At 40.4% G+C, this 72,089-nt stretch overlaps 1 protein-coding gene and 1 long non-coding RNA gene across 4 annotated transcripts; one reads left to right on the top strand and one right to left on the bottom strand.

Moving 5' to 3' along the window:
• Positions 25,938 to 34,968, bottom strand: LOC110392223. Of its 3 annotated transcripts, XR_002434278.1 has the most exons (3): positions 34,327 to 34,968; positions 28,198 to 28,305; positions 25,938 to 27,252 (listed from the first exon to the last, which is right to left on the bottom strand). It is a non-coding gene; the product is annotated as an uncharacterized LOC110392223 (long non-coding RNA). The 3 variants fall into 3 exon arrangements; XR_002434284.1 differs by lacking the exon at positions 28,198 to 28,305; XR_002434274.1 differs by lacking the exon at positions 34,327 to 34,968 and having other exon boundaries at positions 28,198 to 32,061.
• On the top strand, positions 50,647 to 53,315 carry BTG1 (BTG anti-proliferation factor 1). The gene is made up of 2 exons (XM_021407113.1): positions 50,647 to 51,027; positions 52,025 to 53,315. Exons 1-2 carry the CDS (start codon positions 50,880 to 50,882, stop codon positions 52,387 to 52,389), a joined length of 513 nt encoding a protein of 170 aa, XP_021262788.1. The 5' UTR covers positions 50,647 to 50,879; the 3' UTR covers positions 52,390 to 53,315.

The raw sequence follows: 72,089 nt of genomic DNA, 5'->3' as shown, positions 1-72,089 counted from the left end.
GCAGTTAGGAATGCAAAGAAAGGGTTTTCCCAAAGGCCTCCTGACTTGGCTCAGATTTATGCTGTCCTTTCATTTCCCCTTCAGACCTCCGAAGGGGGAAAGCACTGAACTGTAAGCAGCAGTCATTTTACTGGAGTGCAGCAGCCCCGCATTCCAGCCATGACGTTCTTATTGCTAAGCATTCTTTACCACAGCAGAAGCATTTGTTTAATTGGAACCAGATTTGGGTCATAAACCTTAAGCCTATCAAGCTTTATGTTAGCTAATATTTACCTTATTGTACCTTTTTTTTCTTTTTTTGTATTCTCCCTCTCCCTGGTAAAAATGCATTGCTGTAAGGGGAATGCAGGCAGGCAAATAAAGCAAAGGAAATCAGGAAATACTGTGAACTGCATGTGACTTGCAGCTGCAGGGTCCCTCACAATAAAGAACCCTGCCTCAACAAAGTGGCTTATGTACTTTAACAAGTATCAGCTGTTTGTTTGGGGTGTAATGAACAAACTAGAGCCAGAGTGGCAACTGCTTCAAGTAATTATGAAGACAGCTTGCAAACTATGGCCCCACTTGTTTCAGATTCTGAATGACGACAATCAAGCTGCTGTTGCTGCCAGCTTTATTTCTGAGCACTTTTATTTCCATATTTCAAAGGTCAGTGTGTGGTGGCAATGGCAGACTCAGAAAGTCTATGTGAGTGGTATGTGCATGCCCATGTCTTTGGGGGGGGGGGGGAGTGGAAAAAAAGAAAGAAAAGCATTTTGCAGCATTGCCAATAACTGCTGTATTAATAATAAACCCTTAATGAAGTGTCTATAATTGTTAAAACCTACAAGTCTGGATAAGACTGGGGTTTCCTCGCTGCAGATATTATTTGCATGTGTACCAGGGGAGACTCTGCCCTGAGGAGGTTACAGTGCTAATGGGAGAGATGGTGAAGCACTGATCCCAGGGAAACTGAATGCTGTTCTTTGACAGAGAGCTGTGAAACATGAAATAACTTATCCAGGCACACAGAAGGTTTTACATCCAGGTAAAACTTGAATTGACTGGAAACCCCCTGAATCTCAGACCATTATTTAGGCTGCATCTTTCCTTTAATAATTTATGTTTTAAAATGCTGAAGAAGTTACTGTGTACATGGATCAATGCTTGGTAGAATTTCTACAAGAAATTTGTAGCAATTTTACCCAAGTACTAATTTAATTTGTCCCCAAAGTGATCTAGTTTTTATTTTGCATGCTTTCCTTTGTTTAATAATTGTATCCATTAAATATCATGACATAAATGTGAAATAGTACAGAAAGGGAAGAAATAGTATAAGGAGAGAGTTGAAAGAACTAAATTCCTTGGTGAGAGAGAGAGAGAGCAGAAGTCACCTAGGTCCCAGAACTGGAATCTCCTTCAGGCACACCTTCTGCAAAAGTAGGCTTCGTGGGGGAAAGGTCTGAAGGGAATATGAAAGGAATGAGCGCATTAAGGGTCTGGACACAGGAAGGGCAGGAGGAAATGCATTTTCTGTGGAGATTTGAAAACAAGATAGAACAGGATATTGATTTAAAAATAACAGTGGTTACCCTGGCTGTTGGGAGGGAGCATGTGACAGATGGCAGCTGAGGGGCACTCTGACAAAATGGTGTCTGACATGGAAGTGCGTATGAAGCAAAGCTGTGTGACTGAATGACTCTGTGCAGAAAAAATGGCGCCCACTGACATTCACTGACACTTGCTGAACATTTATGGAGACCAAATGTTGGATGTGAGCACAGTGAGGCAGTGGCTGGCGCGTTTCAGCAGTAGTGACAATGAGTGACCTCCGCGGATTTGGATTTTTACGAGTGTGGCATACAGCCTCTTGTTCACTGCTGGTGAAAATTCACAGATAGTGGTGGTGCCTGTACTGACAAGTAGTGTTTTGTAGCTGAGAAATTGCTCTATCAAATAGTGTTACTGTGCTCTTTGTATCTGTTGTAGTTTCCATGGAAATAAATATGAAGCATTAATTTTGGAGCAACCTACGTACATGGTCAGAAATGTGTGAATGGATGCATGCATACTATATAAAACTTTTAGTCTGAAAAGCTGACTAAAAATCCCACTGACTTTGGTTATTTCCTCTGTAGGATAATTTGTAATACCTACTTGCAGCACAAGAATTATGAACAATTGTAAGTAAAATTTGAATCCTTATATGGTAGTCCCATTCTTACTGTATTTCATAATAATAATTTAATCTTCTTCAAGCCTCACTTGGCAGATTTCCTTGTGTGTCATTTTGTAGGCCTGCCCCAGGAAATTCAGCAGAGCAGCGTGTGCCACTCTGAAGTAGCCATTTCATAGTGGCCCCTGATTGTCTTTAACTGCTGGGTGCATTCAGTTTCTGGTTTTCTCCTGATAATCTTATTCTTACGGAACCTGCTTACACAGGTTTCTCTAGAGCTGCTAAAATGATGGAGGCAGGGAGCTATTACTCTGGCTGTCTCTCGTGGCTGTCAGTTCTAGTTCTTTTCCCATTTGAAGTCCCTGGGAATTTTTACTCAGTAGGAAACAACCTGATACAGTGCCCTAGCTTCCCTTTGAAAATGAAGCTGTCTTTTTTCTGTTACTACGAATGAGTGATTAGGTTTGTTCTCAGGAACTTTTCTACAGATTACAGTTGAAAATTTTAATAAAGATACAATACTGGTAAGCAGGTTGCAGTAGATATTGAAGGTAAGTGTTGTCAAGTGCGCACTGAAGAAACTCAGGGACACTTCTGTAGAGCATACTAGTATATAATATTTGTGGTTTTTTTCTTCTTGTTTTATAGTGTTTAGCTGATTATTTTGAAGTTCATCTGTTTGTTATTTCCTCCAAGGATGGAAAATGTAAGGAAGAGGTGATCATCGGTTGCCCCAAGACCACTCGGATGGTAAGTGATTGAGCTGAGACTACAGTGTGGGCTTAGATTTCCACAGTCACTGAGGTAAGCAGTGTTAAGGCAGGCTCTTATAACACAACTATGACTCTATAGCAGACTTTCAAAAAGATATTACCAGTTAAAAATAAAGTTCATCAGCCATGCTGATTAATGTGCTATATTCAGTGGCAAATAATAACAAAAAAAATTACAATACAGATAGGCGACATAACTCAGGTAGAAGTAAACAGTTGAATGTGATGAATTTCAGGGATGTCTGACAAATAATAAAACAGTGTTACTGGCCTTTTTTATTTTCTCCCTAAAGTATGGTAAAATATCTTTTCCCAAGGATTTCCCTCATCTGGAACTCAGTGAGCCAGGGCAAGGTAAACTGTATGCTTTCTCTCCACCATATTATGTTTTTGCATGATTGATATCTCCTAACCTGTTTATGAGAGTGCAGAGTGGCTTCTGGGAGGGCCTTATTTTAGAAGCACATTGAGTATGCTGGGAGACTGCCATTTTTCTCTTGAAGTAGTCTCTATCTTTATTCTTCTCTGACAAGAAATTTAGGCTTTGATGCCAAGAAGCACAATGAAAAAGAATTGTTTTCCCTTGCCCATTATCTTCCTCTTTGTTGAACCTGAGAATCTGTTTATTTCTATGAGAGGTTAACTCAAGAATGAAATGCTACTTTTTAATTTATTTTGTCATATATAAAATTTCTGTTTTATGATGGAACTGATGGGATTTTTTAGTATTTTTTTTAAGATTAGGTTTATAAAAAGGCAAATAGGCAATTATAGCATGGCAATTACAGTTTAAAAAAGCTTGCTACGGCTGCCATTCTTGCAGTGTTTCTAGCTTTGTCTTTATTATAGGATCCATTTTGCTTACTGTCATTTACAATCTGCTTCATTACTAGTGACAGAGAAAGTCAGAAAAACAACAACAAAAAAAGGTACAAAGATCTGTAGACCAAACAGAAAATGCTGACGTAATAAGTTAATATGGGATTCCTCCCAGTGTCTCTTAGGATCTTTAGATATTACTAAAAGCAGGTATTTCTGCATTTCAAGATCCTTCATGTGTTCTGTACCCTGCAGGCCCTATGCTTAAAAAAAGATGAAGGAGAATAATCTTCACACACTTCTTCATTAAGCAAACTCTTTCTCGTTTTCACATGTGCTCTACAGTGTGATGCCACTCTGCAGACATTCAAAATGTAGATTTCTGAGGGAAATACTCATGCTTTGTTCCTGAAAATTAAACATACTGTATTGGTGGAACAGTACAATGTCTAGTTTTACGAATTCAGATGGTCTGTGAAGAACTAGAGAGGCTAGGAGATCCTTTCTTAGAATTTTTTTTTTTTGAAATTTCTGACAGGTGGTGCAATCTGGCACATTTCGAAAGCAAAATATTTACACAGAAGTACATTCAAATCTTTCTTGAGTTTCATGTCGTTTATTTGCAGACTAACGTTGTTTCTCAAGACAGCCCATGGACAAGTAATTCTTTTCCCCTGCTATACTTGCAGTATTCATAGGGAAGCAATACCATGAAAAGAGAAGTTGAACGTTTCATTGCGGTGTTCAAATATTCCATGGGATCTACAGTAATATTGTTCAAAATGTGGGCCAAAGAGTTTAGATGAAAAAAAAACAGGAGGTCGTATGATAAAACAGGGTCTTTGTTTAGGGTCCAGGAGTAGAGGAGATGATCATTTGCTATAGGCTTAGCTGCTAAGAGAATGAAGAAGGTATTTTCCTAGAGCCAATGTCTTCATAGCAGGAAAATAGCAGCATGAACATGATTATGCAGATTCTGGATGAAAAATAGCTGGCAAAACTTGAAGTGATGCTGATCGGTGAACTGAAATAAAACAAAAAAATTGGTTGAATATCTTCTCAGGCTTCCACTGAAGGCATATGCCCATTATCTGTTGATGTGTGACAAAGCCTTGGGAACACGGAGAAGTTTATCTGCTAGTGAAACTGGGATAAACAGATAACATTGTTTTCCAAATACTGGGATAATAAGCAGACAGAAATCTAATAAAGTTCAGTTTATGGTATCATTGTATCTGTCTGTGAATATAATTGCTTCCAAGAGAATCACCAAAGTTGAGGGTAACCATGTTAGGCAAAAGGTTGATGCCATGTATCCAATGGCTTGGCCCAGTGTGAACACAACAGGTATTTACCAAAGTGTTTCAGCTACTCCAATCAGCTGACAATGCCAGTTCCTAACTCTTGTCCTAACTTACAGAGTAACTAATGAATTGAGTTTCAGCTACATCAAGATCAAATTTCTCTGACAGCTGAGGAGATTACAAATCCCAAATATAAAAACTTATTTGTTTGGTAAAGAAAAATGGAGGGGAAAAGCATTTGTTATGGAAGAGCATGGCCTCAGAGATCATGCAGATCCAAATGCTGAGCACATTTTAGCATGGATTGTAAATCATTTACTTCCTATGTGACAATTATAATCTCAGATTTATTCCTGAATTTATATTTTCCAAAAATTCTTAACCCAAGCAGAGTTTTAGCCTCAAAGATGGTAAAGTGGCAGTGACCCTGAAATTCCCTGGGGATTTTACTGTTGAATTTTGTTTGTATATGGAAAGTCCTCATATGTTTACACTGACTAATCACTATGTTTAAAAAAGAAGGACTTAATAAGGTGAACTTCCACTCTAGAGTAGGGGCTTAATCTGTGGGTAGAGTGGAGAAATATAAATAGCAGAATAATAAGCAGGATACGTGCATTGATTTCAAGTGCTGGTTCACATTTTTCTAAACTGTGAGTGGGGGGTTGCTGACGGATTTTATCTCGTAAAAAGATTTTATCTCACATGACTACTTAAACAAGGTATAAATTATAATTTTAACTATAAAAGCAACATGGCTCAGCACTTGCATCCACCTTAGAGATATATTCCTATATAGCACACCGATGTACTATGTAAACAAAGCATGGCACATGGGATCCACACTATATCCTAACTGTGGGAATTCAGAGGACTAAGCTGTACTCAATTCTGAAATATATCTGAAATTAAGTTTAATTGAGTAGGTAGCTCAGAAGAAGCCCTGTTACTTTTTCTGGCTGACAGAAAGGCTGACAAAGAATAACCTTGGTGGAAAAAGTTTCTTAAGCCCATGGGTATAAACTTCCCCATGCTATTTGTTAACTTGCACATTTTATTTATTTATTTATTAAAAATAACACTATTTATTTGATCTGTTCTCTAGGAAAGATTGCATCTGCATACTTGCTCCAGTTTCCAGTGGGCTTTCCGTAAGTGGATACCTTTCCTTCCTATCCTCTGTCTTACCTGTCCTTACCGCTTTTGAAGAGACCATACCACAGAAGCCAAGTCCCAGAGAGACCCCTGCAACAAAGGCAGCACAATTAGTTTGAAACCTAAAGTCTATAGGAATAATAACAGCTTTAAATGTCTATGTCCCCTTCCGCTCTTGCTAATGATGCTGGATTTCCTGTAGCAGTAGCTCAAAACAGACAGGATGCAGGTCCTGATGGCGCAGAGATGCCAACTACTCCTATTGCTGAGCTGAAAACACAGCAAAATCTGTGACAACTTACTCCACACAGTTGCAATTCTCAAGTCAGAAAAGGTCTTTTGCTCAGTGCCATACCTGGTTTGGTAGATATGACCGGGAGGGTCCTGGAGGTTGGTGGGGACAGCGGTGTCACTGAGCCATAGGGCGTAAGTGTAGTGTTGCAGGTTAATGCTGGCTTGGGGAGTTCTGCACCACACTGTCTTCCCTGGTCTTGAGAGTCTTGGTTGTTCAGCCTTTGCTTTCCCAGACCAATAACTGTAAAAAGTGTATTTATGAGCTCTACACCCATCAAATTCTTTCCTGTTACTGAGCTCAGAAAAATCTAGCAGGATCTGTTCATTCTTCACCTCTAGATTTACCAATATTATTTACATTCATATATCTTTTCAAATTATGTGTTGCTGGTACTCCACAAACATGCCACAAAGTTAATTATCTCTTTAATCTCTTATATTAAAATCCAGGAATAAAGTAAGGGAAGATGAAATTGATCTGTAAGAACTTGATGGGGACAAAGCAAGGAGTACAGAAAATCAGAAATACTATGCATAATTAAGAAAACTGCCAATGATCACTTTAATCAATGAAATTAGAGATGGAAAGGCTGCAAGGTCATACATTTCATCCAAGGCCTCTGACAGCTTATTTCCTTATCACAGTTTTCAATTTCATGCCTGATTCTGGCTTATCCTGCACTTCCAGCTAACCGGAAAAATCTATTTTAATTTCACAGATCTACTTTTTCCAGAAAGCTTACGGCAAACTGAAGAAGACATTTGCAAGAATGAAGGGTTAAAACATGTTTGATTTTCACTTAAAAACACTCTAGTGCAGTTGAAACTATACCCTAGTCTGTTACGTCTTGGCCTGGAACAGCTTTGCATTTATTTTCTGCTCTGGCCCTTATGAACAGCTTGCACCTTCAGAAGACTACAGCAATTCTAGGGGAAGGTCTGGGAGCAATTGGCATTGTCACTGAGAGGGGATTGTGCTGTGCCACGACTTGGGCAATATCCACTAGGCAGCAACAAGCTTCCCAAAAGCCCCCATGAGCCTTCAGAATGACAAATAACATCACCGCAGTTTAGGTGCAGGTCTTGGAAAACCTGAAGTGGAGCACCTCTCCTGTGAGATATTTTGCAGGGCACCAGGGGAAGCACTGGGGAGAAAGGAGGCTTTGTATCTTGTTCTACTTCTGCTGATAAACAAACTTAGAAGTAATGGGTTTTGGGGCACTTAAGGCCACCCACTGTATGTTTCTGCATCTAGGTTAACTGAGGTTCGTTGTACCAAATCTAAGTAGGTCCACTGCCTTATTACAGCAGTATAGGCCCATATTCACTCCTAGTACAGTTACTGGGGTTTTCATCAAGAAAGACTGGGTGTGGTGAGAGAGGACTGTGTGAAGAGCTAGAGAGGATGTTGCCCGTTCATGAATCAGATATGCGTAGCGTATGATCCATGTAACTTGAAAGATGCAACAAACACCTCAGTCATCCTCTCTGTTTCCATCTTGGTCTTCAACAGTAGGATTAATGGAGTGTAGGGTAGGCACAGGAAAACAGAACAATGGGAAAAACAGCTAACCGCCTCATGCTGTGGATGTAAACGATCAAATACAACTCTATTTACATGCTCCAAATATTGCATTTACCTGGCAAGGCACTTCAAATTTTGAAAAACATAAAGGTTTCTCTGCAGAGACCAGATATTTTGCCCTCAGAAACCTGATTTATACCAACCATAGGTGAGGCTGTGGATCAGAAAGCTGAAGTATGTGAAAAGAATAGGAGTAGGGAAAGAGGGAAAAATTCAAGGGTGAAGAGGAGAATAAGCATTTTATTCAGGAAAAAAAGAAAAAAAAGATTTACACATAAACACAGAGAAAAAGATACTGAATAGCAGTATTGTTTGGGTGCTTTTCCTGTTTAAAATGACTAATCTGCCTAGAGCCATAGGTCAAAATCTAGGCAGGACTGCCTTTGCCCTGCATCCTCAATTTTCATCTCCATGGGAATAGATTAGCGCTTAGCAGCACACACTGCAGCAGGAAACAGTCTCAGTGTGTGCCGTTCCTCTGATCCGGAGCATTTCCTTGTTCAGTACGCTTCTATGATTGACTGAGTGTTTCTTTTTACATGTTCAGCAAAGCCTTCTGCATTATTTCAAACTCATGAAGAAGCTCCGAATTGTATCATTTATGTAATCTAATTTGTGCTCTATGCATCTCTCAGTAGGAGTGTATATATATAAACAGGCTTTTTCTGCTTTCTGTGCTTTGACTGTCCATGTGCTCTTTTGCTTCTACCCTGGATGAATTCTTTAAGTAAAACAATAAGAACCAACAAATTAGATGTTTAAATTGAGGCAGTGTATTTGTTTTGCGCAGAATATTGATCAGACCTGCTTCATCTGACACAGTTACGAAGTTCATCTTTCACTTGAATTAACCTAAAATTAAGATGAGTAAATCAGTGGTGCATATGTTGTTTAGATTAGTTACCGCTTAAGTCTCTCAGCTAGCCAGACATATGGATAAGCTAGGCACAGATTAAACAGGTCTGCGCTGACATTAAAATGCTATTCTTGTGATAAATATTGCAGTACAAACAAGTATATGATAAATGTAACCCTGACTACATTCATTTTCTGAGTAATATTGATGAAATCCTGGGACTGTTCTGCATGCTTCATGCATTAGTTCAAGATTTGTCAGCAGGTGCCAATAAAAAGCCCCCAGATAAACAAGTTAGATTTCTTTTAATTGCCTCCCTAGGTAGATGTGGAAGAATTTTATAACTCTTCATATTTGAATCGGTAATTACTTGAATAACAACTAATGATTTGTAGCTTTAGATGTGTCCTGGGTGGAAATCTGAAGAAAGTGAATTATTGAGAAAGTCATGGAGTCCAGCCTCAAATGTCAGTTCATCTTTATATTGCGTTGAAGTCAGCATCGAGTATCGCAATAGGTCTTTTTTTTCTTCTGAACTGTAGGCTGCAGTAGGAGCCTGATAAGAGTTAGGTGCTCTAAGGGCTCTGGAATTAAGAGACAGCCGGCAAAGTCTCTGAGGGACCTTTTAAAATACATCTTTAGGGTCCTATTGTTTACTGGACACAATGTGCACCTGTACAGAAGATTAACCCCCTGCTCTCCCGTGGCTCAGAGCTATCTGCTGGCAGGGATGCATGCCGGCCCAGGGGAACTGCTCCATGCTTTGTGCACTTCATTCTTTGTAACTTTGTGGTCATGGGGGCTTTCACAGTTAAGGCTCCTGCAACTATTGTTTGCAAGCTGTGGCTTTGGTTTTTCTGTGTGGGGAAAATCAGTTTCTCTCTCGTGACATCTCGTTATATCAGCGTGTCACCTGGTCTGGTACTGGACACGTTTATTCTGCATCTTTGAAGTGCAGTTTGCACTTCACTTGCAGTCCTAATGTTCTGTTGTACCGTTAAGACAACAATTAAAAAAAAAAAATTATTATACTTAATTACCTCATGGTGGTGGGAAACAAAGGTTCAATAGCTGTACTTTTTGAGGTCCGGATCATGCTTTTTACTTTCTGTAGCCAAGAAATTGCTTAGGCTTCTTCTTTAGATACCTATGCCCAAATCCTAGTTGAGACAGCAAGAGACAAGAAATTGGATCTCATCTTTGTGCTTTGTTGAGCATCAGAAACTCCTGTCACAGTGACAAGCAGTGACACCTCTGGCAATCTCTGCCCAGACCTTCAGTAATAGGGCTGAAACAGACCCTAACTGAGGAGAGGAAAGCTTACAGCTTGCTCATGCTTTTCCTGGCTTTTACTAATGCCATTGGTTTCACACGTGCATAAACTCTCAACTGCAAATATACAGATACATTATTGCATGTAGCCTGTGTTATTTTCAAAGTGACACTGAGCTACTGACCTGTGTTTTTAAATTGAAGCATGGTCAATGACCATACTTTATCCTGTAGCTTTTGCACAACTCTGAAATTGAAGCACCAACAGAGAAATGTATCAGCAAAAATTTTGAGCATGTTCATAGGCTAACTCCGAGTTAACTCCATGTCAGTCAAAGTGTTTGTCTGCAGTGATGTAAATGTGCATTTGTTTTAAAGAATTTGCATTTGTGGTGTAAAACTATCAAATCTACTCTTGGTTTCTAAAACATACTGCTTTATTTTTTTCTGCTTTATACGTACATATATTTATGTGCAACATCAGGAGAAAATACTTTCCTGCAGTTAGCTAGGAAAAGGGTCTTTCAAGACTGTGCAGCCAGCATTTCAGCTTCTTTCCCCTGAGACTGAAGTATCACAGCAATTGAAGTTGTCAATTACTTTTAAAGCAAGCTGCTGATAGGCTGTTATTCCCAAGGCTTTACTTGCTTGCTTCCTTTGCAAGTAAGACGATGGAGACAGCTCCACTATTAAACTCTCTGTCACCATCCTTCCTGCTGAGTCCTTACCCTACATCTTACCCCAAACATTCTATCTTCAGCTTCTGCCTTGGTCCACTTTTTTCTCAGACCGAGGCAATCTACTGCAGGCTGGTGAGCTTGTGAGCAACTATCTCATCTATCACTTATGGACATGAGAAATACATAGTGAACTAAGCATCCAAAAGTTAGAATCAGACATTTTGCTTTCGGTTGCTTCTTAGATTTGTTGCTTTGCGTTTTGAAGAGCTCCACAATCTGACCATCACTTTAAAATCAAAAAGTCTTCTCATCTTATTTCGGTTAACTAAGGACTTTTGAGGACTGAAAAACATTGCGTTTCGTAAAAGTCATGGGACTTGCTAGAAATATTTTGATGACATATATTGCCTTTATGAGGAAAGAGAAGAAAGCTGGAAAATACAGAATTCTCTTTTAGTCCTAATTTCCATGAAAAGATGAAATCCTGTGATGTTCTTTTTCAGCATACTTTAGCACTTTCACACGCATTAACACACAGCCTAGGAGAAGGAAAGTGTGATGGTATTTTGTAGGATGTATCAGGGAAGTGATTCCCGATAATGGCAAAGAAGCAATAATCCTGTGATAGAAGGGCCAGGTACAGCAACATCTGGAGTTTGCTGCTGGTCAGTAAAAATGAAATTGCAGGGGAACAATTAAAGACTACAGGAATTAACAAATGTAAGAAGAGTTTGTCCTAGAAATAAAGATGAGCAAGCAAACCTATTTATTCATGAAACAAAAAACAGGTATGGAAAATATTGTTCTGTAAGAAAATATGTCAGCATAAGAGGCAGAGGAGCTGTTTAAGCTAAAGGACAGCACTTGCTCTGGGAAAAAAAATAGGATCCAGTGACACATAAACTTGACTGAAAATGAGAAGGTGCTTTGGAGACTTCTCAGGAATAAAGCTCTGGGATAGGTTTTGATGGGAGGAATAATTGCAAAAATCATAGCCGTTTAAAGGAGTTTGGTATTTTCATGGCTTGGCTTACGCAGTGAAGTTGTCTGTAATAACTGGGGATGAGTCTCGTTAACCTAGGAGGTCCCTTCCACAACTGAGTACAAGAATGACATTTGAGTCAGTAATTAATGACATTAATGGTAACTTAAAATAGTTTCTGTGGAAGACATATATGATACAAAGATGTGTATGCTAATTAATGCCACACACAATGCAATACAGCTACTTAGTAGAGACAAATACTCTATTTTAAATGAAGTAGTATAGTATTAATATATTCCTTGAGTTCAACCCATTTAAATAGGCTGCCAATTTGCTCTATTTATGGACAAAGCACCAGTGCGTTTGTCTCTGTTAGAAAAACTGCCTTGAGTCATCAGCCTGCCTGAAGTATTTTTCCTTTTTTTTCCTTGCATTTTTGTTACCATAGTAACATTATATATATACATATATATATATATATATTTTTTTTTTTCAGCTGCTCAGTTTCAGAGGAATTTTAGAAAACTCCCAGGAATGAAAACAAAACCCAACCCGGGGAAAGCACAGCTGAAGCACTATGGGGGAAACTCCAGACAACAGACATCAACGTGTGAGATGGCAGAGCACAGGTTTGGTTATCAGCAAGAAGTGGTGGCTCTGTAGCTGCTGCTTGGTTTCTGTTCCACTAAATCTGTACTGTTTTAACAGAAGGTAGTAAGCTGAGTTGAGTTATACATTTATTATTACCCTGACAGAATCTGGGAACTGGAAATGAATGTCTGCTGTCAGAGCAGGAATGGTCCAAAGCCCTGTGAACTCAGCAGACCATTTTCCTTTGCTGTGGTGAGTTGGATCAGTCTGCTTATCTCTGATCACTCAGTATGGTTTCAAGTGAGGGAAAGTAGCCACAGAACCCAATCCTTCTGTGTGTGACTATGGAAAGACAGCCTGCAGTGTTTAATATACTATGTGCAAGAAACAACCAGGTGCTCTTCTTACCGAAATGTGTACCTGAAAGTTGACAGTAGACATTAGAGAACGGATTATCATCAAAGAAGAGGGAGTTAATCAGGAATAAAGTTAAGCAAATAAGCTGTATAATCAAATCAGAACTATAAATTGTTAAGTAAAATGGGATCTGGCTTATTATATTCTTGTAGTGAATTCCTTTGATTTATAACCTTACCTGCTACAATTGTACAATGCTGAGGTATGCTACTATATCTGTTGGGGATAATTACTTCATATAATATGATTCTCTACCTACTGCAACTAGAAACCTGATTAAAATAACATCTGGGAGGGGAAAATAAAATCCTGCATACCTTATTCTTTAAATCTGCAGCATTTGATAATGCTTGTAACTATACCATAAGCAATGCTACTTTTATTTACTTCATTCAATTTTTACATTTAAAAAAAATCCTGCTGACATTGTTTATGAGCTAGAATTCCCCTTCTATCGCTTAGCCCTGTAAAGAGGTTTTTTTATTTTATTTTATTCATATTTTCTGTGCTCAAAATCACTTTCTTCTAATCAAAATGATTTCTACTTCTCTTAAAAGCAAATCTTCTGTTAACCAACTCGGCCTGGAGAAAAATGGCTTTAATCTTAGAGACTGCATTAAACTTAGGAAGTAGCCGAATCGATAAAGGTGAAGGTCATGGAAACAGATGATTAGAGCAAACAACACGCTGCCTACTGTACAATAGAGCTATAAAATAAACTGAAACAAAAGCCCATCAGAATACGTCAAGCAAGAAAATGTGAATAGAATCCTCTTCAGAAAGGTGAATAGTAGTTATGTCCTGCAGCTTTTTCCCCTTTTTTCTGCCTCCTGTCCCCCCAGCTTCTCTTTCCCTGCCCTTTCCCTCTTGTTTCCTGCCATGCTACCCTGTGGAAAGATTGGTGGGCCCTGATTGACTAACATGTCAGGTTTTTCAATGCCTCAAATATCTTGTGCTGACATGTATGTGATGTAAAATGAATATTCTTCTCAAACTGGTGAGAAACAGATCCTTCCACAATCTGTGTAGCTGCCTTCTATCTCTACGTGCATATAGTACCAATTCCAATATACAATTTCTAGCTGTTTTTTTTTTTGTGTGTTAGAAGTATGGGAGAAACTGGGGGACGGTTTTGGAAACTGGAGGGGTGAATAGCAGTCACAGTGATTGAGGACTTGGTGTAGATCCTAGAGCTTAATAATAGTTAGGGTTAATGGCTTGAGGTGATTAACTGGTTCCAACCAGTCATTAATCTGCAGGAGGTGTCTTTACCCTTGTTCATTATTGCTAAGAAATGACACCCTAGCATTTTGCTTGAACTTTGTTCTTTTCTTGTTGACAAATGAATCTGAAAACAAATGTGGTGGAATGAGGACCTGTGGTGTGACGACACTTGTCTGAGGCTCGCATCATGAGCTGCCCTGCAACTGGGGGAGCTGGCTGGGGCCTGAAAATGCTGGCAGAAACTGTGTTCCTAATTCTGTTCCTAAGTATGATTTTCTGTTCCTTTTCTCCCTGGGTGTATTGTACACCCACGAATTCTCAGTGCTATTGAAAATTAGGACACTCATTAAGCTGTATGTGGATGTGAATCTCATCCTCATGTTTTAAAGTCAAGTATGCTAATTCTTAGAGTCTTGTTCCCTTTGTCCAGCTCCTTTCACTGGGCTGGCAACACTGGAGCGAATTTGCAGGAGCTGATGGTTGGATTTTGATCACAGTCCCTGTGCTGGCCTCAGCCACGTGCAGACCTTGACAACCCACTTCAGCAGGGGATGACAAGACCAGCACGGGAATTATCACCACGGCAGACCCAAAGCACACAAATGCACACAGTTATTACGCTAAATCTGGAGAAGTCATCAATCATTTTGAAAGGAGGCTGTTTGGTTCTTTCCTCACAGTCCAATTGGGCCTGACACTGGCCTGACACCACCTTTTTATTCTGTATAGGCCCATCACAGTCTCTCTCTGATACATTGTCAAAAGACCAGTGACATATTAAAAAAAAAAAAAAGATTCCAGCTATGTTAGTGTATATGAAGGGAATGATGGAGGGAAAAAAAAAAGGTTTAAAGGTTTAAAGGCACAGGTCTTTTAAATGCTAATTTAAGCTCGCTCTACTGTTGCAGAGCCCTTTGTCGCCTCCACAGAGGCAAGTGCACAGTGACTGACACATGCAATTACACTGCACGATAAAATACATTAGAAAAGCCTAGCAGTATCTTTTATTTGAAATACTAAATCTGCCCTTCCTTTCCCTTTTATATCACAGCCACTTAAAAAAAAAGAAAAAAGAAGGAAGAAAGAAAAGAAGAAAAAGCGAAGAACTACTATTCATGATAAAAAGAGGAGGAATTCTAAGGATACCTTGCTGCAGAAGGAGCTTTGGCAGTAACAATGGATGTTGTTGATAAGGAAAAATAGCTGGTGAGAGATTACCCTGGCTCCAGAATTAAGCTGGACCTGGTGCAACATACCTAGTGTTGCTGTCATATGGAAGCCTAGCATGCTATCTGAATGGATATATATATAAAAAAATATATATAGGACAGGCGCTGTGCTGTACACAGGGCTGCTGAAGGCCACTCCAGTGCCCTGTTTTTAAATGACTGAATTTCACTCACATGCAGCAGATTGACCCTGTGAGTCAAGAGGTTTTTAAAATTACACTATAAAACCAACACTGCCTGTGACACACACTGAATTATGCCTAGTACAGTGAGCCAAACAGGATAGCGCGGTGTACTTTTGCAGGTGCACGATTCAGAGAGACTGAGAATATGCCTGAGCTTTTACAGCCCGCTCCAAAGCTGTAAGACTCAGAGCCTGCTTAAATAACTGCTTTAGGCCTGATCTGCCTGCTGCTGCGATTAAAGGTTACAGTGTAAATAACAGTCTAGTTCTAATGAGGAAGATGTCAGAGAGGATGGTAGATAAAGGCCTACTTGCACTAGCGCACGTCCAGATATACAGGACTGGGGTTCCCTGCTTTGAGCTGACCCAAGTGCTCCTGTGGCTTGGAGGCCCCATCAACACTTGCTGTAAGGACCTGTTGTGCCTAGTTCTCAACCCACAGCAAGATGGAGGAAGTTACAGTGAGACATGAAGATAAAGATACTTTCTGATCTCGTGCCCCATCCACTGTCTCTATCAGCTGCCCTCTTTTCCATTAACTGCATGAGCATACCCTTTTATCAGCTTAAAGGCCTTAAAATACAGAATTCCATACGTGGATTAAGGGCAGTGTGCAGCTTTAAGTAACCCATCCCAATGAATTCCTTTTTCGGGTGAAGTCACTGATGAGAGCTGCTTGGCTTTTCTGTGTCACTTACAGAAATATCAGATAAATAGATGCAATTTGTCAAAAAACCCAGTCACAGTAACGCATTTGTGCGTGAATACAGTATTTCCCCCAGAGTTTAAATAAGTTTACTTGCATTCAATACAAGAAATCAGAATATGTTTACTTTCAGCTCCACAACTAAATCCACGTCAATTTATTTTGTATGAGAGGTTAAATGACTTAATAATGGCTTTCTCAAAATATTTTCATATTTTCTGGATTTTGGAAAGGACATGCATTTTTTCACTTAGGGGAAAAAATACATCATTTTGTTCTTGCTTTAGCTATGTAAATTACCTCACTGATAAATGAAAATTGATATTTCAAAGCTGTAGTGTATTGCAGGCTGATGGCACATAGCCCTTATCGTTCAAGGCAGTATTTAACTCTGAATAATATATTATGCTAGCTCTCTGAAATTGTTATGATGAGATTTTAATGCACCATAAAACATGTCTTGTGATCTTCAGCTTGTTAATATGTCAGTCTAACTTATTAATATAACATATATCCTGAAAAGCAGTAATTTGACAAAATCTGTCTTCATATACTGTATTTCTTTTACTACATCTCATACGTGGATTTGTGTAAGAATGGAATTTGCAATATCTGAAGAAAAGAATTATTGTTTTTATCCTGCATATATAAAAACATGTCACTATAAGATCCCAGCCATAACTGGGAATCCTAGATTCTCAGAATTTAATCAGATTTGTTTTTTAAATAAACACTGTTCTTGGCAATGATGGTTATGATACTGAAGCAACGTGTGTGAATCTGATTTTGGTTTTAAATGTGGACTTTCCAGCTTGTTGATATTTGGTATTAGTTTAGAGGAAATTTTTATTTTGGCAGTTTTGAGGCAATTCCAACTAATCTTGAACTGGAGGAGGATAGGGAAGAACAAGGACTGGGTGCAGACTCTTGCAGCATGGAATTTATGCAGAGGGTAGCAAAAGAAGAACTGTGAGTCACTGTCTCCAGTCATGTGGGCTGCGTAAGTGCATTTTTATATCTGCTCAGTCTCAGGGGTGCTCTGGGCTTTGTGAGGACCATAATGACGTACTGTCATTCTGCTTATCTCAAAACTAGGGCTAAAAGACGAGCAGTTTATCTGCTGACACAAGTTGGTCAGCTAACCATTAAACTCTGCTGGGGCAAGGCAACACCGTCATCATACCACTTCTTTTTTATGATGGTGTGTGTGGGACAAAGAAGCTGTCTGAGGGATGTTGCATCATCCAAGATTCCCATGTCTCATCTGTAAGTAGAGGAGTGTTCTGCAAGGGTTACAGCTGTACTACCATGGAGCAGTCAGATTGACGTTGCATACACTGACCACAACTGGAGTAAGCACTCCAGGGCACTATTTTGCTCAGACTGCAGCTTAGCAAATAGAAGTCCCAAATCAAAATATTTTCTCTCATTTGTGTCTGTTAGTCAAAATTTTGTAATCCTGTTCTTTTGGTGTCATAGAATGTGATAGGTCCAATATGAAAAATGTTCTAGAGGCAATCCCTATATTTTCTTTCTCTTAATTTTTTTTTTGTGTGAGAATCAATAGCTCACATCAAGATTAGAACATTTTTCAAAATAAACTAAATAGTCAGTGCACGTGTTATTACTTGTGTTCTGAATATTCTTTAGTATCTGGAAAGCTAGTAACTAATGTATGTTCTTTCAGCGTGAAGGAGATTGTTAAGCAAAGAAAACTGGGAAACGAAAAAACGTTCTTATTTAGTTCTACTAGTTAATTAGTTAAAGCGATTTGGACCAGAAAACTCTGTAGAGAAAAGCAATCTTCATTTGAAGCCAAGTGTTTCTCAGCTGCCAGATGACATTCTTTCTCTACCTGTGTACTAGATGTAGTATCTTAACACGGCAGGCTCTTGTGAAATAAAAATGTAGCAATAGGTGTCCTCGCACGTGCACTACGTATTTTGTTTTTCATTCAAACAGATTTGTCAACTGCCATCCTTACCAGAATAAGGATATGTTATATTTTATGTCATACCAAGTTTTCAACTGGTGTTAAAAACACGATGATTGAAAGCTCTGCTGAGATCTGTATTTACATCATTTGAAGACACATGCTCGTGTACACCTATCTAAACACATCTACAGCTATCTAATCCAAGACTTTCACATTTAGGTGGGCTGTTTTATAGAGCTTGTAATCGCAGCCTGCAGGAACTGCCTTTGATTATCCTGATTACGTGTTGGCAATTATCAGAGACACCATTTTCTGATTTTAAAGAAGTAACAAAGAGAAAAAAAAAAGATAAAAATAATGGCCAGATGTAATGCTGAATTCACAGTAATTGAAAGGAAGAACAGTATTTCTTAGGACATTGGAAAAGAAATGGAGGCTGTGCAGTTTAAAGGAGAGGTTACAGGCACAAGAAAAATTTCAATTCAAGGCCAGCAGTGGCCACCTGCCATAGAGAAGATGCTGGTGAAGAAGAGGAAACAAGAAGTATAATGCATGGATAATAGACCTCATAAAGAGAAGATTCAATAATGCAGCGGCTGGAGAGACATGCCAGTGCTACAGCAGCCTTTGTTAGGTGTATGCTGCTGTTTGTTGCTGCTCTCCTCATTCCTACTGAAAAAAAAATCAACAAGGGACAAGGTAGTACTTAGAAAAATTAGATTGCATTTTGCCCTTGTTACAGGAGATGTGCTTTTTTGTTCAGTAGGTAATAATAGAAAAATCTATTTGTTATCAAAGGGGATTGTGTGTATTTTCTTTCATAAAACAAATCTCCAGCGAGTCTTTCTCATACAGATTTAAGGGAAGCAGTTGTTTTTTCTAGGGAAAATTTCTGGATTGATACAAAAACTTTTCCTATCCAAAGCAAGGGGTTGTAATATTCTCACAGTGTCTAATCTAAAAGAACTGAATATAGACAAGTATAAAAAATATTTATAGGCAAATGATTTATCCTGCGTGTTATTGGCACTAGACAACTGCAGACAAATGGCAGTATGTGAAAATCTGTGAACACCTAGTCACCACCAAGGAGTTCTGCGTTAATTAGCAGATACAAGTGGATTTCTCCTGAAATGAAGCATATAAAGTATTTCAAAATTCAGATCTCCAGAACTTCAGTAAAGATGAGTAATGCTGTATACATGTTTGCAAAAAAGGGAGGGATTTCTGAGGTTTAATGTTTAGCATAACTACTAAAAGTGAAGGGATGCACTGGCACGAAGGCCCAGCTCAGGGCCTGGGAAGATGTGGGAACAAATGGGAGCAGACATTGGACAGCAGTGCCTACTTTGGTCCTTACCTCACTTCCACTGCCAGCCATCCTTTGCCATACAGGCTTCAGCATCAAGGCATGCAGTGAAATCATCCATGAGTCTCTGCAAGCCCTTGCTGACCTCAAGGTGAAATATTTTAAAATTATCAAACCCCAAACCAACTAACCAGCCTCTCCAAACAATCAAGGGAGCTTTATATCTTAAGGTAAAAGTGAGCAGGGAAATTATTGTTTAGGATGACAACAAGGAAGACGTGAATCACAGAATATTTCCATCAAGAATTTGTTGACAGTTTGAAGATGGCAAGTAATTCAATGACTAAGTGAGAAGTCTGTTATTTTTCTTTGTTGTATATTATTTGGGAAGTGTGATTTTTCCTTATATAATTTCTGAGTAATAGCAGAGGATAAAGGATAACTACCACATTAGAAGGATCTCTCAGACTTTGTGAAGTGAAAGATCCGATTTCAGATAAACATTGCTAACGAAGGAAATGAAAACACAGGGCAGGAAGATAAAAAAAAAAAAAAAGAATGCAGATTTGTGTTATTGTATGAACAAATGCTTCTGAGTCTTTTGTTTCAAGTGTGACCATAGGGTAATCTATCAAAGTAGGATTGTCACCCATGCAAGTCTGATGAGGAAGCTCCTATATGTTAGAGAAGGTCTGGAGACAGGGGAAAAGTCCTCCATTTGCAGCTTGAGAAGGAAGAATGTTTCTAAATTGAATCCAAATGAGATACTGTGAACTTTCTTTTTCTTTCCGTCTTTCTTTCTTTCTTCCTGTCTTTCTGTCTGTCTTGCTTTCTTTCTGTCTTTCTTTCTGTCTTTTATTGGCAAGATACCACCAGCCATAGATTCAACTTGCAAGAAAAGACAGCCAATAGGATGGGCTTGACTTTATCCACATGTCTGATAATAGAACAAGGTTTTAGCTGAGACATTTACAAAATGTTTTGCTCAGCTGTTACTAATACTTGGTCAGGGAAATTCTTCAGGGAAGTTTCTAAATGAAACTGACGCATCATGTAGATGACTCAGTTATTAAAATGTCACTCTTCCTTTTCAGTGAACAGCGTGGTACTATGGACAAAGTAATCTGGGTTATTAAAAAACAGGAAGTATTGGAGTCAGGCATCTACATTTAGAGCAGAGATGCTAGCTATCGTGTTCTAGGTAAAGCAAAGTCTGAGACACCACATTTCTTTTGAGGTTTAGAATGTATGTATGTCCAACTGGGCAACCCAGTTTCCCCCCTGTACAGCAAGCAGTTACTGTTCTAAACTGTTAATGCAGTTACTACATGGTATATCATGGTTTCAGGGTATCTCAGGATGCTTAAACCACAAATTCTTAGACATGAGCATGAACCCATTAAGTTGCCAATATGGTGAGATTTATGAGGGCTGCTTCAAAAATAATACCTCCTATTTATGATGTTGGCCCATGACATCAGAGCTGGATGTTGGTGGTATAACAGTAAAGATCGAATCTTCCCACCAATATTTCACTACATTTTGTTGCCATGTGACAGATAGCAGCTGAGAGGCAGTGTGACAAAATGGCATTTAATATGGATTGCGTATGAAGCAAAGATATGTCACTAAATTCCTCCATTCAGAAAAAAAAAATGGCACTCAGCAGGATTCACTGATGCTTGCTGAATGTTTATGGAGACTGAACAGTGGATGTGAGCACAGTGAGGTGGTGGCTGGTGCATTTCAGCAGTGCTGACAGGGGTATGAAAGTCAAGCCACATTCTGGACAGCCAGGCACTGCTGTCATGCTCTGAAATGAAGAGCATCTCCATCAGCTCATCTGTGGGAATCAGTGAATTACAACCAGGGAATTGTGTATGGAGCTGAATATCAGCTCCAGTGCATTGGAAACAATGATGGCAATGTTGGAATATGGTAAAGTTTGTGCCAGGTGGGTCCCACGAATGCTCAGACAGGAACAGACAGAACACCGCATGCAAGTTCATCAGGACCCACTGAACTCATACAAGGCTGAAAAAGACAGTTTCTTGGATCACATGGACCACATGGGCAACATTTGCCTACCAATGACACCATCAAAACAGGTGTGAACCAGTGAGTCACCACTACCGGTGCAAATTTTTACAAGCGCGCCATGAAGGCTCTTGTTCATTGTTGGTGAAGATCCATAGGTAATGGTGGTGACTATGTTGAAAAATAGTGCTTTGTAGCTGAGAATTTGCTATCAAATTCTCAGCTACAAAACAATAACACTATCAAATAGTGTTATTGTGCTCTTTGTTATAGTTTCCATGTAAATAAATAGGAGCCATTACTTTCAGAGCTACCTATGTATTTTTGGCAGATGCTACTTTTTTGGATTGCCCTTACTCTATCCATCCAGTTTTCAGGAGGCCACAGTAGGATTTTTTTTCTGTGCAGAAAGCTAAAAGATCCCTATTTGTTTTCCTGCATAGTATGTGTTAGCACATTATGAAACACAATAAACATGAGAGAGAAAATCCTTAATGTATTTAAATCCTGCAACTTCTCTAACAGGGATTCAGTGCTTATAAACATTCAGGTAAATCTTTTTTTTTCTTGTTCTCATCAGTTAAAATAATGATCTCCAAGCCCTGAAACTGGCATCTTCCTGCCCTAAGGGGGGTGCAGGCATCATTCAGGGCACATGAGAAGCCCCAGGGATGACAAAGGATGGAAGAAGTTTCTTTCACTATTGGTTGTTTTCTACACGGAAATCTTCTCCTCCCTTCCCAGATAGCCAAAAGTATACCCCCACTTCTGCAGGATCCTAAGCAATGATAACTAGAACAGGGAAAAAGTGTATATAAGCATATTGCTGGATACTTTTGCTAAGTGTGTTGCATAGGAGGAAAAAAAAAAAGGAAGGGAAAGTAATCTCTGGTACTTTCTTTTTCAGTCATGTATTTGCACCAGGGAGGCTAACATCATGCTCCCATATGTAAGAAAAATGCTGGAATAAAGTCTGAGAGGTCCTCTCTCCTATGGTCAAACACAGCTGCATGAGCTGTGAAAGCGTTGTGCAGGCTATAACACAGAATGTACAAATAATCACACTTTTATTTAAAAAAATCCTCTCTCCTCAACAATAAAGGTCAAGAAGAACAGCTCTTCCATCTCCTGGTGTTTGCAGCTAAGGATGTGCACGGTAATCTTCCTCAACACACAGCAGTGTTCCTAAAAACACATTATTCATCCTTAAGCAGTGAGGCCTTATAGAGCAGCTGCTCCCTAAATTCACCAGAGGAAGATGATTAAGCCCTTGTATGGCCATGGTATGATGCACAAACCTCTCGGTGCTCTCTCACTATGCTGTTTGCAATTTGAGGTGTCAGTGATTAAAAGTCGATGTGAGACGGCTATTCGCAGTTCAGCACTGATCTGCTGGAATAGTAAGTCCTGTTGTCATCAAAAAGGTGACAAAAGAACTGGGAGCCTTTGGGGATGCCACGAGCCCTTTACTCTGGTGTAAAATTGAGTTTGTTTCCTTACACTTAATTTTGCACCCTCTCCTTCTCATCTTATCTTTCTCTCTTGTCTTGGTTTCCCTGCCCCTTTGCCCTCTTTGTTTTCCTGTTTTTCTGCCTCAGTTCTGTACTGGGGATCCTTATTCCCATTGTCTGTTTTAGCTCCGCTCCTCCTTACCACTGAGAGATGCCTCACAGTTGATATCATTACAAGATTAGTAATGCTCCCCAGACTGCACAGTGTCCCACGTGTGGCTAACTGAGGCCTTCCCTGCTCCCTGTATATAACTGCAAAACAAACAGAGCAGGAGCAGAGGACTCCAGTGACAGTAGTGTAATAACCAACTGCTATATGGAGTGTGAAGACTCTTTTCAAAGAGGGCCAATTTTTTCCTGTATTATTCTTTTCAGTGCTCCTTTCCCCATCCTTCCTTGCCACAAAGCACAGACACAGACGTGCCCTGTATTATGGAGAGGGCACCTGGTTATAGTCTAGATGGACTTGAAAATTATCCCCATGTGCCATTCCATCATCCCCGCCATGCATTGATGCTAATGATAGATATGCTGTCTACCTAGAGGTGGCAGTAGTATTTTCACAGCGTGATTTCCTTGGTGTCCCGTAGCAGCTGTGTCAGGCAGCCACTATCTTCGCAAGAATGTCTCTTGAAAATGAGCTCTTCAGGTTTCCACCACAATCAAAATCCCAGAGGAGTAAATACAGTCAAGCTAATTTCTTTGGCCAAAGACATGAAAGCTGAAAGGGTTGACTTGGTACAACTTTCTTACTGAACCCAAGTTAAGCGGAAGTGCGCTTAAGTCTAACAATAAAAAAAATGTATGGAAAAGGAAGAGACTGAGAAAAGCTGAAAGCAAAGTAGTGACAGAACAGATCACCACTTCAGAAGAGAATAACAGCTTTTCCATTTCATCTGTGCCTGGTCTCACTTCTACATCTAAGGAGCTCTTTACATCCTTTAGTAAGACTGGTGCCCTAGTACGAAGGGATGTACAGCTGAACCTGAGATAGATTCCTTTATATCTTCTCCCCTGGTCTGTGCTCCCTGGAATATCATGCTGTTCTGCAGCTGCTGTGCAGCATCTTAATTTTTCAGGTTCCCCTCAGAAGTAATTGCAGAAAAACACTTTCTTGGCTTTCAGGTTTGAATGAAGTACAAATTCCTAAAGGTAATATAGTTCTATCCGACTTGGTGCACAAAAATGAGGTATGTATATAAGCTCTGATCTAAAATATCAAGCAAAACTGACCTGTGTTCTATTTTTGCCATACTTTACCATTGTATTTTTGGGGTAACTTCAACTGCTTTTTATCAGTAGCATTTACAAATTTGACAAGTACATTTATAATAGTTTTGTAGGAAACATTTTTCTTTCCCAATTCACATATCGTACTGTAAGATTTTAGGTAGTGACAGCACATCTAGAGCAATGGCCCTAGAAGGAAAAAAAAAGTATGGACAATGCATGAAGTTACCCATGAGCTGTGTTTCAGTAGTATCTGTACCTTTAACTGCTTCAGTTTCTGGGGTCTGAATTGAGAGCTCAGTATGTCTGAAAATGCAGACAGCTTACTTCGGGAAGTAAGTGGCTGCAGTGGCTCAAACGGTACCAAACTGGTTAGCTATTTTGTGGAGGAGTTGTGGTGTATGCAACATATATTTCTGTTCTTTAAAAATATATGTTCTTGGCATGTACCTTTACCTGTGCATACAGCACTCTTGCTGTCTGAGATTAACTTCAAGTGTTTACAGATTGATCCTCACCCTTACAGGGTAAGCTCTACAAATAATCAAATGAGTTCTTCCTGTATAATATTTCATGTGGGATAAGGATTAAATTACCACGACACATCACAAGCCTGAATGCTTTTCTTGACAGTCTTCTGTGCTGTTCTAGAATTCTCAAACAAAACAGCCTTGGGTGTAGGACTGTTACGTAATGGGAACAAGTTTACCTCACTCTGCAGGAGGACTTTACAGTCCTTGGTTTATCCATCTTATTTACTGAGCTTTATCATTTCTGTGGGCCTTCTGGCACTTTGCTGCCTTTCTGCATATATCATTTCTGCAATTGGGCATCTTGACTGTTTCCCAGAAAACATTTTTACGTTGTCCATTTCATTAAAAAGGAGGTTTATTTTCTCATTGACTCCAAAAGAAGGCAGAACTAATCAGCTGTGGACTTTTAGCTCACTGATCAATATCATCTGTAAATTGTATTGGAAGGTTAATTCCTTGTTTTGGCGCCAAAGAACTATAGAAATAACGCAGGTCAAGGACAAAGACGTATCCTGTGCAAGCAGACAGACTCAAGCCTGTGAGCAGACTCAGTCTGTGAGCAGAAGGTTGACACTTGGATCTTTGTAACCAGCTTTGACCTGACAAATAGCAACAAGCCTCTCTGAACTGGGTCAGAGAGAGTGAAGGGTCAAAACATTAATGTTCTGCTGGAGCAACGTATTTTCGGTACTATTGAACCTGCAGTCATCCTTTCCTGCTCCTGCTCTGAACTAATATGCCCAGAAAAGTTACATGAAATATCTCTGAGCAGATCCTGAATAAAACACAAGAATGTAAAACAATATAGAATCACTCCTGATACAACCATGAGCAAATCTTTAGTTTTGTTTCTGCAGATAAAAAAAAAATTCTATTATGTCAGAAGAGATGAAATGTGCAGCATCTCTGTCTCTCTTGGAAATCAGATGTGTCTAAAACATTAGCTCTTTGGCCTCAGATCTCACAGCTAGTGGCCCTAGTGATTAAATGACTCTGTGGCTGACTACAACCTGCTGGACGGTGCCCTCTACGTACAAGTGGAGTGGTCTCACAGTGAGCTGTGAAGTGCTGAGACAAAAGGCTCACCCTAATGCAAACACCGGAGCCCCACCACCGCTCCCTCCTCCTCCCTCAGCCAACACACGCGGCAGCTGTAGAACACATTCTTCCGATTCTTTTTGTCCATCCACCTCGTAGTGTCAGCCTCCTTACTGTCTGGTCCGCAAGTGTGAAGGAACTCGTATTGCTCCATGTCCAGGTCGTGGTGCCTCCTGGACGAGAGGAGCCGTTGGACTGGCTGCACTGGGCTGAAAGTGTGTGGGATGGCGGCAGTGCAAGTGAACCTGGCTCTCCTGCAGGATGACCCACTTCACTGCGCTGTGTGGAAGTGAGTTATGGAGGTAACCGAAAGGGTTCCTATGTCTTGCTGCTTTCATAAAGCACCTTCCGGAAGCTCGTTTATATTCTTGGCTTGTGCCTCTTTCACATTTCTTAGCAGAAATCTAAGCCAGAAAATACCCTGCACCAATAAAAGGTTGCAACGTAACTCTCAGGTATGTGCTTTTGCTTCAGGTCCTCAGGGTTGGATGATTTACAGCAGAGGAAGGAGTAGAACTGGGCGACTTCAGCAAACCTGTGAGAAATCCAAGTTTCTTTGTGCTGTGGAATTGCCCATGAAACACTATTTAAGAAACCAGTGCTGGGAAGGAGATACAGCAGTGCTGATGGGGACAAGAGGAAACCAGGACAGAAGGGTACGGATATGAGCTCAGGGGGCAGGTGATGGTTGCATGAGTAGGACTACAATGCGGCCTCCACACAACGAGCAGCATGGGGAGAACTGAGTGGAAGTGTACTTCTGTTTTCTGGCCCTGTGGGAACTTCCTGATGACTCAGGGCTGGTTTGGAGCTGCGGGGTGTGGGTGGCTCTGGGACCTGAAGGCCTGCTGAACGGGGATGATCTGCGATGGCAGCTAGCACAGCCTCTGGGTGGCCAGATGGAGCCTGGCAGCTGCTCTGCAGCCCTTCCTCTCATGGTAAATGCATCTTCCTGTTTGCATATGCTCACTTGAGACCAGCTGAGAGGGTTTTATGCATTTGTTGACTTTTATGCTATTTGCATGAACACATGCTTGCCTGCGACGTGCTATGACTAATGGCCAAGGTATGTGATGTTCATAACCGGGTGTTTGCACAGTGACTGTGGCACAGAGCATGCAGAAAGGAGGCCTTGTTTGGGTGCTGGAGGTACCGGATCCACACCTCAGGCCCTACACCATCATGGGCCACTTTGTGATGCTGCACCAAACCAGTGCCACAGATTGGTGTGTGCATAGGCAGACATGGACCTGACTGGGGTACAGATGTATGAGACTTGTGTTTACAGAGAAATACGTGCTCGCAGCAGTGTCTGGGGTGCTTTCAGCCCTCTCTGCCAGCAGGCGTGGGAACAAGGCTCTGCAAACACCTGTGGGAGTAGAACATAAATAAAAAGTGTTCAGGCGTGCTGCTGGCTGATGTGCACACTCAGGTGCTCCATACAGCAAATCAGTGCTGTAGCTGGGGTGCTCGAACACAGCTTGTCATTTCTGTCATCAGCTACTTTTAAATGAGAAATAATTAATGTCCACATAATGGTTTAGTTCACAATTTCTAGTTATTTGTTTGGCAAATACCTTTATTGCCAGGGCCCTGTTAGCTGCTTAACAATCAATCAAACAACTGTTTCTGCTCTGTTATTTTAAGAAATGCTTTTAAATATGCTACCCACTTGCAGTCACAAGCCACAAATATTTCCTTTAAAGGCTTGAATTGGAGATGCACTTTAAGTTTCCTTTCCAAACTGGAGCTAATGTTTTAAATGCACTTACGTTCCTTCATTTCCTAATGAGTTGCTCTCTGTTGCTGTATGAAGCTGGCTGTTTAAGCACACTTGAGTCTTACTGCAGCTGGGAACTGAAGTTTTCTACCTAAATCAGGAAGGTTTATTTTCCCTTCTTTTTCTTCCCTCCCTTCCTCCCTCCCTCCCTTCCATCCTTCCTTCCTTTTTTCCTTCCTTTCTTCCTCCTCACCACTTTTCTCTTTTGCTCTTTTTTTTTTCCACAGGGTTCACAGCTAAAAAGATGGAGTTATCTGAATCTCTGGCAACAGCTTTGTTTCCTTGCTTGATTGCTAGATCAACATCTGGCTCCATTCAAGTCAGATAAGTCCCACATTTTGTGCCCTACTAAAACTGGACTAGCTCCTGAACTGCCCCTACTTCCCATCACATCAGTCAATAGGAGACTATAAGCTTAATTCTAAAGAAAGGGATTTATTTTGTGCAAGGTCAGCTAACACATTGTTTGCTTAGATGACAGTTCCCCCAATTATGGTTCTGCAAGTAGGCATATTGCAGTTGGCTATCCTTTACCTGGAATAAAACCAGTTGGATTCATAGCCGTGACAGTACCTCGGGATTAAAATGATGTCCTGCAGTTTAAGCATCTGTGTTCTGAGGAGGGGTGTGGGAGCAGATATTCTAAATGAGAAAAGATTAACAAGCAATATCTCCTCTGTAATCAGCTTTGGAAACAACAATAATAAATCTCACTTGCTTGATTATTTGAAAGGCCCTGGTAAATATTTGAATAAAATAAAATGATGCATGTATAAACAAACAAAAAAGCAAGAGTTCATTTGACCTTGTCTTCAAGAAGTGATAGGAGCTAAGCTCTTCCTCCTGTGCCTCTTTGCCTTTGATTGACCCAGTTTCCATCTGCTTACCATATTTTTGCTGTACGCCCCCTGACACAAATAATGTCATGCTGACAGGGCCAAATTTGGATTTTGTGGAGCTTTGTCCGCTTGACCTGACTGGGGCCTTGTCAGTGCTATCTGCTTTGTCAGATGTTGGGCTACTTAACACTGTTTCCCTGGTTTCAGATGCCTGTTGCCTGAAGACTGAGTCTCCTTAAAAATCCAAACACACTGGGAAAACCAATTTTCATCTTATTTGTTGTCTTTATACCCAGAAACAAGTTCTGAGAGTCTCCGATGCACAAGAGCTCTGATACTGCAGTTGCCACTTTGTTTCTTTTGCAAATGGAGGCAAAAGCTTCATTCCCACTTTGTAGGAGAAACACTTAAAATTGCCCAGTCAGTACTTAGTCCCATCTGATTACACCAAAGCTGAGTCTGCAAGGACAAAAATCAAATTTTTCCTTGACTTACTGGACTAGTCCATTCTATGCATTGAGTAATTTTCTAACAGTGTGTAGAAGTCATGTTGAAAGAAGACATGGAATACTTGTCAATTAAGAGCAAAATGTACTAAATATTGTGTGTATGCAAGAAAACAGGACAATTTCAAACATTTTTCTGAAAGCTTTACATAATTCAAATAAAGGCAATATTGTTCTATTGTTATATTATTGAGGATCAATGTGTTAATTAAGAAAAATACTTTTGTTTTCAAAAATATTGATGGAAAACGAGGCTGTGGTATGCAAACACAAACTCATATTTGTGTGTCATTTAGAGTTACTTCATCATACTCTCACCAGCTGTGAAACAAAAATGCAAGGTTAATGTGGGAATTGGAGCAACATCAGCACCAGAACAAAATGGCTGATAAAAAGAATACCATGACAAACACAATATTCAATAGCTCTAATTTAGCTGCCAAATCACTCTCTATCTGCCCTGGACCAGGAAATGGAAGGAAGGAAAATCTGGCTCAAGGCAGCAGCAGTATGCTGGATGTAAACGCTCTGTGCTTGGAGATGGATTCTGGGTCAATTACTGGATTCTTGGTCTCAGCATTTTTCAAAATCACTAGAACAATTTTCCCACCGTTTGGTTATGAAGTAGCTCACAGCCAAAATAGAACGAGGGATCTCTGAAAGAGGTATATCAACCTTACGGCACACCTTGTCCAACCGTCAATCATGGAAGAAATTTAAATTTGGGCATGATTTTATTATGAAATCCTTTGAATGGTTTTACAACTCTATTTGGGCAATTTTGTTCACGTTGAATAATTTCAGCCTGTTTTCTTGCTGAAGATAATTACTTTCTCTTCCTGTGTTAAAAAACCGGCAGCCATGCACGCACTAAGAGCACCTTTCATTATTAGTACATAGACTAAACTGCTGTTCAAAGCTAAGTACTTTCCACTAAACACTTGAATCTCATGTCCAGTAGCGCTTGGCCATTGACATAAAACACAGCAAATGCTCTGGATATAAACTAAAGAAGCTGAAATGAACTCCCCCTGAAACAGCATTTACTAGATCTGGCCATAGTATACATATTTCTCTGTGTGGGCAGGAGGGAGGGTCAGACACTTGGTCTGTCTTTCTGCTTGACTGCATATTTTGACTAAGCTTGATACAGAAATCATCCTCAATACAGTAACTTAGATTCTGATTCAAAAGCTAAAGTTAAATTTTATGCCTTCACAAATGTGCTTAAGGTTGGCAAACCTGTACACTTTCCAGAAACAAAAGCCTGTAAAACAGCCTTCAAATTATTATTAAAAACAATAAAACAGTCCATTGAGAATTCATTTTTGTTTGCAGCTGAGGTTGCTTTTGAAATCATTTACAAAGCTGTGGTTAAAGTCCTACTAGGCAAGTTATAGAGCTCTGCACTATTAAATGCCCTTATTTTAAACTGGGTTAGTATGTCCTTCGGGGCAATGCCACAATAGTTACGGTAGTGCCAAAAAATCACACGCTTGCAGAATATTTGCTTGGAAGTAAGGAGTGCATTGAAAGCCAGTGTCAGCGGTTTCGAGAGACTGTCTCCAGCAATCCCGTGATTCCAGGCAGTGGGAAGCACACCTGGACAAGTTTCCAGAGGCATAATGCAGGCAGCATTATGAAGGGGGTGGGAAGGACTTAACTTCACACGGCCGCACAGTTCAAAAAGTGCTTAACGCTTGCTTTTTTTTAATTATTTATTTTTATTTTTTAAAGGGTTTAATTTTGTTGTGTGAACAGGCAATCGGATGCCTCATAGGAAGGGCTTTTTTCCTTTTAGTGCAATGACATGGCACAGCAGTTCCCAGGCTGTAATATGTTGATTAGGGCTGCAAAGCAAACTGCAATCAGGTGATAGCTGAACTGGTTTGAAAGTAAAAAAATCAGAGGAGGGATCCTTTTATAATGCATAGCTACGGAAGCTGGTATAACCAGGTGCCTGCATTTCAAGTGCAGTGTGTACTGGGAATGATCCGAGACTGCTGATAAATTTGAGGCAGCAGTGAAGGCGATGTGTTGGTGTTTCCCTGCCTGGCTGTACAGTGCTGAGCGCTGCGTGTTCCAAATAACAGAACATTCTACAGAGAGTTAACTTGTTCCTTAATCACCATGAGGGCTGTGGTTGTGCGCCTGGATCCCAGCTCAAGCATTTGCAGCTGCTCCGACGTGTACTTGCTTTGTGCCCTTGGAAGCCAGCCACCCCCTCCCCAAAGAGCAGCCCTTGTTTTTTTCACTTTCCATGCTTTCCTTGCGCTTGGACTCTGAGGGGAAAATTTCACTGCAGTTTAAGAAAAATCACTACATTTGACTTGAGATACCTTTTCCAGTTTAGAGAACACATTCTGCGACAAAAGCACTTTAACATCAGCAAAATCTGCTGGTATTCCGCATATGAGTGTATGCATTTCTGCATGTGCATGTGTTACTTCAAGAAAGTATACTGCACTCTAGAAAACTGAAAGGTCATTTGAAGCATGTCTTCATGTTAGCAGCACTCGTTTTGTTTTTTAACTGAGGAATACAAATGTTTAAGAATATATACTGGAAAGCAAACATGACTCCAGCCAGCCTTCTTTCTGTAATAAAGTGAGAGCTATTTCCATCTCTGCCATGAAACATGCCTGTGCTTGTGTGCAGCTGGTTGACATTTGTGCTTATCTATGCTGTTGTCATTTTTGATTGTTGGATTAAACTTTGGAAAAGGCAGGGGAGCGTGTTTTTGTGTGTCATTTATATAGGTCATGAATTATTTCCTTTACGTAGTGAATGTAAGAGAGGGAAAATAACATTTTTTTATGTTTTAGTATATACTGAATGAATGTCTAAATTGTTGTATAATTGTCCAGAATCATATATACTCTGCAAAATAATATGTTATGGAAACAATCATAGAAGTACTAGAATCATTAAGGGTGGAAAAGACCACTAAGATCACCCAGTCCAACGATCAGCCCATCCCCACCATACCCACTGACCATGTCCTCAGTGCCACATCCACACGGTTCTGAAACACCTCCAGGGACAGTGACTCCACCATCTCCCTGGGCAGCCTGTGCCAGTGCCTCAACACTCTTTCAGAGAAGAAACTTTTCCCGATATCCAACTTGAACCTCCCCTGGTGTAACTTAAGGCCATTACCTCTCATCCTATCATAGTTGCCCGGGAGAACAGGCTGACCTCACCTCGCCACAGCCTCCTTTCAGGTCATTGTAGAGAGCAATGAATGATGCCTCCCTTGAGACTCCTCCAACTCTTTGTTTTTTAATGAAATAGACCATTCTTTTACTCTGGTATCACTTAACTTCGGGTGAAAAAGAAGAAAAAAATAACCTATGTAAATAAGGAGGTAACTTGCTCTATGTTCTTACATTTTGGGTATGGGTATGTGGGTGTCTTAAAGCATTTCAATATTTGGGCATCTGTGTGTTGCATGCAGTGTCATACACCCTGGGTAGCACTGTGAAGCACCTCCACAAAGTTCAGACAGGAAGTAAGTAACTCATGTTCTTAAACAAATTTCCAAACAAGCACTCTGACATTCACGAAGCCTGCATTGTTTTGCATGAGAATGTATGCATACACATTTTATCTGTGTGCATACACATTTTATCTAAGACCATCAAGCCGGAGTGCTGACAACACCAAGGGTAAAGAAAGCACAGGTGTATTTTTGTTTCTGAGGACTAGACTGAGGAAAGACTTTGATTAAATCTGGCTTGGCTGGGAGAACACCTACAGCCACACTTCTGAAGACTTCGTTAACATTGAGCTAGTTGAGTTGCAGTGCATGTAAGGAGTTCAGGATTTAGATGTGCGTGCAAGCATGCACAACCTCAATATGACACAAAACTGACAGCCAAATCCACAATGGTTAGAATAGCTAACACCTACCATTTCCTTTAGGTCTCTGGTAGCAACTTTTTTTTTTTTTTTTTTGTGAGCAGAGTGAAAATAGCATCCTCCTAAGGCTTCAGTGAATATGATATTGTTCTCTACTTCCTTCTGCGAGCAACTGCATTATATGAATGAGTTATAAATTGTTAATTTACTTTGTGCAACGCATGCAGTTATACAGGTTTTCCTGTGTTTCATCACAGAGGTGGTTTCTTTACAGAATATGTCTTATCTGCAGCTGAAGCTGTTGTCTGCAGCCCTGACAATGTGCTTTCAGCTGTTCCGAGACAGGAGGTCTTGCTGAAATAAGATACAATTGTATTCGTAGTGTATTCCTAGAGCATCCCCTCAGCAGAAGCATACTGCAGCTATTCAGATTTGGGGATAGAGTTTTTTTTGCCTGGATTAGCCGTGCTCATGACACCTGTGCACATTAGTTTCTGAATAAATACAACTGCATGTTCTGAGAATGGAATGATTAAAGACAGGGACTTAACGCTAATGCAGCCCCATCAGTCATACAAGCGGCTGTACTAGGGTGCTCTGATGACACAAGATCTGTCCCAGGGCAGAGCTGCAGATGAGACTATAGATCAGCTCATCAGTCATGTTAAGGGAGCTATCATATATGGCAGCTTTTAAACTTCCTTTCTCTGTACAGTATGATGGTGGGAGCTTAGTTTTTGTGTTACTTTGCAATCTGGAATGTTGCCCCAGGAGGATGGTTTCTTACCTGCACTGAGTCAGTGGGAAGGATCAGTCCTACATCAAACTGTCTCCTTCTGACCCTGTGATGTAGGGACCACACAACACAGCGGTGCACAAGTATCAGCATGAGGGCTCTTCTCCCAAAGTTTACATCTGTGAGATGAACTCTGTTCCCTCATGACACACACGGTGTAAACACTACTTTCTGACTTTCAACACTTTCTCAGTGTTTTCTCCAGAAGCTCCACTGAGATCTGAAGTTGGAAGCACAAGGGGGGGGTGAAGTTCTGTGTTATACCATAGGTAAACATGGGGCCAGAGAGGAGAGTAAGTATTTCTACTTCCCTTCCCTAGCATTTTCATGGTGTTCCTCGCAGACTGCCAGCCCCCCAGTACCAGGCTGACAGTGCTGGTAAATAAATAGGTACTGAAAAGGTAAGTGCTCTCCCTCCTCCAGCAAACATCTGCTCTTTTTGCTGCCTGAGGTGCCGCATGGGCAACGTGCTGGTAAGAAACTCCTTCCTCCTCCATCTGGCTCCAGCTCTTCCCTCCCTGCTCAAATACCCCTGTGGCTCAGAAACAATAGCTGGTCTAACAATAAACTTTCACTGTTTGTAATTCAAACGATTTCAAAGGCTACTTCACGACAATAAAACAATTTGAAGAAGCTTTTGAGGCTTTAAAGATAGTCTTACCTTTCCAGCAGCGTGTAGTTCTGTTCTCCTAATTGCCTTGCTCCCTGCCGTTATTGAGGGACAAATGGTCATGGCAGGGCTATGAGCCAGTACCTGCTGCCTCACCTAAAAGCACCTCTTCTCTGGGATTACGGCAGTTGTACATGTAATGACAGTGACAGAGCAGTGATGGGTGCTTGGATCAAGCTTGGGCTGGCTTCTCATTATTTTGAGTAGTGCCATCCCTGCTCACTTTGGAGAGGTCTGGATGTTTTAAAGCTTAAACGAAAGGCTGACTGCCTGATCTTAAATGTGTGTGGATTTGGAGTGAGTTAGTTTCTCATGCACACTGTTGCTGTCGTTCCAGCTCTTTAGTGTGTGAACCGTCTTCTCAGAAACCATGGGTGCATTTGTTAGAGGTTACACGTTCTCACCCAAAGTCACTAGCCACGTCTGGAGAATGTAATAAAATTCTGCAATAGTTTTCTTATCAGAAGGAAAACAACTCAGAATATACTACAGATATCTGATAACTACCCTTTAAAACTGGGATACGGTTTAAATGTTCACAGTACCATTGGCATTAATATATCACGCTTTCTCTCCGCTTCTCAACTAAATACAGTTAATAATAAAAATAAGATATTAATAAAGATCAGCTGTGAAACAACTTAATATTAATAATGTTTTTAATACCAGATTATGATTATGCATTAATAAAAAAGAAATTATTTCATATTTGATTAACATCTTGCACCAACATGTTTTAAACCAGAGTGTAATAAATTAAAAAAAAAATCTCCTGCTTTTTAGACTCTGTCATTTGACATCTTGTGCTTTTTTGTGTTCCTAAAGAAAAAAGGCTACGTATATGCTTAGTGAGCAAAAGGATAAGATAATTATGGCTTTTATTTCCAAGCAAGGAAATGTATGTGTGTATGTAAAATGCAGAAGAGATGAACTCATGGAAAGAAGCTCTATTTTTATTAATGTTTTGTCACACATTTTTTTTTGTCACACTTTGTTTGCTGCATCTAGCCAGTTCTACTGTCGACTCTAAAAACGAGAGAAAAAAGAATGTCTGAATTAAGGGTTGGTCCTTGCTTTCCCAGATAGTGTGATCCGCTTCTGATCTCTGTACCATCTACTTTTTACATTGGATCCCAAAATTGTTGGGAGTTTAAACATCTATTACAGGCCGTAAGCACGTTCTCCCTTCATTCTGTGCACAGTATGCATAGGCATAATTGTATATAAAGTTCTCCTTATGTGGAAAATCGTTGCTTTTTTTTTTTTTTAATTGGTGTGTAAAGCTGCTGTGTCAAAGCAGCCATGCCCTTTTACAAGGCTTCCCAGGAGCACTGTCAATAGCTCACAGTTCCATGCCATATGTTCTTCTCATTTGCCCATAGACAGACACCCTACAGTGGTCAGTGCACTACAAATGCCTAAATAAATTAGGCAAATATAGAATCGAGCATACATTAAAGCAGCCACAGGCGATACAATATGTTAATGGAATAACTGCACAGTACAGTGACCATGAAAAACAAGATTAATGAAGTCAGGCAGCGTGGACGTCCCAAGGAGTAGCAGCGAAATCCAAGGGGCAGCTTCTTCACTAGAGGTGAATTATTCCCCATAAAATGTTCCGGTATGAGAAATTCACATAAACTACTACTCAATGGCCATGAGACATTGATTTCCTAAGGAGATTCTTCCAAAATAGGATGCTGGGCATTTGCACATATAGTGGAGGGAGAAAGTTCCTCCTCACTTTGCCCTTATTTTGAGACACACTGTGACTTAGGAATTCCTGGGAGAAGAGGACAAGCAGACCGGCTTGCCACTGTCTCTTTGCATTCAAATCTTTTCACAGTTCCTTGCTGGGAACTTCCTTAACCCCTTGCCTAAAGCAGCACTCAATAGCTGCAAGCAAGAGCAGACAGAGCTATGCTGTTTTAAAAATGCCTGTTGTGAGAGAGGATCTGCATGTAGATACTTGAGCTACAGCTGCTACCTGACTTCTCCTATTAGGAGGTGAGAACCTGGGGCCTCATTCCAGTCTAGTCATCCTGACTGTGTATAGCCAGCACGGCCCATGCTTCTCTTTTTGGTTGCTTTTGTCATATTGATGCTTCTGCCTTAACAACATGCCTGAGAAAAACACAGATCCTCAAATACACGCTGCAATGTATTTAAGTATCTTTGCTTTATCACTTCTTGAGGGGTCTTCCTCAGATATAGCTATTTACATGGGTTTTGGGGAAAGTGATTTTCAAAACATATTTTTCTATGTATTTTTTAATTTTATTTCCCTCTGGGTCAGAATATGATTCTGAGTTCTTTATTTGGTAATATAGGAAAGTGAGTAAAGTGTGTCAGTGTAAATGTTTTTTTTTTCACTTTTTTTTTCTTTAGATTCACTGAAACATCTTTCTCCTTTCCCATTTCCTGCTTGTCTGTTTATTTGTTTGTTTGTTCATGTATTTATTTAAGGCTCAACATCTGGCCCATGATATTTCCCGTTGACTGCATTAATGATTCTAAGGCTAAGTCTCATTTTCTTTAAAGTAACACATTTGTCAGTCAATGCTTTGATGACAGGAAAAAACAGAAGTGGTTGGCTCTTTACATGACCTCTCACAAGTCCTCAAAATGTGTCTGAAATCCTTAGAGTGTGATCTCAAATTCCATCTAAATCAATCCATTTTTTGTGCTTTTGTTTCCCCCCTAGGCTCCAAATGGAGCCAAAACAGATACCATTGATCTCTTTAGATCACAGAAGACCATTTAGAAAATATGAATGCTTCTTTGCATCTCAAGTGCTTAAATCCAGTGGCCTATTTTAAATCAAAGATTGAAGAAAGTGAGTGAGTAATTCATCCATAGTTTTGTCATCTAATAGGCAAACTAACCTACTTCAGAAGGGGAAATGTAACAAAACAGCTACTGCATTGTTTATATGCCATTAATTTTTTTGGCAGTTACATTATCAGGAGCAATAGTATCTGACTCTTGCTAGCTCTTTGCTTTAGCTTAGGGCCTTAATTGAATTAAAGGGTATGAACATGAAAGAAGTTTCAAGGCTCCCCTGTGTGTAACTTCTTCATGCTAAAATGGTGAACAATTAAAGGAATAAGGTCTTTTTTTTTTTCCTTTTCACAATTCCCAGTTGCATTTATTTGAAAAAGATAAGGCAACTCTGTTATCCTCTGGATGATAAAATCGGGGTTGATTTTGCCATACAAGTCAAGCAGGTCATTGCCTAGGGAAAAACATAGGAAGAATTGAATCTTTTATAATTATATTGGGGATTTCTGAGGCAGAGCAAAGGGAATCATGTTTGTCAAGGCAGCAGAGCCTTAAATTCAGCTCTGGGCAGACATGCAATTAGAACGGCTTGTTCATGATCACTTTCTGTCCCCTGAAACAAGTTAAAACAGATAGCTGAGCACCTGTATAAAAAGAAGTGGCATTTTACAAAAACAGGATATTCTATCCATTATATAGGGATAAACTGCAATGCTTTTATTTGACCTTTTGCTTTTGCTTAAGGCTTATGTTGGTGCTTTACACACAAATTTTAGTCCCGTTTTCTAATGAGATGGCACACTTAGAGGCACTGAAGCCCTTAAACAGATGACCTCCTAACCATGCAGCCTGGTCCACCCTAGTGCAGTTTTTGGAGTTTAAAGAAGCCATGCTCGGGGAAGGAATTGCAGTTGTTGCAATCCGCTCTCACAGAGAGCGACACAGTATATTTAAAGCAGGCTTTAAAAAACAGTTTGGAAAAACAGGTCATAGGGTTCATGTTTGTCCTGTCATCAGGCCAACTGTTGGGCCTCAGATGAGAGATACAGAGCTGTGACTTTAATCTATAGAGGGTAGCCCTAATCACCGATATATTTAGACACACATTATCAGCTGCCGGGTGGACCTGATTGCTGTTAAGAGCCCAGGCCCTCTGTTGTGGCAGCACTCTGCCTGGTACTGCTACCAGAAGCAAAAACACTCTGAGGTGATTGATGTACAACTGACCTGGTCCTGGGGCTTTCCATGGCGGCCCCACACTGTGAGCTCCCTTGCAGGGACACCTCTCCTTGTGCTTATGGTGCTTAAGTAGCCAGTTACCCATCATCATTCCTTCTCAGGAAGCCCTGAATCCCAGTGGTCTCTGGGATTAAATTTCCCCCAGTCCCAAATGGATCAGGCTTTCACAAGACAGAGGGATTACCTTGGCTGAACTGACTGCAGTCCACTTCTGACTGGAGAGCACCATGGGGAGCATGCTAACAAGGACAGAGTTTCACAAGAGGGTTCTTTGGAAATGAACCTCCCTGTTGTCACCACTTGGCAATGCATTAGTTCCCATCACAGCGTGGTCCTGAGGGCTTGAATGAGATTTCTTCTGGCTGCAGCAGAACCGAGGGACAAAGCCCATGAGAGCACCTAACGTTCTCCATCCACTAATACATGTATAGCCCATGGGGCCAGACTAGAGGTGGCCCAAAGGAAACACTGAGAAGCTGTGCAGTGTAGTTGTTGGGTCCTCAGCATCAAATGTTTACTTTGGAAATTTTCTTCTCCTGGCCAGAGCATAGCCATGGCCACAGCATGGGAAAGTTGCTGTTACCTTTAACTTGTGAGGTTATGCTTAAAAAAGCTTTGATTTTGTAGGCAGAGTAGGGAGGGGATTTATTTAGGCCAGAGCCAGTGCTCCAATCAGTCCAAAAACTCAGCTATTAATTACTTCTCTATTGACTGGTCCAGTGTATCTTTAAAAATCTTCTAGTCATATTTTATTTCTATGTATTTCCATAGAAATACCAGCCACTCCACACTGGAGAAGAATAGGGCAAAAATATTCAGCTAACCTTCTTTTTCAAAAATGGCTATGCTAAGTGGAGGTAAAATCAACCACCCATCTTTTGTGAACTCTGGGATGTATGAACGATATACCTAAATACGTCTGAAATGCTCCACTACTTTCAGTTGTACATTATCTTTGCTTCCTGTCTGGGTAAGTTGGAGCATTACCAATTTATTTGATTTTTTTCTAATGGACGTCCCCAACTCTCTTCAAATTACTGCTTGTGCATATGAAACTCAAAGTAGAAATGGATTTATTCCACTTGCGGAGTAGGACTCTACTTGTCTCCCCAGTATAATACTAAAACTTCAAATTCTATTAACTGAAAACATTTTCAGAATTCTTTAGAATTAAACTCTCTGCTTTGTGAGTAATTCCTTAAAGAAAGTGTTCATTGTACTGTGTTTTATCAGTGCTGTGACCCATGTTATCTACTTGTTTTTAAATTTTAACATTTGTTGGTTTTTATAACCAAATATTCTGTTTATTCTTTAGCTATTTTTGGCATCATTTAAAAAAATGGTTTTTGTTCTTTTTGTATTGATAGAGGGATTTGACTAATTTGAATTAGCAAAGGTATTATACTCACTGCTGTTTGTGTTGCTTGATTTGCAAGGAAGAAAGTCAATTCAACCAACCTAGAAATAAAAATAATTGCTTTGCGTTCTTGAGGCCTTTGTGCCTAAATCTCTTCAAAGTAAACATTCAGTATTTTAATAATTTTAATAGCTCTTAAATCCATTTCTCATTACCTCTCCTTAGGGGTGGCCAAAGTTTCCCAGTCCCGAGACTTCTTAGCACTACATGCTAAAGGGCCAATAATAAGGTACAGTTCCTGAAGAGCAACTTTTAGACTCTGTCTCTCCACAATGCCAGATCTCATACTCTTCTACTGGCAAGAAGGAATTCACCTACTTCCCAACATTTTAATGGTTTGTCAGTTAAAACTGAAATAAACAAGTGTGAATGTTAGTCTACTGTTCAAGAGACATGTGAAGGAAAAGAAAATAACCTTTAAATTTATAAAGTAAAGATTTCTAAACCATTCAGCACAGTGAAAAATGTAGTAAAACGTTATTCTGTTTCTGCAGAACTCCACAGCGAAGTTCAAAAGAAAGTCTATTGAATTTGGGAAGCGTATGAAGAAGCAAACAGCTCACAACAGTGCATAACACACAATGCAACAAGCACAGGAAGGCCTGGTCACCTTTTCAAGGAGTTGGTGCAATATATAATCAATGAGGAAGTCAAAAATGATACAGCCATAAAAATACTTGGAGAGGACTCATGGCAGTTATAAAACAAAAGTATTCCACTGCCTCTGTTTCATTTGCTTCAGAAATGAGGACAAGCAAAATTCGCCTCCACCCTCCATTAAATATCTGCTTGGTTTCCAATCTTTGGAGTTAATGAACAACAGTATTGCATTTTTATGTGCCCATCCATAACCATATTTACTATAGGTAATCTTTTATGTCTTCATCTTCGTAGAAGAGGGTGTTTACTTTTATCAGGAATAGTAAAACTGGTTTGGCTTTGTTCTGAAACCTCCACTGATGACATAAGCATTTCTGCGGCCAGTGTAACTACTTTATAGCTGAAGTGGGGAAGGAACAGAAAGTTTCTGGCATTTACAAACATGTGGTCAAAGTAATCTGGGGCAAGTAGATTCAGAATTGACTTAAACTCGTGGTTATAAAATTTGTGGTGTATCAAGCACACCATGAGCAGGCAACAAGCTAAATTCCCATCTGCACTCCAAGAACGTGAGATTCTTCACACAGTCAAAGCTCTTGGAGGTGCTGAGCCCTCATGGCTGTTGTGTTAGTCTGAGGGTTGTAACCACTCTCCTCTTCAAATCTCAACTGACTGAAATTCAACCTTATTATAGTTCTGGTCATTGGCTGGAATACTGAGGTCACATCAACATAACATGGAAGTAAGATTGGATTTGTAATTTTAAGACTGTCTGTTTTGCATTGAAATTTCTGCATTAATCTATCAATTTAAAACATGTATATGAAAAATGCAGTTTTCGATCATTATTTCTTACTGTAGATTCCATTACCTCAAAAAGAAGATGATCAGTCTTCAGGAAACATCATCTATTACTAGGTCATCTTTATATAAACTAATGGCTTTGCCTTTGATACAAAGTAGGAAATTGCACAATTTAAAGACAGATCAATTCCTCCAGGAATGCAGCAACAGAGAGAGCTTTCTCTTGACCACTCCTGACCATCCCTAGTCATTCCTTGGACATCCCTGACCATTCCTAGTCATTTCTTGGAAACCCCTGACCATTTCTTTATACTGTGATATCAACATAGAAAATCCAGGGGGCATGCACCCACGCTCAGAGGTAGCTTTGAACAGTTCTCCTGGAATATTCTGTATTGCTGTTGTTTCCTTTTTACGTCAAAAGAGAAGAGTCTGGGTGCTGGCAGCACCAGTTTAGGCAAGGCCCTTGAAGCCACGCTGTCTGGTAGATGAGACTGAACCTCTGATCTGGTGGGAGGAGATGACTCTGCAGGAAATACCCTACAGCTCCAGGGTAACAAAACTGAGTGGAAACAATGAAGGCATGTCTATGCAGAGGAAAGGAATGTGATGAAGACATTCCCTGCCTTCGCCTTGAACATGTTGGTTTCTTTGTATGAAGTAGAACAGTTTTGAGGCCTGAGCTGGCTGCAGTGGTGTCAAATCAGAGTGGAGTTGAGACAGCTGGTGGGGCTTCACGTGCTTACGGTGTGCACGAAGGGACATATAGTGCTCTTATTCCATAGTGTGGATAGGCATGGCTTTACCTCTCTCTTCCCCTATTATCCTGTATATTTCCACTTGTTCCCCCTCCACTTAATCCTAGCTGAATTGTTGGGCAGAAAACACTGAGGTGAAAAAACTGTCACTGCAAAGACATTATAAAGAACTTTAGAGGATGCTCCAAGTGACTGCTGTATCTCTCGTGTAATTTTTTTCTAAGTCAGGCTTTTATGAAGCACTGAATTTAAAAAAAAAATCACGTTTTAAAAAAAAATTCAAGCAGTCTCTTAAGTAATCTGACATTGAATTACAATGTAGAAAATAAAAGGCAAGAAAAAATACTTGGAACAGTAGGTTTGTCCTCTGCAAGCTCAGGCTCTTGTATTAATGCACTGCGTAGTTGTGAAGAAAATGGCTTTCTGTCTTTGCCTGTGTGTTAGATCCTGCTGGAACACTCTGTTCCCTGCTCCGAGGAACACTTAATGCTGCTCGAAGCATGTGTACCCAGCGCTACATGGAAGAATCGAGCGGCTCCTCCCACACAGCCCGGCGCATCTCCTTCCTATTGTAAGAGGGGTATCAAGCAGCTTTTTGTTCCTCCGGCTGTGGGAATAAAGCAGAGACAAACAGGGAAGTGAAAGGGGGAACGGTCACCGCTTCAAGGTGGTGTTGGAAGCAGGAGAGGAAGAGGCTTATATCACAAGACTGTGTTTGCTTAGATTCATCAATGCTATGCTTTTTTTTTTTTTTTAATTAGAAAACTGTGCTTTTTTTTTTTTTTTCATTGCATCTGTTTGAGACATCTGGTTAATCTAAATCAGAACTAATGGCCTAATTTTATTGAGGTGTGTGCTTCTGCTCTTTCTGCTGTCAACATCTTTATTTTCATTTGAGTTAGGCTTTTCTGACAATTTCTAAAAACAATGGAGGCAACAATCCATGCTTTTTGGTGAGATAAAAGTACATCATTGCTTGTGCTTGTATTTGGGACTGTCCTCCACCGTTTCCAGTGCTATTAAGCACACTTACAAGATATATAATCTTATAAGATTCTTGTCTTAACAGCCAGTTCTTGTGTTCAGCAAAACATAGAACCACTATAACTAAAAGTGTTTTTTTTTTTCTTTTTGGTAGGAATTGGCCATTTATAGGCAATGCAGGACAAAGCAGGTTCCTTAGTTTATGGCACATCTCTCAGAAAGAAGAAAAAAGCAAAAAGCAGGCAGTGTGAGCTCTGAGATGAAAGGTCCTGGATCATGTGCCCAAACATCACGATCCTGTTCATTTGCAATAACATGGATGATCTCATCAAAGTCAGGGAGATTACTCTCAAGAGTGGATTTAGGAGAGTATGTTACTGAGTGTCATGTTTGGTCACTGCTCATGGGAAGAGAATTGCATGGGGCACCTAACACATAATGCAATCACTTTATAGGAAAGAATGACTACATATTCACACAGGTATGCTGGAAGTGCTCACACATAAATACAGTTGATATAGTACATAGGCAGTCACACAACCAAATAAAAACAGAGTGTCTGACTTTTTTTTGAAGGATTTATTCCATCTGATCATAACCAGAACATCTATCAGTGCTCAAAGCAAGGTAATACGCAGACTCCCAACATGATGTTCCCACAGACTGCCAAATCTACCCAAGAAACTAATTATATTAATTTTGCCCTGAGAATTCACAGGCGAAATTTCTGTCAGAGACTGATTAAAAGGCCTGAGTTAATATCATTGAAAGAAAAGAAAAAGCTGTAACAGGAGCAGTGCCATGACTACAAATGATAATGAGAAAGACACTAAGTTGCACTAAGAGTTGGCTAGAAAAAAAACTGTTAAGCGACTGTTTTTACAGCAGTGTATTCGTTGCATTATAATTCAGATTTAGATATAACAAACAACAATGAAGTGAGAGAAACGTAGCTAATCTGAAATCACTCGTCCTTTGTAGACAGATCCTGCACTGAATGAAACATATGGAGGAGCACCTGCTTTACAACCAAAAAAATCACGTCCAGCTTTGGCAGAGGAAAAATACAGCTACAATCATTTCTCCTCACATCATGCTCTTTATTTCCCCCTTAACTCATGCCAGAAAAAGCTGAGTTTGCGAGTCAGAGGTGTATGTCTATCTACATATTACAATAACCATTTTACTCTTCCTTCTGTCTTTTAAATAAGAGAATAGTGGGCAATCGCCTTTGCGGTCTGATCTCCAGTGCTGCCATAGCAAAGTTCCCGCATTTTGCTACTATGAAGTACCTTTGAGACAGGCAGATTTACTTAAGGTTCATTGCTAGTACTTCAAGTCCAGTCCGAATGAGCCATCCGTCTGAAAACCTATCCCGTTTCCACATCACAAACATAAATAAAGCTGCTCAAGCTTTGTGACATAACTGGAAAGTGATTTGTTTTCTGGATATTTTAAAGGATTTTTAAAAACCTGTCTGGATTTTTTAACCACATCATCAAGTGAAGTACATAAACTGCAAATACTAAGGAAAAATGAATGCAGTAGCAGGACCAATATACAGTTTTCTTAAAATCTTCAACTATCTTAATGAAAGTTTATACTTAAAATCTGCAGGTAGTTTTATTCTACAACAAAGGAAATATTGTTATGAAACTATCATTAAAATCCATGTTATGTGACTAATATAGTTAGGCTAGTGGAATTGTAACAGCATGGAGCTCTGTTCTGGAACTGACACATTTCTAAAAACCATACTCAGATGTGTTTGGATGGATCAGATGTTTGGATGGCTATTCTGTGAGCAAGCATTATGCAGAGCACTATGTTACAATCCGTAATGATTTTGCTGCCCTTAATGCTGCAGCTGATAAGCTTCATCTAGCTGTAATATTGTGTCCCTGCTGCTGATTTCATGCCTGGGTTGTCCTTCTCCCAGAAGGTTGCCCCTGCCTGCTCTCCCTCTGCCTGATCATGGTGGGACCAGCACCCTGTGCTGACCCACAGAGCCTGTTTGGGCAGGCAGCAGTGCAAAAGCCCATAAACAGCCATTACAGAGACGGCAGTTTTCAGATAATTTCATGATTTCTGAAAGCAAAACCGTAGGCCAGAAAAGAAAACTCTGGGAACCAGAGAATTATACATAGATCTATTTATCTTCACTTCCATTCCAGCTGGACCATGAAAAATGATAGACGAGACAAAAACTTGGAATTTGAGCTGGCACAATGTCATCATTTGACTACAGAGTGTGATAACAAATGGTTAAAATAGTCTCTTAATATAAAAGCTCCTTTCACTTTAATATTATTGTTAATAACTTTCCCATGCAGAGCTGCAATCTCTGACTGTTTATCTCATCTGTATTAGTCTCTCCTGTTTTATTCATAAGTGCATACAAATGAAAAAATGGATGTGTAATAATGGTTATGTGTAACTCTGGGTTGTGAGGAGCTCTTTATTGACAAGCTTTCAAATAAGCTGCTACTACTGTTGTCTTAGAATTTTTGTTGTTATTGGATCCAAATGATGATTGCTTTGCTGAAAACAAGCACCCCATTTGCTGCCACACCTGCTACGATTCCACCTGAAAAAAATCACCTTTGCAACAATACCAGAATACTACTATTTTTTGAATTTACTTTTTATTTACTACATGTGCATGCTAACATGAGATGTTTGCTGAACTCAAAGGAATATGATTGGGAAACCCTTCTCTTGAACTTGTCCTTGCTGGATCCTGGTTTCTCCTACCTGAAGCTCACACCACAAGGAGTATCTTCTCTGTGACCAGTGCCCTTTAAAACCAGACTTCCACCAAGTAAGCATTTTTCTGTACGGAGTATGTGCAGCAGTTTTTACTTTTGAGACATCACGAGTAGGTTTTCCTGACATCAGTTTTGCAGAACCTGCAATAGGTAGAACCAATGCTGACTTCATCCTCATCCTCTGAACCTCCAAGCCTTCCCAACCCTCTCAAACTCCCTGCAGTGCTGGAGGTGCTTGACAGGCAATTGCTGAATGCAGAATGGTACTCCGGCTGAGCTGCCTTGTTCCACTGGCTGGAAAGGGACTGTTTGTGGGAGAAGTGGTTTGAGGGATTCAGTGCTTGATAAAACAGGCCAGAAATGCAGTTTGTGTGTGAACATGCGTGGGCATGCTGGAGGGAAAGGGAGGTTCCCAGTGCGGTCACATTCAGACTTTGCCCTTTCTCTGACTCACGTCAGTCTATCTTAAGTTTTCAAAGCCAAGACTGCTCCATTCTGGAAGAATATGACTGGCTTCTTCACCCCTAGACATTCTAAGGATAAAACATTCATACAGCACTGTGGTTACTTTCAATATTGTAATGCTGAGAGAAAGGCCTACAACCAGAGCCCCACTTCACATTGCCTCTTTATAAGTGGGCTCCATCAACGACAGATTTCTGAGCCCAGGCCTGAGTCTAAACACATCTTGTGGCAGCACAATACAAAGGGCAGTCTGCTCTTGGGGTCCTGCCTTAGGCAAAAAAAAAAGAAAAACACATCAAAACCACCACAGGCCCAACATGCCCCTTGACAGGAACCTCAGCATGTTCACCAGTAAACTCACCAGCGAGGTGGCCCAAACATTTCTCTCCCCATTTTAACAAGATCCATGTGGCCAAAGTCTTTCTAAGAAGGACTCCAGGACCTCTGTTACTGGAGGGATGGCTCCCTGGAAACTTTGCAGGACAGCGTGGGAGCCCTCGGGCTGGCTATGGGGCCCTGGAGAAGCAGCATGGATGCGCAGGGCTGCACACAAACCCTCCAGGTTACAGCTGTCTCTGGAGCAGCTCAGTGTCCTTTCAGACTTTCCTACGTTTCTTTATTCTGTCAAGAATATTTTCCCAAACAGGAAAAAAAAATCCATACTGCACACATAGCGAAATTATTTTCATAAACAAGTATGTATTAATTCAGAATCTAAGACCAGAAAAAATTAAAAAATCAAATAATTCTCCTTATTTGAACTCTTGAAATCTTCTCACTAATCATTCAGTAGCTTCCTTCAGAAAAAGCTGGGAAAAGAGCATGTTGCAATAGTACAGGGTGTGTATGTGTGTGGGGCACACAGATAAAAGTTGTATTTCTATTACTTGTCTCCAAGATGACAGAACTCACAGAATGCCAGGCTCCCTCCAAACCAATAGTGAGAAACAGTGCTTGCCAAGACAACATGAAATAAATGTTGTAAAGGTTGCAGTGTATTGCTTAAAAGTTAGGAAATATCAGAAGCTGGGCTGCCAGTACAACCTTAATTCAACCCTTCTGTGCATATTCATTATGATACAGTCTTTAATTACAAGATCACAAACTCTTTTCTTTATTTTCTCTCCCTAGGGCCACTGCTTCTTTTAAAGTATCAGATGGGATGAATAAGGCAGTTGTTAAATGTTTACATTCATCCCTTTCAGTGCCCTGCTGTCAAGGTATCCGTGAGCATCTTGCACTATTGACTAGGCTTCTTTATGTCTGGAGCTGCCAGAGTAGGGATGGACACCTGTACATGTTCCCCAAGATGTACTAGTGCTAAAAAAGTTTAGAGTGAAACAGTAGATCAGTAAAACACCCTGGCATTCCAGCAGGAAGCTAAGGAATAAACCAATAGCCACCCTAAGGTATAACCGGCCTCTCTGGTGTTCCCCACTGAAATCCTATCAAGGAAAGCCAGCTTTCCCTGATGCTGTGAGCTGTATGCCAAAGACTTCATCATCGCTAACAGCATGCATACTTTAAAGATGAGGATCTCTGGGAGCGTTTCTCAGGCAGGAAGCAGCAGCGGCTGCTTTCCTATCCTCTCATAGCACTGAGATGGAGGCTGACTTGGCCAGACTGGGAAAACAAGACAGTTCTCTGCATAAGCAGCTCCCGCCACCTTACTCCCTCCCATGGCCCGGGATGAGGTCCTGCTGGTGGGCATCTCACGGAACCTTACCCTCAAAGTTACATTTGAATTGCTTGCTGGCTTTGCAGGAAGAACACCAGGGTAGTTCATTCCTCACTAGCAGACTGGATCTGCACAGCCATTTATTCATTCCATAGACAAGGCCTTCTTTATATGTGCTGTAACTGTCTGGAAGTAATAGAAAATAACAGAACTTCTTGATTGGCAAAATGGCACGAATTTATTGACTTTGCAGGACATTTGAGGGAAACCATTTGACAGACTAGCAAGTTGTTTTAAAATAATAAAAAAAAAAAACCTTTAAATTTCTTCCTCTATCACAGTGTGAGATGAGGAGTGTGCTACCATTTTCTTCATGCAAAATTCAAAGGGAGTGATTCAAATCTGATCTGCACAGCCTTGCTGTCTGTAACAGCTGTGGCATGATGAGGAGAGCTTGTTAAACCTGTTTTGGGGTGCTCCTGCATAAGACAACTTATCTACCTTGGAGTCCCTGAAACTCCTTCTGAGCTTGATTCTGGTTGGAACTAAGCAGGAGAGATGAGAAACTGGCCCAGATGAAGCTCAGATCCAAAAAAAAAGGTGGCAGGTGCTATGCTCATATTATGCTCTTTTCTGCTGAAGTCCTTTCAGTAGCTTCTTGTTATAATCGTGATGCCCATTTTGCTCAAGAGCAATGGGCCAATGGACATCACTGTGAAAAATCATCATCTGCTGCTTTGAGGCTTGAAAAAGAACAGCAAACTCCAAGCTACACAAATCAAAAATGGCTGCTCTGAATGCATTTTACTACGCTGGGGAAGCAATGGGGAAGAAGGGATAGCTGGCATCTGTGGAGAACCAAGATGAGGGTCAGTTTGTCAGCTCCTCCCTCCTCATAGGAAAGGACAGCTCATGGATCATTAATGGAATATACAGAGCTTAGTGGGCGAACAATAGATAAGACTGTGCTCTAAAACCTACACCAAGATTTTTAGCATGCAGTAAAGCTGTGGATTTAAGCTCCCAGAATTATCTTTTGAAGGTGCTTTGCAGATCTCTCTTGTGTATAGACAGTCAAAGTGAGAGTCCCTCGAGACAGAAACTCTGAGATAGAATAGCTCACAAGTGCAGAAAAAAATACAGCACTGTTCAGTTTCATCCCTAACACCACACAAGCAAAAGCAGTGTATTTTTATCTTTTATTTAAATTATTTCACACATTTATTTGCATATATTTTATTATTGGTTTACTGAAAAAGAAATATTGGGACTTCTAATGAGCCTTTAATGGTTGGATATCTGATCTTTGACTGCAAGCCTTGCATATGTAACTACATTATATATACAAAAACAAGTATTTTATTTGCACCTTTGCATAGGAACAGAGTATATGTCCGAAGGGATAAATGAATTTTCCATCAAAGAAGCTAACACTTTGTGCTTTTTAACAAAAAAACAGAACTGCTGCTGCTGCCGTCATCTCTCCTTTGCACAGAAAGGAGATGCATAGCACTGGGGAGACAGAAGCTTCATCCTCTTCTTGGCCATTGCCAGGTGAGCAATGTGCTACAGCCTTCCTGACCAGCCGTGTTTCCCCCTTGAAAAGCAAGCGATCCAAAAGCTGGGATAACTGCACAGTAAGAATCACAGAACCACCAAATGGTTTCAGCTGGAAAGGACCTTAAAGCTCATCCAGTGCCACCCCTCTGCCATGGGCAGGGCTGAATAATACTACATCAGGCTGCCCAGGGCCCTATCCAACCTGGCCTTCAACACCCCTACGGACGGGGCACCCAGATTCTCCGGGCAACCTGTGCCACTGCCCCACTGCTCTCCAAGTAAAGAACTGCCTCCTATCACCTAACTGAAATCCTCTCTATGTATTTTAAAATCATTCCCCCCTGTCCGGTCGCTATCAGACCACGTACTAAGTCGGTTCCCCTCCTCTTTATAAGCTCCCTTCAAGTACTGGAAGGCCGCAGCGTGGCCTCCCGGGAGCCTCCTTTTCTCTGCGCTGCACAAAGGGAACACGTGCTGTTGAGCAGCGCGCAGGAAACGCCTGAAAAACCAGAACGAGTACTTCTGGGTGTCCGGAGCTGCGATCTGGCCCTGTGAGAAGACCCGTCCCACGATGATCAGCGTGCCTTCTGGCTTGCTAGCTCCCACAGTCCCCCGGGCTGCCCAGCAGCGTGGCTCTGCTCCTCGCTCCCTGCCCGGAGCCCCTCGCGGCCCGAAGGGCACGGACAGCAGAGGGCAGAGCAGCGCTGAGCCCACGGGCTGGAAGACGGGCACCCACCGCGGCTCCGAGGGAGGAAGGAGGAGAGCCGGGCCGCTCTCGGTGGCAGTGGGAAACAGCACACCCCGCGCGGGGAACGAGCCCACGGACATGCCGGGGGACATGCCCGGAGACATGTCCGAGCACGCGCAGCCAGAGCCCCGCCGGCACTGCCGCCGCCTGCGCGCTCACACCTCCCCGCTCTCTCGGCCGGGCCGCCCCGCGCTGACGTGTCGCTGCTCTCCCCAGATACAGCGCGGGGCCGAGCACAACCCCGCGCGTTTGCGCCGCCGCTGTTTGCGCGGCGCCCGGGGGCGGAAGGAGGCCCGCGCGCTGCGCGCACCCCGCGTCCCGCCGCGCGCGCCCCCGCTCTATTTGTTTACAACCGATTACGTCACCCCCCCCGTCTCCAGGCACCGCCTTCCATCCGCCGTCACAATGGTGCGATCGCCCGATTGGCTGCGCCGCGCCCCCGGCCCTTTGACATCACTTCCGGCCAGCCGTAGCTATAAGAGGCGGCGGGAGGCGCTCGGCTCCCTTCGCCCCTCGCAGCAGGAGATGCGTGGAGCGTTGCCGCGGCCGCCGCTGCTGCCGCCGCCCCCCTGCCGCAGGAGGAGGAGGCGGAGGCTGCCGCCCCCGGGATGTGATCTGGGCACCGCCACCCACTCCTCACCCAGTTAAAGCCGCGCCCGCTTCGCTCCCTTCGCCCGCCGCCCCGTCCGGGTGCCCGCCGGCCGCCCCGGAGAGCTGGCTGCCGGCCGCCGCCGCCTCCATGCATCCCGCCCTGTACACCCGGGCCAGCATGATACGCGAGATCGCCGCGGCCGTGGCCTTCATCTCCAAGTTCCTGCGCACCAAGGGGCTCATGAACGAACGGCAGCTGCAGACCTTCAGCCAGAGCCTGCAGGAGCTGCTGGCAGGTGAGGGCGGCGGGAGCCGACTCCCGCGGGGCCGGGAAACCGAGCCCGGCTCCGCCGCGCCCCGCCGGTGGCGGTTGTGGGGGTTGGGGGGCAGCGGGGTCCGCTGGCGCCGCTCGGCGCTGCCGCGCCGCTCCCCCGCGGAGGGGGCTGTAAACAAAGCGCTCCTGGCGCTGTGCGCGCAACGCCCGCGCACGTCCCGTAGACAAAGCGCTCGGAGCAACCCGGGCTTGCCGTCCCACGTCTGGTAGGAAAAACGCTCCTAAACTGCGCTTTTTTCGGCGCTTTTGTCGAGTAAAATGCAGCGGAGGACGACGTGGCTCAGTTCCTCTTCTGGAAATGTCTCATAGTTGCCCTAAAACTCCGGTTGGGAGCAAATACCGAGGGTATCACCGCCCCGTAGGCTTTGTAACACCCGACTCGCGTCCCAGGCTGCTTGGTAGTGGCTGGTGCCTCGTGCCACAAGTGGCTGTGGGGTGCTGGGTGGGATAGAACTCTGAAGGTAAGTTAAGCCGTAGACCTCTCATCCTGGAAAATAATCTGGGAGGATAGGTGGGGAGAACAACTTGAGACAATAAACGCTGCTGAGTCGCTTCCCTGGTCGTTTTTAGGTACTCGTAGAATGTGAAGAATTAAGCATGAGCGTAATTGCAAAATTATGCCGAAGAGGTGCTTCTTGGTTCGTGGTGCTTTTTGAAGTGCTTTGTAAGCACTTTGTTATACTCTATTTTATGAATACCAGGAAGTTGCGTTTCACTCCTTTCAGATGGCAGACATTGTTCTCTGTATGGTAGCACAAAACAGTAACTGTACACGAGTACTCCCCAAGGGACACTCTACTTCTGTAAATCATCGCAGAGAGAGACCACAATGATATTTTGAGTCAGCTGATCTTAAAATAAGCAACACGTACAGCTGTGAAACTTTGTAAGAGAACAGTAATCAGTGTACACCTTTTTGAATGCAGAATTAAGGAGGATAATCTTTTTTTATTTTATAGAACATTATAAACACCACTGGTTCCCAGAAAAGCCATGCAAGGGATCAGGTTACCGATGTATCCGGATCAACCATAAAATGGATCCTCTCATTGGACAGGCAGCACAGCGGATTGGATTGAGCAGTCAGGAACTGTTCCAGCTTCTTCCGAGCGAACTCACTCTATGGGTTGACCCGTATGAAGTGTCCTATCGTATTGGAGAGGATGGCTCGATCTGTGTGCTGTATGAAGCTGCACCAGCAGGAGGTAGCCAAAATAACACCAACGTGCAAATGGTAGACAGCAGAATAAGCTGTAAGGAGGAACTTCTCTTGGGCAGAACTAGCCCTTCCAAAAGCTACAATATGATGACTGTATCAGGTTAAGATATAGTCTGTGGATGGATCACCTTAAAATGGATGGATAAGTTTGGTTTTTACTTTGGGTGGGCACCTCTGGGGATGGATTATGGAATTTAAACCATGTCACAGCTGTGAAGATCTGGCACACGTTAGAGTGGTATTCTTTAAAGTGACAGTGCCATAGTTTGGACAGTACCTTTCAGTGATTTAATAGCCTGTGAGTCAAAATGATTACAACTTGCTAGGAAGTGAAGAAGATCTAGGAAGGGTCAGTTTCTCCAAGACATCTTACTTAATTTCTACACCAATTCTTTCAACTCCAATCTGTATTTATAAAGTGATTCTCTGCAGTACGTCTTGCAGAGTAAATTTGCACTATTACATTTATTAATTGTTAGCATTTTTGGCAGCTCAGTAACAAGACTTACTGTTATGAACACAATAGTACTGGAAATTTTATCTTTCAGACTTTTACCTAGCACTTAACAACTGTGTATAAATGTACATAAGATAAACTAGTAAGTATGACCTGGGGAAATGGTCACATCTTTACATTGGCCTCAGAAGTAGCAAGTGATCAGAATTTGCCATGGCAACAGGCTTTAAAAAGACCATATAAAGACACTGTCTGAACTGTGGTGTTAGCACCAGCCAGCTATCTGTACATTTGCTAGCTTGTAGTTTTCTAAGACTGAGTAAACTTCTTATTTTTAGAGAGTGGAGGTCTGGTTTGTAATTTCCTTGTTCTTAATTGGGTAAAAGTCTTTTCCACAAACCACCATCTATTTTGTGAACTTTGTTAGTCATCTTTTATTTGGTAAATTATGAACTGGTGTAAATTTGTACAGTTCATGTATATTGATTGTGGCAAAGTTGTACAGATTTCTATATTTTGGATGAGAAATTTTTCTTCTCTCTATAATAAATTGTTTCCTATCTTGGCATTTTAATTAATCTCTTGTCGTGATTACATAGGACCAGTTAAACTATTTTTGTCTCACAGTAGATATAAAATAGGTACTACAAAGGATTAAGAATATCATTGGCACCATGACACTAGGGAACACTTGATACAGACATGGATTGATGAAGACCTCGCTGTATATAAATGCTTGGGAAGTTTAAGGGAACACAATGATTTACATGTCATTTTAAAATTTTTAAAATGAGTCCATGTGGAAGTAACTCCAGGGCCAATAATTCCGGGATATGAGGAAAAGGTACAGAAATAACATCCACCAAAGATGACTTGACTAAATCCAGAGGATTAAAGTTTACTTGGCTTCCTGATGAAGGATATAGCAAACCTAAATGTTCCATTTTGACCTACTTGCTCACAAGTTTTCAGTTGCTCCTTGCTGGATTCCCTGCTCATTAAAAGTTTTTGGGACAATTGTCCCTTAGCTTTACGGGCAGGTTAACCACTCCGCAGAAAAGGTTGCTCGCCTTTTGCTTTCTTCAGATGCAAGACTTTCACTTTAGAAATCATTAAGATGGGATTCAACAAAAGGTATGTAGATCTTTTTTTCCCAAACTTAAAAGGCTGGTAGAGGCGAAGTGAGAAGCCCGTACTTAAATGGGTTTTCAAGTTAATGAATGATGTGGAGATGTGATTCACTTATGCACAACATTTGTATACTTAGTTACACTTGAGAGAAATTCCTTACCACTTTATTTACACTTGTTAAAGTGCTGGAGTAAAGCTTGAGAAGAACTTTCTGTTCCTTATCTCCTGTGTACTTTGTTCTGTGTGCGTTTAATAAAAGGCCTACCCAAGCTGGTCACTTACATTATGAGAGCAAATGCTTCTGCACTGAAGGAAAGGAAAACAATCATTACTTGCCACTTAAACTCGCTGGCTTATGGGCAGAACTGAACTTCAGAGTTGCAGAGTATTGCAGCAGCTCCTGCTGGAGCATGAGCCTTTACAATACAGTGATAGTAATGTTCATCCAGTTCAAGTGAATGAGTAAGCAAAACCTAAGGCTGAACTGTTTTCTTCTAATTTCTTTCCCACAGTTTTTTGAAAGTTCAGCTTTACAAATACATATGTAGGTCATGGTAAAATAAGTATGTCAGCTGTCAGCACTTGAAAGGATTGCTATTATATCTCCAATAGTACTGTGTAGCAGTATGGTTTATTAGTGTAGATGAGTGCAAGCATAATGGCTTCTGAAGCCATGAACTGTAAAAACCTTACTCATTATCTGAAACTGGTGGTAATAGATCCATTGCCGAAACTTAGGAATGAGCTTGCTTTGGAGTATAGATGTTATTCTTAAGTAGAGTCAAAGTATAGTTTCACATCTTTACACCTTAAAAATTACACTTATAAGATGAAGCTTTCAACTTGTGAAATATTTAGGAGATTTATTCCAATAATAGAACATCGCAAGAGATGCTTCTGTTGTGTTACATGGCCACGGGCAGCATATGCTATGCCTGCATTGAAAGAAAAACATAGAGAGCTTGGCTTCCTGTAAAGCAACATTCAACTTTTATGAAACTTGCTGCTGACTACGCTGTGCTTGGTATGTCATGATGCTCTGTAGTCTTCTTTGCTGTGCAGTAAGAGCAGCAGAAAGATCAGTTATCTAATTGGTCTTTGACACGAGCTATGTAAATTAGGAAAGCATCAGCTGTTGGTACTATCATATTGATAAGTTAAGCGTAGTCTTGCAAGCCAGCAAGTATTCCATCTGTGAAGCTGGCGTGTGACGCTGAACTAAGAATGAGCGTGCTCCCTTAGATGGTTAACATTTTAGTCCTTTTATGGTGGGGAGCTTTCATTCATGGCATTATTTTTTAACTGCAGTTGTAACTAGTAATTGGCACAACCTGTGTCCTCAGTTATTGGGATTTCTTCCAGCTGGAATTTAAATACACCCCAATGTGCACACAATGTGCCCTTGTCTAATTTTAAAAATACTTAACATACTGTGGCAGCAGGGCATAGGAAGGACTCTGAGAGAAATGGAGTAACTGCCAATGCTGTTGCCAATCCTATGTTTTGGTTCAAGTAGAACAAACAGCGCAGTAAGCTGAATGTTTCACTTCTGAATTTTATTTAAGGTGCTGTTATGAAATCATCAAGACTCTCATTCTAACGAAAATATTAGAGATGAGAGAGCGTGTTCAAGACTTGCTTGCCAAGTGCACGTTAGTTAAATTAGTTGGACTTTCTTTGTGAGATACTGAATAATCTTGTTGTTCTGTCAGTGTTCAGCTGTGTGCAACTTAATATTAGAGCTCATATCCTAGTCTTATGCAGCATCTGCTGAAACTTGCTGACCTTTCAGTGAATGTCTTTTTTTAAGTATACAATTGCTTCCAAGTTTATGCCAGGTGAGCAAATGTTTCTTTTTCTCAGAGGATGGTCCCCCACTGTGTCATGTGGTGTCAGATCCTACACACTTGAGTGTACTACTGCATTTCATGCGCGTTGATGATGCTCCTAGAGCAAGTTGTATTATATGTGTTCTTCAGGAATCTCTTGGTTTTTTTTTCTTTTCTACTTGCAGTTGTGTTTTGTTTTTTTTCCCCCTGCTTATTCCACAGCTGTTCATCTGGTTTAAGCAGTCATTCAAATCATCATTTTTCCTCCTGTAGATCTTAGGATAATTCTTAGGTCTGGATAGAGGTGTAAGGGCTTTCATTCAATTTCTAATAATACTGAGTTTAATGTTCTACTTTTCTACCAAGTCTACATGGATTTTCAGGCAGATCTGTATGATGGGCCTCATTGTGACACAGGATTTTCTGATGGTTGGTTTGTTCTATCAGGCTACATGGGAATTTGGAAATAACCTACGTGGGCACTGTTCTGTTGTGAAAGTACTGTCTTTGGTATCTACTTCTGTTGTATTTGTATGAATAGTTCACAAGGTAAAAAAAAAAAAAAATAGTTGTCACTAAAGAAATTCTTTTGGGATCAGAAGATGATGTGGTGCTGTCTCGTGTCATAGTTAATGATGACAATTCTGGATATTCTTGACTGCGTCAGCCTTAAACAGGTTAAAAGAGTGGCTTGAGAGATGATTTTGTAGTAGGGGGAACTCCTGCATTAGGACCTTACGAAACAGTTTACTGATGTGCAAACCATAAAGAATCCAGTTAATGTTCCTAGAGTGGTTAGTTTGTCCCGATGCTTGTAAACATTTCTGTCACCAAATTAAGCAGATGTCACTGAACATGAACACCAAATCCACATAAGGTGTCCTTCTAATTAACCTTGCTTACTTACGCTGTGAGAATATGGTCTGTTGTTATTTGCACAGGTTAGCAGTGAATAAAATGAAGAACATAGCTGCTTTTCTTTACAGAGTATCTATGTAAAGCTTATTTCTGAATTTTCATAAATCAAGTAGCAGTCTGCATTTTGCAAAGTTTCCTCTACTTGATGCCATATTTTTTAGCAAAAATAAGTTTACATTGGCAAAAGTTGCCACCTGACTGAAGAACATTAAAGCTGTTTTTAGTTTAAAGAGTGAAACATGTATAGAGTGGAGATAAATAGCTCTCCCAAAAAGGAATGTATATTTACACATTCTTGGTGTAATAGCAGAGGTTATTTTTACACGTTTCAGATTTACATTCCAATGTGGCATAAAGTGAACATTGTGAAGCAGGATGTTAATTCAGTGGCTTTCAAAGGTTGGTAGAGCAAGCTGGGCTTTGACAGTAAATGCTGTATTAATGGTTAGCAGTGACAATTTCATCAACAAAGGAATTGCAGGGTATAATTAACATCAGTTGGTTTGACACTATGCTCTTAATGTATGGTTTCAACCTTTCTTTCAGTAGCTGTTGGAGAAGGCACTGTGACAAATTATTGCTGATACAAAGTAGGTCAACAGTAAAATGGCTGACTTACCATAAATGATCGGATTTGAATTATTGCAACTTTGTGTCCAGTGGAGCTGCCGTAGTTTTCTGTGCCCTTGTATTTCTGAAACATGCGGCCTTTCCTATCTCCTAACCATTTAACATTTTTATCTAAGCAAGAAGAACATTTTGTCACAGCTGCTGGGACGAGATCTACACGAGTGATAGTACTGCATGTGTGACAAAAAATACTTGCATTGCAGTTCTGTAAATACAAAGCTAGCACTGAGAAATGGCTTTCAACTAATGAAAGTAAGTAAAATACCACATCTTTGGGTTTTGAGGTGTTCTTCACTGAAAATCTCCCAGCGCGGCACACTAGGAAGGGAAATAGGACTAGGATGATATTCGATTCTTTTATGCACAGAGAAGTGTTTTCACCTTGTGATGCTCATGATTCTCAGTATCTCATCACGGCTTGCAATGAGCTTTTAAAAGTTTTTGTGAGAGGTGTAGCTTTATTTGATGTTTTTATCTCTTGGATGCCAGGAAATGGCCTCTAGCTTTGCAGTTTCTCTGGGGCATTGTAAAATCCGGTACAATTGTATTATGTGATGATTATATAACTGAATAAAATCATAAACAACTATTTAATCTGTCAGGATTTTAAGGATGCAGGGGAGGAGAACTTGAGAATTCTTGGAGCAGCCTTGAATATGTGTGAGGAGCTGCAGTATCTGAGGCTCCAAACAATAGGGGCAGGGCTGGGGATGCTGCCCGCCTTTCACTGCTGCATTCCCAGTTCAGCCCTCAGCCAAATGGCTGCAATGTGGAGCTAGGGCTTACAGCTTCTTGCTTCAAGATCAGCTTAAAGACAGATTTCTAGTGCTGATAGTATCATCTGCTGACATTGGTTGTGATTGAGAAATTTCAACAGTGTGCACTTGCTGTTCTGTGCTCTGCAAAATTCCATTGTTATTGCTTTTTGTAACCTAAAAACAAGTAAAAGTGTCTGCCTTGGTGCTCTACTGGCTAACAAACAGGTTCATTAACAAGCATCTTGTACTTTGAAAAAATAATGAAAGACAACCTTCCCTCCATACATTCTCTCCTTCCAATGTGAACTTTAAACCTATTTTTGTATGTATACATATACCCAGGAGGCATACATAAGTTTCTTATATAAATACATATATATGTTATTATTAAAATCTTTTTCAGTGGGTCATAAGTCCTTGCTTCTAGTGATTTAACTCACAGGTCACTGCAGATGTTTTGAAGATTGTAAATGCACACACATGGGGAAAAATGATTCCTCTCACTTTTGGTGCCATAATACATTCACATTAAAAAGGATGCGTATTTCTATTTTGCTGTTTCAATTTTATGAATGTGAATTTGCAGCTCAGCTTAGTTTGCTTGTTGGCTGAGCAGATTTTCAAAATCTGCGCTGTTTAAAAATCAGTTGTAGTTGTTGGAACGAATCTTTGCCATATTTTAATTAATTTAATACGACTGAAAATAAATTCAAATGAAGCTAAGATACTTTTAGAATCTTAGATTTATTCATTATAAAGCTTTGTCATACAGGAGACTTCCTGGTAAACAGTTACCTGAACCATCAGAAAAAGCTCCATTTCAGTTGAGCTGAGCACCTTTCCCTGCGTGAGTGCACCACAGCAGTTGGTTCTGTCTGGAAATGTTTGTGTGCAGTGGTGTGTAAATTAGAAATTGTTTTCCAAGTGTGAAAGGCTCTCTACATCGTAAGTGCAAAATAAGATCAAGCTATCCACGTTTAGTACACTTATTGATATGAATTTATACTAGTGGCATTACATCAACCTTTGCAATTGCATCCCTAAATTTAACTTGTAATCTCTTCTTTAACCCTTACCTGCTTGCTTCCTTTGTCATTTACAGCCTATATTGTAACTCCCTGGCTTGCAGTCAATGTAAAGTCATCTGTTTATAGATATTCAGATCAGTAGGGAAAAAATAAAGCAGAGGAAATGGCAATATCGGTCTGAATCAGGATGACATTAAAGCAAATGATACATTTAGTGCCATGTTTGGAAAGGATCTGATTCTGTGTGACTAAGGTACCAGACTATGCATTTTGATGTTATTTATCACACTTTACAAAAGCCTCATCTTGGTTAAATATATAATGTGACTGAGGAAAAGCATGTTGCAAAGATGTAAGTACTTTTCAGAGGGGCACCTGAACAAATACATCTGCTTGATTGCTCATGCAAATGTTCCTGTGAATATCTTCAAAGCTTGATGTTTGCAGAAATGACAAATCCTGCATCTCAAACAGCAGAACACTGACTGAGTCGTGCAAGTGATAGTTTCCACAGTTATTCAATAGAAAAAATATGTGCACGTCATTCAGGTTTGAAAATTGCTAGTAGAGTTTACTGAAGTTGAAGTTAATTCCAAGCCAAGCTGACAAGTGTACAAAATGTCTCCTGAGTTATCAAACTGATGTAACCCCATGACTAATTCTGCAATTCATATACGTTGATTTCCTTTTCTTGCCCTTTCTTGGTGCGTAATCCTATCTTCAGAAACATCCCTTTGTAATCAGTTTATAATCAGTAGAAGGAAGATTGGATTTTGAATTGGATTTGCACTTTTAGATTCTAAGGCTGCAGCCTTTGTACTTTCCTAATTTCACCATTATGAGTACCATGAAACCTCTTAACTTATTCATGTGAATACCTCATCTGCCCTTCAGTGTTTTATGGGATCAAGTATGTGTCAAAAGCCTACTAAGTGAGGCAGAAATGTGGTTTTTATTATTTCCATAGGCATTGGAAGGCACATTAAAATCTTTATTATTGACTGAAAAGAATTTTTCCTCTTATTACTGTAGAATAGAGATAGTGAATAGACTGAAAAGTGAATGCTGCACACATACTGCATCATGATCTCATTCTCAACACGATTGCCTTGGTGTTTGCCTGTTCCAGTGTACGTGAGTCACACTCCAGTATGTGATTTGCTTAAAAGCAATAAATGTCAGCACTTTTATTTACAATCTGAAGATTTAGAACTCATAGCTTCAACACTTTTTGTACAGCTATGAAGAGTAGAGGCTGTCTTCACCTTTTTCTTTTAAATGAAAAATGAAAGACTTGACTATTAATAGATCTGGCCTAGTTGCAGTGGGTTAAAATTTAACTACACAAACCCAGACTTTCCTCTGCTTAGGCAGAAATTGCCCTTCTGGTAGGTGGGGTGGCAGAAAGAGTGTCTGGTATGTTCTTTGGCCATTCTGACCCTTGCTCAAAATGAGCTGGAGTGGTTAGGGTTGCTAGATTCGTGCCGTGGCAGACCCCAGATGTGGTGGGATCCTAGCGCCGCTCACATATCTGCTGAGGAGATAGCATCCTCTGGCAGAGGGCTGCATTGATGGAGGCACTGTGAGCTTAAAACCTGTGTGTGTGAGCCCTGCAAGCTGCTGTTGTCACCTGACGTCAAGAGCTGGCGTGTATGGCCAAGCACACTTGTGCTGAGATGTCAGGATGAGGTCCTATGTGAGCTGTGGGGAGGGAAGGGAGTGGAGAGAGCTAAAGACCAGACAAATAATCCATATGGTGAGTCAGTGGGAGAGAACTGAATGTAATTTCAACCTAATAGTGACTCACGGTCCGATTGTTTATAGTCCTTGAGAGGGTGTCTGATCACATAGGCTGCAATATACACATTTATGTTCTGTCCTTTGGGACACACAAGGAAATTTATAGGAAAGAAAAAGAACAACAACAGAAACCAAGCTTTTAATTTTAGCTTACCTCTTTTTTTGTGTACATATGAACATTTCCATTTACTCTAAATCACATTGCCCCAGGCTCCTATGCTAGCGAGGCTGGCAAATTTTGCTTTTGAACTATGTGCTTGCTAGGATTCATGCAAGCATTATAGAGCTGCTTTTTAGATACCTACAAGAATGTGGGGCACTGTCCTGCAGTGTTTATGTTACATTCTTGTTAGGTAGCACAGCAGCGGTGCTTTGGGAACCTGTCTTTGTACACACACAATTCAGTGGATAATCCTATCCTTCATTTTCACGGTCCTTGAGTTTGGTATGTGTTTGACTGCATCTAGTGTTACTATATATTGCTCAACTCCAAGATAAACCACTGTGCTGATTTGCTGGAATTAGGTTCCCAAGTGATTATTTTCTTTGCAGCCTGCTTTCCAGATGTAGCTATGGGCAGTGAGGATCCAGCCTGCTGCAGATAACATACGGTCAGGGGATAGGGTAGCTGCAGTGATATGGAAGGCAGTTATTCTATTGAGGGCAAGGTGCATAAAATTTATGAAAAAAGTGGTGGGTACATCCAAAGGCAGGAAAGCACTATACATCCTGCTGGGAAGCATGGGGAGAATCCTTATATTTCAACATTTTATGTGAAATTCTGCCTTTTGGAAAAAAATGACAACAAGAGAAGGGAATTGGAGAAACTTGACTTATGAAAGTCTGAAATTAAGGCATGTTGAATCTCACCTACAAGTTTTAACATCCTTAATCTATGAGCCTATCTCCTTTTATGAACTAAATGTGGCATAGCTGTCATCAGTTTGAGTTGAAATTAATTTGCTTGATTTTTATCTAGAGTCGGAGACTGATCCGCAAGTGGGGGGAAAATAATTTCAGAGAGGCTTGTTCCTTCTTCCCCTAGCCCAGAATGCTTCTCCATGGTCTGTTGTCCTCTCTTTCAGTAGCAACTTCCAATGTCCAGTTGTCCTCATGCCTGTATTTGAGGCCTCCTCCCTAGGCTCAGCTTCTGTTCAATGAAGAGATACAGGCCAATTATGGGAAAATCCTGACTGATCGCAGCAGGGTGTTCTAGAAGGGATGCACTCTAGAATAAGCATTGTTTTCTCTCCTTCAGATGAAAAGGTTGAGATATATTGCTCAGATATCACAGATTTGGCCTGGTCAGGTGAGTCACATCTCCGCAGCCAGAGTGAAGCCCTTCAGGTGATTGTTAAATGCAGTTTAACTTGAAGTGAATTGGCTAGACACCTGCAACTATTTTAACGCTAATGCCCCAAATAAAAAATAGCTTGCTGTCATGTTCATTTTGCAGACCAGTGGAATACCAGTACCTTGGAGGAAATCATCAGCAATATGTTTCCTGCATTTCAGGAACAAGTGCTCAAACAGTGGGAAAAGTGGACATTTATTTCTGAGAAGTTACAGGGTTTGGCTCATCCCATTGCAGCTTCCCATGCTCTGTGCACGTGGGCTGCCCAGCCTACCCTTAGGAGAGGGTGAATATAGATGAACACTTTTTCCCAAGAAATGTTGTACTATGTGTTGATTGTTATGTAGTGTTTTCTTGATGGAAAAGAGAAATATTTTTTTCAGAAGTCAGTTCCTAAGCACAAGGGCTAGATTCTGCTGTTTGGTGTCAAAGTGGCTCATTTGAAGACACTGGATTCCCTTTGGATTGCTGTCAATGTAATTGCTAACCAAATAAAACTCAGTAAACATAAAACTAGACCTCTTAAGCTCATCTTCCTTGAGAAAAGCATGCTCTAAGAGGACCTAAACACATCCTTTTGTGTGTGTGTGTGTCTGTCTGTGTTGTGAAACTAACACAAAGAACAGGAGGACTGGTCATGTTGAATTGTCATCTTGTGAAATAGGGCTGTCTCATGGCACAGAAGATGCTTACTCATGACAAAGAAGAGCAGCCAGAGTCACTGAAGGAGCAGAAAGCACTAGATAGTCTCTAAGACATGTCCCTTTTTTTAGGCGGTGCACCAAACTTCATCTTATCTTTTTTATAATTGCTGTAAGTAAGGTTGCCTCCTACTACTGGTTATCTGACCAGCTAAAACTTCTGTGATCAGTGATGGTGGAAAGGATCAAGCAATGAGCTCATCTTCACAGCAGCATACAAGCCCAATGGCTTTCATCTTTTCTCAGCGTTTTTCACTTGTATTTCCTTTAAATGGTAGGAGTCCTGCTTGTTTTTGTCTTGTGCTCAGTGTTTTCTTGCACAGTGAAATGTAAGCATCATCTTTTCTCTGAGTGTTTGGATATTTTGACTGTGCAAGACCATGCAAGACCATACTTTTTTCATTATGATCCATTAATACGGTCATGGTGTGAATTTATCCCACTTGTAAATTAATACACTTAGAAATAAATAATTGTAGGTTGTTTTGTTTTGCTGTGCTTTATTTTTTTCAAAGTCAGCTGCCACTCAGTCTTGACTTGCTGTGTGTACTTGTGAATGCTAATGGAACATTTGAGTCAAAGCCAGTAAAAACTTTCTCGGTTGACTACTGCCATTTAAATTACATGGAATAGATTATCATTACCTTGGACTAGAGGGAAAGATGGTGTTGATTGTTGCAAATGTGTTTCCTCTGTGCTTGTCGTACTATAGGAGTGAGTTGTGGTTTAAATGTTTAAATCAGGTCTGCTTCTGCTCTCAACAAAGAACATTCCCAAGCACTACTTGATTTCATACAGAACAGGATTTGTCCCTTGGTGCTCTAACATGCAGAACTGCCATTTGTTTGGATATTTTTACAGTCATAATAGCTTTGTTAAGAACTGTATAATGTATCACAGAACACAATAAATGGAATAGAACTGGCTGTTCTCAAAAAGACTGTCAATGGAGACTCATCACTGAATGGAAATGCTTCTAGTGAAGTTCTGCAGGGACCAGTACCATAAAAATGCTATTAAGAATTCTCATTAGTGTTTTGGAAATACATGAAAAATCTCTGCTCTTAAGATGCCTACATATGACAATTTGGAGGAACATAAAACAAGGACAGTAAAGTGCTGATCCTGAATGATCTGTATTGCTCAGTAAAGAGTCCATTTATGATATAGTTGATCTTGTTGAAACATATTCAAGTCACTCATTTAGAAGTAAGAAATAGATGTCCTCTATTCTTCCAATGGGAAACTATGTCCTGGAAATTAGTAGACAGAATGAGCTTGCAGCTCAGCAGATGAGCAAAAGTAGTAGCCAACAGAACAATGTTATAGCAGAAGGGGCCAGTGAGACCCTTGGGTGCATAAAATTAGGGCAAGAACAGGTGTGATTTTCCTTTAAACACGGCATGACTGGTGCCAGGAAACTGCTTATCATATTGGTGGCATTGTCAGAGTAAGGATTTCAGAAACTGGGGACAGGGCAGAGCAATGCCACCAGAAGGTTTTCAAGATTCAAAGAGTCCCCAGTGCTTAGACTTCAGCTCTCAATTCCAGGTAGCATATCAAAACGCCAGGACTGACAATCACACCTTACAGTCTGCAAGAAGCTTCTTGGTGTGAAGTACTGGGTGACCAAGAATGCTGCAGCTCTGCAGAGAGGGAGATAATGAAAAGCAAAGTCTTGGAAATGCCTGGATCTAGGCATTTTTTGGATTGGAAATAGATCATTCTTATTTTACAAAGAGGGCTTAATCCTTACAGCAGCCTACTAAAGCAACCAAGGGCCCCATTTTCTGATGTCTGCAAATCAAGACCATTTGACTTTCTGGAAGATATATTCAAGTTAAATGTAAGTTAGTAGGTTTCATATTAGGAAAACTAGATGAAATGTGCAAGCTTGTGGTATGTGAATGTCTGAAAAAATAGAACAGCTACTAAAGTACTAGATTATTAGAGCTTTTTTTTGTCCTTAAATTCTGAGTTTACGAATATGTAAACTTCTTGGAGCATTTTCTCGTTTTTGTCTGCATTCCCTGAGCAGTAATTGGTTGTACCATGTTGGCTTGGAAGTCATTCTTTTATATACGTCTATGGTCCATTAAAGATATACAGATCTTTTTAGGCACCTAATTGCAAAGCTGTGCCTGTTGCAGCTGTCCTGATAAACAACATCTTAAAAAGTTATGAGTATTTACAGATCATGATTTTCTTAGAGAGGAAGAACCTTCCATTAACATCAATGATGCATACACACTTAGAGGCACTTTCTATCTTTTCAAGGACCGTTGTTTTCAACTTTGATTCTCTAACAAATTGCAGGATTGTTTTCTACCTATAAACTGTGCCTTCTTAAAATACTTTGTGTTACTCCACTGTTCTGAGTGGAGTCAAACCTAAATTAGTATGGGAGTGTCTGTGTAGACATAAAGTAGCATACAGGTACTGATTGCATAAGGTACTATGAAAATGAAGTATTTTATATATTCACGTGAACTGATATAGGAAGCCTGGAGGAAAAAGAGAGGCACCCAAGGATTCTGAAAGGCAAAGGTGATTTTCTGCTTATTTGATGCTTTGAAAATTGATACCTTTTGCATGGAACATTTTCATACTTTGATGCCTATTTTTTATTACATTGTTTTCATTTTGAGCTCATAGTTTAGTGACCAGAGAAAAGAAAAAACAAGTGGGAAACAAAAACAGACACAGAGTTTATGTAAGAAAGAAGACAAAAGGTCTAAAAGGGATAGTTGTTTCAATTAATATTTTAGTAATTACTAGGGACCCAAATATATCTCACAAGTTTAAAGTATCAGTTGCTATTTCATGGTTGCAAATTAGTTACCTTCATGAGATTCTTTGTGGATTTGGGCATCTCTACGCTTAATATAATGTTTCAGAATGGACCATAGTAATGAAAAAATGATGCTTGATTGATTTTACCTCTTATTTCCATAAATACATTAGTGACTAGAAATGAAAGCTGAGATTAGGCCCCAGCTTCCTTTCCTGTCTACACACTTGATAAAACATGGTCATCTTTACCCATGCTGGTGCACATTAGTGTCTTGCAGCTGCATCTAACCATTTAAAAATGAGTTTAAATTGCAGTGCTGAAAGAGCCTGACATCCTTGCTTAGAGGCACTTCAGGGACCAGAAAACTTGTGTGTGCCACCTTGGTGGTGGCTTTGTCCTCTTGGAAGACAAGATTCCATGCTTTTTTGAGGCTCTTCCCTCAAAAGCAGCTCTGGGGAGCAGTGCTGCAGATGTTACACCTGATCTGCATCATCAGAGAGTCCAGGCTCATTAGATACCTCCTTCTATTGACTTCAAGCTAGAAGAGGGTATATTTAGATTAGGTATTAGGAAGAAATTCTTCACTATGAGGGTGTTGAGGCATTCATGGACAGGTTGGATGGGGTCCTAGGCAACGTAATGTAGTGGGAGGTGTTGCTGCCTGTGGTAGGAGTGTTGCAACTTGCTGATCTTAAAGGTTCCTAACTCAAAACCAGTAAGGAACCTCTGAGAGAAGTGTGAATGCCCAAGAGCAACCTGCTTTGTATGTCTTTCTCCTGCATTAGATATACAGTAGATGTGTATTTGCTCTTTTTTCTCAGGGTTTCATAAATGCTATGTCATTACGAATAATCTAAAGAATTTTTACAGAAGTGATACGTTTAGATGTCAAACGACACAGTAGAAACAAATGTTCAAATTGCCCCAAAGCAAAATCCACTAAAATTCTTGCTGCTTCTTTAAAGTTTCATTTCCAAATGAAAACATTCTAAAATCAGAAACCTTCATGGTTTGCTCAGCAAATGTTGAAAGCAAAGATTTCTATGTTCCTGATGCTTTTCATTTCAACCTGTCATATTTAATTCACTGTTTAATCCAAATCTGCAAAGTATTTGGTATCTCCAAAAAAGGTATGTAACATTTGCATTTTTTTCTTCTGCAAATGAAGAAAAAAAAATCTAAACAATAAAACTTCAGTTGTAAATTCACCTGTGTTCTTGTGATTTTCCTTAAATCTCTAAACAAAATGAAAAACGACTTCTTCATGTACTTTGTAGTTCTTATAACCCAAGGATCAATTCAATAAAGCTTATGATAGTATCATGGCTGACTTTCAGACAGGCTGTATTTTCATTCCACAGAGCCTTAAGAGCTAATGGTAAATTTCACTCATTAGTGAATTTGCTTTTATCTGCACTAAGAAAGCAATCATAAGGTGAATACACCAATATGCCCTTTATAATAGTATATAAAGATGCTGGCAGTTATCTTGTATCTGGGTATTTCTGGGTATGTGGCCACAAAAGTTAAGCCAAAGTCAAAACCTTAGTTTCAAGCTTTAACACTCCTCCATGTGCCTTGTTCAAGACCTCAAAATAAGCTTAGATATTCTTCAAATGGTGTCATGACTCTCATTATATGCTAGGAAGGGCCAGCTCTGGGAAGCGAGCTAGGACTTGTAACCATATGCAGTATAACCATTGGTTAAACTGGCACTGGATGCAGTGGCAGAAATCTGGGGTCCTGGCAAAGTTTTCTTGCTTTGCTTCATGTCTGTTCCTAGTACCAGGTGGTCAGAGCACTGCCGATCAACTGTTCCCAATTGGAAACAGGAAAAAGGAAGATAAGGCAAGGGAGAGAACAGGCTGTGGGGACTGCAGGCTCTCTGTGCCACAGCCTGGGCTCTGACACACTCAACACAAACACAGCCTCTGCCCCAGCTCTGACTCAGCTCAGGCTACAGGGGTATCTTGCGTGTAACATTGCTGAATCTTTCTGCTATTTTAAATTCCAGAGGTTAATCTATAGATATTGCTACTTCCTACTATACGGTTAAGTTTTCTGTTGAATTTTTAAAATGCTAGTGCACACAAATGGATGTTCTGAGAAATATGTTGACAATAAAATACACTACATGTAGTGGTAAATAGAGATAATCTCTTAACAAGGCTCTGGTTTTGTAGCGGTATGTGAGAGATACGAAAAGCAAAAATACACTGGGTAAAGATAGTTATGTTCCCTTAGAATAGGGTGTATATGTGCATGCAGCAGCCAGATAGCTATCCTACAAAACATTCTGCTAAGGGCAGTGCTGGTATCTAACTGACAGATCAGCAGCAGTACTTCCTGCTAAGGGTGACCATCCTGTATTCTGCTACCAGACAAAGGCTTTTTTTGTTTGTTTTTTTCATCATTTGGGGTTTACTTTTTTGGGAAATTGACCTCTTATTTCCATGCAAATAAAGATAATCTGGCATTAGCACTTGGAAGAATATTTGAAAAGCACAATTGCAGAAATTCGGTCCTCCTGACACTGAAGCTGTAGGCCACACTCGCACCAGATACAAATACACCAGAGCAGCTAGGAACGTTGTGATCAGGAGGCAGAATGCTCAAGGTGGATCACATCTTCCATTGCTTCACACCCCCATTCTGTTTTCTATGGCTGCAAGAAGACTGTTGGAATATGAAATATTCATTGGGAAATAGACTTTGCACGAGGGTTCAAAATGTGAAGCTGTTTTGGGGATCTCTGTCTCTTTCATTTATTTTGAATCAAAATTTTATTCCAGTCCCAAGAAATGTATTTAATCCAAAACAACCCATTCCCATGACAGTTTCCATGTATAAGAATTACCATTTAATCTGGTGTTGACTGAACTTTCACTTAGCACTTCTTCATACAATTATCCTGCTCTTTGCCATGGAGTGGTCTTTGTCTGCTGGGGTTCCAGTCTTTTATTGAGGGAAATGACGTGTTCTTGTAGGCATGATACCTAGGTCTAGTTTAGGTCTAGTTCTGGCTTCATTTTCAGATTGCTGAGGGACTTAGGCTAGCTTACTTCCCTTGTCATGATGTCCTCTTGGAAAATGAGAATACCAGTACTGATCTCATGCATTGTGTGCTTCAGGGTCCACAGATGGCCTATTTTAAGTGTATGTTTTATGCGTGTTCCAAGGCAACAATTTGTTTCAATAAGATCCAAAGAATGGGCTTTTCTAAACATTTAATTTTATTGGCGCTTCTGAATAATTGAAATATGTGGAAGCAGCACAATATATTTTCTTCTTGCTGGAAACAAGAACTTGATCCATAGTACTGCAGCCCCCATGGCTCATTTGCTTTTAGCTTGGAAAATGGCATAGTTTTTCCCCAAAGCAGTCCTTTGTTACTGACTAGGCATCTGGTTTGTGACAAGCCTGCTGACTGAGGTCTATCCTCTAGGATTCATAAAGAGTTGCATGTCCATCCCATGAAGATGATCAGATTACTTTGGCTTCACTCGCAGTTTTGTAGTCGTCTTTGTTTGCTACTGTGAAGTGCAGCTACAGCCGTTGTGAACAAGGCGGGTCTGTCAGCTTGCATCAACTGATGAGTTTGCCTAATGATTTCCCTTTCCCTACTCTTGCCTCTTGGGGGAACACAGTATGGGTGGTGTTGACTCCAGAACAGTAGCCCCATGTTAATGTGCAAGGCTTTATGCAGACTGAGTATTGAAGGATGTTATCACTCAACACTGTTCTTTCAATATATACTGAAGTTTTACCTATTTATGTCTCTTCCAGAAATAGTGAGCATGTCCATCTGTCTAATAAGGCAGCAAATATGTAGCTCTTTCATATTTTACAAAAAGAATTTTGATTAGCCCCATTGAAGTAATGTTATTTGGTTTATTATAACCATGTACTTTTTTCCTGTTAACATCTAAAATTACGTTTCGTCTCTCATTCTTGTTTTTATGTGTTTATTCTCTCCAGACACAGGTACTACAGCTTTTAGATATCAATTAATCTTTCTTTCTCTATCACAAAAAATCATGTTCATATGATATCCTGCGGCTCTCTGTTGTTTACATAGTATTAGCACGGGGAAATACTACGTTCAGTTTGATGCATAAAGCCCTCCTTGTATCTTGTGCCTTTGTCTGTAGGCTATTATGCATGTGACTAAAACCATGCATGACTTGAGCAAATGTTTGAATAGGGTTCTTGTGCAGTAGGACTGTATAAGCCATTAGGCATACTCCCTTTAACTTGGTGATGAAAACATTGTGGTACATTTGATGGCACAAAGTAGAGTAAAATTGCCTTTGTGGAAGCAGGATAAACAGCTCTCTGATTTGGTTTCATTATCGTGCACATGGCTGTGCTGCAGACTTCTGGCAAAATTATCAAGGAGGACCAAGAATGAAAAGCATTGAAGTTATTGCAGCTCTGGGGTGAATTCTGGTCTGGAAAGAGATTTAAAAAATACGTTAAATTTTTCATTCTGAAATTTGAAATCAATATTGAACTGTCATTTTTATCCTCAGAGCCCTGAAATCTGTTAATTGACAGGTGGGGCTGTTGCTAAGAATCATTTCTATGTATAGAGTCTTTTGTAACAGCGTTGTTTTTCTTTCCTGTCTGTATGTAATGAATCCTATGTTAGGGACTTGAATTTTGCCGTGGGAATTTGAAAAACATGGGAAGCTGCTCTCTGTCAAGCTATTTCCTTAAGGATCCACTTTACATACTGCTGAATCAATGGCCTGTCAGGTGTAGTTACATGCCATAGTGATGATATGAGGTCAATCAAATGAAACCAAGGTATGTATTCCCAGCAGATCCCGGCTATCTGTTTAACATTGTCAAACTACATTTATTTTGATACAGAGCATCCTCTTGCAGTTTAATTTGTTTCTAGATTTGATTAACTTGTAGTTTGCATCTGTTTTTTAAAACTCAAACAATGGAAAAAATATTTCATTCATTTTGCTTTGTCTCGAACTACTGTGCTATCTGTTTATTGTTTGATCTTTCAAGACAAAACTACTCATAGTGTCTCTTTGCAGCTCTTCCAGTTCTAGAGAAAGGGTCTATTTCATTTAATAAAATATATTTTTTGCTCTGGTGGTGATGTGGTATTTAACTAATCAATCCCACAGTAACATAAATTAAATATTTCCTAAATATATAAATGTTTTCTTAGAAAATGCTACCTTAGAGAAAAATATATTTTTTTCTCAAGAGATCATATTTATGAATAAAATTATATATGAATCATGTCCATAAAACAATATTTTTACACAGAATAACTCAATGTGCCCTGGAAAACCTGCATCTAACCAATGTCCCAAATATTTTGATACCAAAGAAGAAATTATTCTCTTAAAATGGATGCAGGATTTTCCTTATTTCCTACATAAAATGAAAAAAGTCAGCCTAATGGCTGAAAACTGCAAGCATTAAAAACAAACACGTTTTTGGTACCCTGTGTACAGTATACCAATGCAAAACAGCATTTTTAACTATTGTAAAAATTGCAGAAGGCGTACATGATACTTGAATGTAGAAACTAAAAGTGTGGATGAAAATAATTCATTTCTTAAGTAATGCTATAGGAAACGAAAGAGAAAATGTTGTGGTTATTTTATTGTTTTGTTTTTATGGAAAAAAGGGGACAATGAAGTAAGAAGCAAACAAAAACTAGAACATTTCAAAATATATATAAAAAATAAATGACTCAGGAGTTAAGATACTCCTACAAAAAGCTGCTGTAAAATGGTGTATGAAAAATCTGTTTTGTTTTCAAGATGTCATTCATCAATAATTTCTTATCCTGATAAAAACAGTGTTAAGCATTAACATTTGAGCACAAATTTGTGTAAATTTGCCTTGTGATTTCTTTCATATATTCTGAAATCATTTGTTGTTTTTATGTGCTGCAAGACCAGTGCCAACTCATTTCAATAAATGTGTTTTATGTTTCAAAAACATGACAAAAAAATGCAGTTCTTCACACAGAAGTAGCAAAGATCCCACAGTGGAGTGCTGGAAAAAGAACACAAAGGTGGGATGTAAGACGATACCCTAACCCTTTAGTGCAGGATAATTTTTAGCTAATTTATGAAGTTGATACACAATTTGAGGAAATGAGCATCCCACCCATTTTTCTTTTTGCACTCTATAGAATTCACATCCTTCCATTTTTGTTTTTGTTTCCTTGAATTGTGCCTCATAAGTTATTGTCATTGCTCATTAGCTGCTGATGTGTTAGGAAGGCTGTCCAGACAGTGACACTGCATGGAAATAGCTGAGAAGTTTAGATGAGAGATTCATGCCTCATAGTGACCTTTACTGAAACACACAGCCAAAGAAAGCTGCTTCTAGTTTACCACATCTGAAACAAAGGGAGAACTCTTA

Source organism: Numida meleagris, chromosome 1, assembly GCF_002078875.1.
Source record: "Numida meleagris isolate 19003 breed g44 Domestic line chromosome 1, NumMel1.0, whole genome shotgun sequence".
Taxonomy (NCBI): domain Eukaryota; kingdom Metazoa; phylum Chordata; class Aves; order Galliformes; family Numididae; genus Numida; species Numida meleagris.
This window is presented reverse-complemented; position numbering and strand designations above follow the sequence as displayed.

Coding starts and splice junctions, on each gene's coding strand:
- BTG1 (XM_021407113.1), top strand. CDS start 50,880: ATGCATCCCGCCCTGTACACCCGGGCCAGCATGATACGCGAGATCGCC. Junction 51,028..52,024: donor CCTGCAGGAGCTGCTGGCAG/GTGAGGGCGGCG, acceptor TTTATTTTATAG/AACATTATAAACACCACTGG.